Genomic DNA, 69,980 nt, shown 5'->3' with positions numbered 1-69,980 from the left:
TGCTCTTCCCTAGGTGAGTTACATTGAGATTGAGGGGTCACTCTGGTCTCCCCTGGGTGTTTTACATTGACAAAGGGGGGGCAGTCTTCTCTTCCCTGGGTGAGTTACATTGACAGAGTGGGGTCAGTCTGCTCTTCCCTGTGTGTGTTACATTGACAGAATGGGGTCAGTCTGCTCTTCCCTGGGTGTGTTACATTGACAGAGTGGGGTCAGTCTGCTCTTCCCAGGGTGTGTTACATTGACAGACTGTGGGTCCGTCTGCACTTCTCTGTGTGTGTTACATTGACAGAGTGGGGTCAGTCTAATCTTCCCTGCGTGTGTTACATTGACAGAGTGGGGTCAGTCTGCTCTTCCCTGGGTTTGTTTTCCTGACAGAGTGGGGTCAGTCTGCTCTTCCCTGGTTGTGTTACATTGACAGAGAGAACTCAGTCTGCTCTTCCCTGGGTGTGTTGCAATGGCAGAGTGTGGTCAGTCTGCTCTTCCCTTTGTATGTTATATTGACACAGTGGGGTCAGTCTCCTCTTCCCTGGGTGCGTGACATTGACAGAGTGCGGTCAGTCTTCTCTTCCCTGGGTGCGTGACATTGACAGAGTGGGGTCAATCTGCTCTTCCCTGGGTGGGTAACATTGACAGAGTGGGGCCAGTCTGCTCTTTTATGGGTGGGTTACATTGACAGAGTTGGGTAAGTCTGCTATTCCCTGGGTGTGTTACATTGACAGAGTGGGGTCAATCTGCTCTTCCCTGGGTGGGTTACATTGACAGAGTGGGGTCAGTCTGCTCTTCCCTGGGTGTGAAACGTTGACAGAAAGGGGTCAGTCTGCTCTTCCCTGGGTGTCTTACATTGACAGAGTGAGGTCTGTCTGCTCTTCCCAGGGCGTGTCACATTGACAGAGTGGGGTCAATCTGCTCTTCCCTGGGTGGGTAACATTGACAGAGTGTGGTCAGTCTGCTCTTCCCAGGGCGTGTCACATTGACAGAGTGGGGCCAGTCTGCTCTTTTATGGGTGGGTTACATTGACAGAGTTGGGTAAGTCTGCTATTCCCTGGGTGTGTTACATTGACAGAGTGGGGTCAGTCTGCTCTTCCCTGGGTGTGTTAAATTGACTGAGTGGGGTCAGTCTGTTCTTCTCTGGGTGTATTACATTGACAGAGTGGGGTCAGTCTGTTCTTCCCTGGGTGTGTTACATTGATTGAGTGGGTTCAGTCTGCTCTTCCCTGGGTGTGTTACATTGACAGAGTGGGGTCAGTCTGTTCTCCCAGGGTTTGTTACATTGCAAGAGTGGGGGTCAGTCTGCTCTTCCCAGGGTGTGTTACATTGACAGAGTGAGGTCAGTCTGCTCTTCCCTGGGTGAGTTACATTGACAGGGTTGGTTCAGTCTGCTCTCCCCTGGGTGTGATACATTGACAGAGTGGGGTCAGACTGCTATTCCCTGAGTATGTTACATTGACAGAGTGGGGTGTGTCTGCTCTTCCCAGGGTGTGTTACATTGACATGGTGGGGTCAGTCTGCTCTTCCCTGGGTGTGTTACATTGACAGGGTGGGTTCAGTCTGCTCTTCCCTGGGCGTGTTACATTGACAGAGTGGGGTCAGTCTGCTCTTCCCTGGGTGTGTTACATTGACAGGGTGGGGTCAGTCTGCTCTTCCCTGGGTGTGTTACATTGACAGAGTGGGGTTAGTCTGCACTTAACCGAGTGTGTTACTTTGACAGAGTGGGGACAGTCTGCTGTTCCCTGGGTGAGTTACATTGACAGAGTGAGGTCAGTCTGCTCTTCCCTGGGTGTGTTACTTTGACAGAGTGGGGACAGTCTGCTCTTCCCTGATTGTGTTACTATGACAGAGTGGGGTCAGTCTGCTCTTCCCTAGGTGAGTTACATTGAGATAGAGGGGTCAGTCTGGTCTCCCCTGGGTGTGTTACATTGACAAAGGGGGGGCAATGTTCTCTTCCCTGGGTGGGTTACATTGACAGAGTGGGGTCAGTCTGCTCTTCACTGTGTGTGTTACATTGACAGAATGGGGTCAGTCTGCTCTTCCCTGGGTGGGTTACATTGACAGAGAGAGGTCAGTCTGCTCTTCCCTGGGTGTGTAACAATGATAGAGTGGGGTCAGTCTGCTCTTCCCTGGGTGTGTTGCATTGACAGAGTGGGGTCAGTCTGCTCTTCCCAGAATATGTTATATTGACAGAGTTGGGTCAGTCTGATCTTCCCTGGGTGTGTAACGTTGACAGAAAGGGGTCAGTCTGCTCTTCCCTGGGTGTTTTACATTGACAGAGTGGGGTGAGTCTGCTCTTCCCTGTGTGTGTTACATTGACAGAGTGGGGTCAGTCTACTCTTCTCTGTGTGTCTTACATTGACAGAGTGGGGTCAGTCTGCTCTTCCCTGGGTGTGTTACATTGACAGAGTGGGGTCAGTCTGCTCTTCCCTGGGTGTGTTATCCTGACAGAGTGGGGTCAGTCTGCTCTTCCCTGGGTGCGATACATTGACAGAACAGGGTCCGTCTGCCTTTCCCTGGGTTTGTTACATTGACAGAATGGGGTCAGTCTGTTCTTCCCTGGGTGTGTTACATTGACAGAGTGAGGTCAGTCTGCTCTTCCCAGGGCGTGTCACATTGACAGAGTGGGGTCAATCTGCTCTTCCCTGGGTGGGTAACATTGACAGAGTGTGGTCAGTCTGCTCTTCCCAGGGCGTGTCACATTGACAGAGTGGGGCCAGTCTGCTCTTTTATGGGTGGGTTACATTGACAGAGTTGGGTAAGTCTGCTATTCCCTGGGTGTGTTACATTGACAGAGTGGGGTCAGTCTGCTCTTCCCTGGGGGGGTTACGTTGACAGAGTGGAGTCAGTCTGTTCTTCCCTGGGTGTGTTACATTGACAGAGTGGGGTCAGTCTGCTCTTCCCTGGGTGTGTTACATTGACTGAGTGGGGTCAGTCTGTTCTTCCCTGGGTGTATTACATTGACAGAGTGGGGTCAGTCTGTTCTTCCCTGCGTGTGTTACATTGACTGAGTGGGGTCAGTCTGTTCTTCCCTGGGTGTATTACATTGACAGAGTGGGGTCAGTCTGCTCTTCCCTGGGTGTGTTACATTGACAGAGTGGGGTCAGTCTGTTCTCCCAGGGTTTGTTACATTGCAAGAGTGGGGTCAGTCTGCTTTTCCATTGCTGTGTTACAATGACAGAGTGGGGTCAGTGTGCTCTTCCCTGGGTGAGTTACATTGACAGGGTTGGTTCAGTCTGCTCTCCCCTGGGTGTGATGCATTGACAGAGTGGGGTCAGACTGCTCTTCCCTGAGTATGTTACATTGACAGAGTGGGGTGTGTCTGCTCTTCCCAGGGTGTGTTACATTGACAGGGTGGGGTCAGTCTGCTCTTCCCTGGGTGTGTTACATTGACAGAGTGGGGTCAGTCTGCTCTTCCCTGGGTGTGTTACATTGACAGGGTGGGGTCAGTCTGCTCTTCCCTGGGTGTGTTACATTGACAGAGTGGTGTCAGTCTGCACTTCCTCGAGTGTGTTACTTTGACAGAGTGGGGACAGTCTGCTGTTCCCTGGGTGTGTTACATTGACAGAGTGAGGTCAGTCTGCTCTTCCCTGAGTGTGTTACTTTGACAGAGTGGGGACAGTCTGCTCTTCCCTGAGTGTGTTACTTTGACAGAGTGGGGTCAGTCTGTTCTTCCCTAGGTGAGTTACATTGAGATAGAGGGGTCAGTCTGGTCTCCCCTGGGTGTGTTACATTGACAAAGGGGGGGCAATCTTCTACTCCCCGGGTGAGTTACATTGACAGAGTGGGGTCAGTCTGCTGTTCCCTGTGTGTGTTACATTGACAGAATGGGGTCAGTCTGCTCTTCCCTGGGTGTGTTACATTGACAGAGTGGGGTCAGTCTGCTCTTCCCTGGGTGTGTAACGTTGACAGAAAGGGGTCAGTCTGCTCTTCCCTCGGTGTTTTACATTGACAAGAGTGGGGTGAGTCTGCTCTTCCCTGGGTGTGTTACATTGACAGAGTGGGGTCAGTCTACTCTTCCCTGTGTGTCTTACATTGACAGAGACGGGTCAGTCTGCTCTTCCCTGGGTGTGTTACATTGACAGAGTGGGGTCAGTCTGCTCTTCCCTGGGTGTGTTATCCTGACAGAGTGGGGTCAGTCTGCTCTTCCCTGGGTGCGTTACATTGACAGAACAGGGTCCGTCTGCCTTTCCCTGGGTGTGTTACATTGACAGAGTGGGGTTAGTCTACTCTTCCCTGGGTGTGTTACATTGACAGAGTGAGGTCAGTCTGCTCTTCCCTGGGTGTGTTACAATGACAGAGTGGGGTCAGTCTGCTCTTCCCTGGGTGTGTTACATTGACAGAGTGAGGTCAGTCTGCTCTTCCCTGGGTGTGTTACAATGACAGAGTGGGGTCAGTCTGCTCTTCCCTGAGTATGTTACTTTGACAGAGTGGGGACAGTCTGCTCTTCCCTGAGTGTGTTACTTTGACAGAGTGGGGTCAGTCTGCTCTTCCCTGAGTGTGTTACTTTGACAGAGTGGGGTCAGTCTGCTCTTCCCTGGGTTTGTTATACTGACAGAGTGGGGTCAGTATGCTCTTCCCTGGGTGTGTTACATTGACAGAACAGGGTCCGTCTGCCTTTCCCTGAGTGTGTTACATTGACAGAGTGGGGTTAGTCTGCTCTTCCCTGGGTGTGTTACATTGGCAGAGTGAGGTCAGTCTGCTCTTCCCTGGGTGTGTTACATTGACAGAGTTGGGTCAGTCTGATGTTCCCTGGGTGTATAACGTTGAGAGACAGGGGTCAGTCTGCTCTTCCCTGGTTGTGTTACATTGACAGAGAGAACTCAGTCTGCTCTTCCCTGGGTGTGTTGCAATGGCAGAGTGTGGTCAGTCTGCTCTTCCCTGTGTATGTTATATTGACACTGTGGGGTCAGTCTGCTCTTCCCTTGGTGCGTGACATTGACAGAGTGCGATCAGTCTGCTCTTCCCTGGGTGCGTGACATTGACAGAGTGGGGTCAATCTGCTCTTCCCTGGGTGTGTTACATTGACAGAGTGGGGTCAGTCTGCTCTTCCCTGGGTGTGTTACATTGACAGATTGGGTTTAGTCTGCTCTTCCCTGGGTATGTTACATTGACCTAGCCAGTTCAATCTTCTGTTCCCTGGGTGTGTTACATTGACAGAGGGGGCTCAGTCTGCTCTCCCTGGGTGTGTTACATTGACAGAGTGAGGTCAGTCTGCTCTTCCCTGGGTGTGTTACAATGACAGAGTTGGGTAAGTCTGCTCTTCCCAGAATGTGTTACATTGACAGAGTTGGGTCAGTCTGATCTTCCCTGGGTGTGAAACGTTGACAGAAAGGGGTCAGTCTGCTCTTCCCTGGGTGTTTTACATTGACAGAGTGGGGTCAGTCTGCTCTTCCCTGGGTGTGTTACATTGACAGAGTGGGGTCAGTCTGCTCTTCCCTGGGTGTGTTACATTGACAGAGTGAGGTCAGTCTGCTCTTCCCTGGGTGTGTTACATTGACAGAGTGGGGTCAGTCTACTCTTCACTGGGTGTCTTACATTGACAGAGTGGGGTCAGTCTGCTCTTCCCAGGGTGTGTTACACTGACAGAGTGGGGTCAGTCTGCTCTTCCCAGGCTGTGTTACATTGACAGAGTGGGGTCCGTCTGCTCTTCCCTGGGTGTGTTACATTGACAGAGTGGTATCAGTCTAATCTTCCCTGTGTGTGTTACATTGACAGAGTGGGGTCAGTCTGCTCTTCCCAGGGTGTGGTACATTGACAGAGTGGGGTCAGTCTGTTCTTCCCTGGGTGTGTTTCATTGACAGAGTGGGGTCAGACTACCCTTCCCTGGGCGTGTTACATTGACAGAGTGGGGTCAGTCTGCTCGTCCCTGGGTGTGTTACAGTGACAGAGTGGGGTCAGTCTGCTCTTCCCTGGGTGGTTTACATTGACTGAGTGCGGTCAGTCTGCTCTTCCCAGGGTGTGTTACATTGACAGAGTGGGGTCAGTCTGTTCCTCCCTGGGTGTGTTTCATTGACAGAGTGGGGTCAGTCTACCCTTCCCTGGGCGTGTTACATTGACAGAGTGGGGTCAGTCTGCTCTTCCCAGGGTGTGTTACATTGACAGATTGGGTTCAGTCTGCTCTTCCCAGTGTGTGTGACATTGACAGAGTGGGGTCAGTCTGCTCTTCCCTGGGTGTGTTACATTGACAGAGTGCAGTCAGTGTGCTCTTCCCTGGGTGCGTGACATTGACAGAGTGGGGTCAGTCTGCTCTTCCCTGGGTGTGTTACATTGACAGAGTGGGGTCAGTCTGCTCTTCCCAGGGTGCGTGACATTGACAGAGTGGGGTCAGTCTGCTCTTCCCTGGGTGTGTTACATTGACAGATTGGGTTTAGTCTGCTCTTCCCTGGGTATGTTACATTGACCTAGCCAGTTCAATCTTCTGTTCCCTGGGTGTGTTACATTGACAGAGGGGGCTCAGTCTGCTCTTCCCTGGTTGTGTTACATTGACAGAGAGAACTCAGTCTGCTCTTCCCTGGGTGTGTTGCAATGGCAGAGTGTGGTAAGTCTGCTCTTCCCTGTGTATGTTATATTGACACTGTGGGGTCAGTCTGCTCTTCCCTGGGTGCGTGACATTGACAGAGCGGGGTCAGTCTGCTCTTCCCTGGGTGTGTTACATTGACAGAGTGGGGACAGTCTGCTCTTCCCTGGGTGTGTTACATTGACAGAGTGAGGTCAGTCTGCTCTACCCTGGGTGTATTACATTGACAGAGTGGGGTCAGACTACTCTTCCCTGGGTGTGTTACATTGACAGAGTGGGGTCAGTCTGCTCTTCCCTGGGTGTGTTACATTGTCAGAGTGGGGTCAGTCTGCTCTTCCCTGGGTGTGATATACGGACAGAGTGGGGTCAGTCTGCTCTTCCCTGGGTCTGTGATATTGACAGAGTGGTGTCAGTCTGCATTTTCCCTGGGTGCGTTACATTGACAGAGTGGTGTCAGTCTGCTCTTCCCTGGGTGTGTTACATTGACAGAACAGGGTCCGTCTGCCTTTCCATGGGTGTGTTACATTGACAGAGTGGGGTCAGTCTGCTCTTCCCTGGGTGTGTTACATTGACAGAGTGAGGTCAGTCTGCTCTTCCCTGGGTGTGTTACATTGACAGAGTTGGGTCAGTCTGATGTTCCCTGGGTGTATAACGTTGAGAGACAGGGGTCAGTCTGCTCTTCCCTGGTTGTGTTACATTGACAGAGAGAACTCAGTCTGCTCTTCCCTGGGTGTGTTGCAATGGCAGAGTGTGGTCAGTCTGCTCTTCCCTGTGTATGTTATATTGACACTGTGGGGTCAGTCTGCTCTTCCCTTGGTGCGTGACATTGACAGAGTGCGATCAGTCTGCTCTTCCCTGGGTGCGTGACATTGACAGAGTGGGGTCAATCTGCTCTTCCCTGGGTGTGTTACATTGACAGAGTGGGGTCAGTCTGCTCTTCCCTGGGTGTGTTACATTGACAGATTGGGTTTAGTCTGCTCTTCCCTGGGTATGTTACATTGACCTAGCCAGTTCAATCTTCTGTTCCCTGGGTGTGTTACATTGACAGAGGGGGCTCAGTCTGCTCTTCCCTGGGTGTGTTACATTGACAGAGTGAGGTCAGTCTGCTCTTCCCTGGGTGTGTTACAATGACAGAGTTGGGTCAGTCTGCTCTTCCCAGGGTGTGTTACATTGACAGAGTTTGGTCAGTCTGATCTTCCCTGGGTTTATAACGTTGAGACAAAGGGGTCAGTCTGCTCTTCCCTGGTTGTGTTACATTGCCAGAGTGGTTTCAGTCTGCTCTTCCCTGGGTGTGTTACAATGACAGAGAGGGGTCAGTCTGCTCTTCCCTCGGTGGGTTACATTGAAAGTGTGGGGTCAGTCTGCTCTACACTGGGTGTGTTACATTAACACAGTGGGGTCAATCTGCTCTTCCCTGGGTGTGTTACATTGACAGTGCGCGGTCAGTCTGCTCTTCCCTGGGTGCGTGACATTGACAGAGTGGGGTCAGTCTGCTCTTACCTGGGTGTGTTACATTGACAGAGTGGGGTCAGTCTGCTCTTCCCTGGGTGTGTTACATTGACAGAGAGGGGTCAGTCTGCTCTTCCCTGGGTGTGTTTCAATGACAGAGTTGGGTCAGTCTGCTCTTCCCAGAATGTGTTACATTGACAGAGTTGGGTCAGTCTGATCTTCCCTTGGTGTGAAACGTTGACAGAAAGGGGTCAGTCTGCTCTTCCCTGGATGTTTTACATTGACAGAGTGGGGTCAGTCTGCTCTTCCCTGGGTGTGTTACATTGACAGAGTGGGGTCAGTCTGCTCTTCCCTGGGTTTGTTACATTGACAGAGTGGGGTCAGTCTGCTCTTCCCTGGGTGTGTTATAGTGACAGGGTGAGGTCAGTCTGCTCTTCCCAGGGTGTGTTACATTGACAGAGTGGGGTCAGTCTTCTCTTCCCAGGGTGTGTTACATTGACAGAGTGGGGTCAGTCTGCTCTTCCCTGGGTGTGTTACATTGACAGAGTGCGGTCAGTGTGCTCTTCCCTGGGTGCGTGACATTGACAGAGTGGGGTCAGTCTGCTCTTCCCTGGGTGTGTAACATTGACAGAGTGGGGTCAGTCTGCTCTTCCCTGGGTGCGTGACATTGACAGAGTGGGGTAAGTCTGCTCTTCCCTCGGTGTTTTACATTGACAGAGTGGGGTCAGTCTGTTCTTCCCTTGGTGTGTTACATTGACAGAGTGGGGACAGTCTGCTCTTCACTGGGTGTGTTACATTGATAGAGTGAGGTCAGTCTGCTCTACCCTGGGTGTATTACATTGACAGATTGGGGTCAGTCTACTCTTCCCTGGGTGTCTTACATTGACAGAGTGGGGTCAGTCTGCTCTTCCCTGGGTGTGTTACATTGACAGAGTGGGGTCAGTCTGCTCTTTCCTGGGTGTGTTACATTGACAGAGTGGGGTCAGTCTGCTCTTTTATAGGTGGGTTACATTGACACAGTGGGGTCAGTCTGTTTTTCAATGGGTGTGTTACATTGACAGATTGGGGTCAGTCTGCTCTTTCCTGGGTGTGTTACATTGACAGAGTGGGGTCAGTCTGCTCTTTTATGGGTTGGTTGCATTGACAGAGTGGGGTCAGTCTGCTCTTGCCTGGGTGTGTTACATTGACAGAGTGGGGTCTGTCTGCTCTTCCCTGGGAGGGTTACATTGACAGAGTGGGGTCAGTCTTCTCTTCCCTGGGTGTGTTACATTGACTGATTGGGGTAAGTCTGCTCTTCCCCAAGTGTGTTACATTGACACAGTGGTGTCAGTCTGCTCTTCCCTTGGTGTGTTACAATGACAGAGTGGGGTCAGTGCGCACTTCCCTGGGTGTGTTACATTGACAGAGTGGGGGTCAGTCTGCTCTTCCCAGGGTGTGTTGCATTGTCAGAGTGTGGTCAGTCTGCTCTTCCCAGGGCGTGTCACATTGACAGAGTGGGGTCAGTCTGCTCTTTTATGGGTGGGTTACATTGACTGAGTGGGGTCAGTCTGCTCTTCCCTGGGTGTTTTACATTGACAGAGTGGGGTCAGTCTGTTCTTCCCTGGGTGTGTTACATTGACAGAGTGGGTTCAGTCTGCTCTTCCCTGGGTGTGTTACATTGACAGCGTTGGGACAGTCTTATCTCCCAGGGTTTGTTACATTGACAGAGAGGGGTCAGTCTGCTCTTCCCTTGCTGTTTTACAATGACAGAGTGGGGTCAGTGTACACTTCCCTGTGTGTGTTACATTGACAGAGTGGGGGTCAGTCTGCTCTTCCCAGGGTGTGTTACATTGACAGAGTGTGGTCAGTCTGCTCTTCCCAGGGCGTGTCACATTGACAGAGTGGGGTCAGTCTGCTCTTTTATGGGTGGGTTACATTGACAGAATGAATTCAGTCTGCTCTTCCCTGCGGGTGTTGCATTGACAGAGTGGGGTCAGTCTGATCTTCCCTGGTTGTGTTACATTGACAGAGTGAGTTCAGTCTGCTCTTCCCTGGGTGTGTTACATTGACAGAGTGGGGTCAGTCTGCTCTTCCCTGGGTGTGTTACATTGACAGAGTGAGGTCAGTCTGCTCTTCCCTGGGTTTGTTACATTGACAGAGTGGGGTCAGTCTTCTCTTCCCTGGGTGTGTTACATTGACTGATTGGGGTCAGTCTGCTATTCCCTGAGTGTGTTACATTGACAGAGTGGGGTCAGTCTGTTCTTCCTTGGGTGTGTTAAATTGACTGTGTTGGGTCAGTCTGCTCTTCCCTGGGTGTGTTACATTGACAAAGTGGCGTCAGTCTGTTCTTCCATGGGAGTGTTACAGTGACAGGGTGGTGTCAGTCTGCTCTCCCCTGGGTGTGTTCCATTGACAGAGTGGGGTCAGTCTGCTCTTCCCTGGGTGTGTTAAATTGACAGAGTGGGGACAGTCAGTTCTTCCCTTGGTGTGTTACATTGACAGAGTGGTATCTGTCTGCTCTTCCCTGTGTGTGTTACATTGACAGAGTGGGGTCAGTCTGTTCTCCAATTGTGTGTTACATTGACAGAGTGGGGTCAGTCTGCTCTTCCCTGGGTGTGTTAAATTGACAGAGTGGGGACAGTCTGTTCTTCCCTTGGTGTGTTACATTGACAGAGTGGTATCTGTCTGCTCTTCCCTGTGTGTTTTACATTGACAGAGTGGGGTCAGTCTGTTCTCCCATTGTGTGTTACATTGACAGAGTTGGGTCAGTCTGCTCTTCCCTGGGTGTGTTACAATGACAGAGTGTGGTCAATGTGCACTTCACTGGGTGGGTTACATTGACAGAGTGGGGTAAGTCTGCAGTTCACTGTGTGAGTAACCTTGCAGAAGAGGTCATTCTGCTCTTCTCTGGGTGTGTTACATTGACAGAGTGATGTCAGTCTGCTCTTCCCTGGGTTTGTTACATTGACAGAGTTTGGTAAATCTGCTCTTCCCTGGGTGTGTTACATTGACAGAGTTGGGTCAGTGTGCTCTTCCCAGGGCGTGTCACATTGACAGAGTGGGGACATTCTGCTCTTTTTTGGGTGGGTTACATTGACAGAGTGGGGTCAGTCTGCTCTTCCCTGGGTGTGTAGCATTGATTGAGTGGGTTCAGTCTGCTCTTCCCTGGGTGTGTTACATTGACAGAGTGGGGTCAGTCTGTTCTCCCAGGGTTTGTTACATTGACAGAGTGGGGTCAGTCTGCTCTTCCCTTGCTGTGTTACAATGACAGAGTGGGGTCAGTGTGCACTTCCCTGTGTGTGTTACATTGACAGAGTGGGGGTCAGTCTGCTCTTCCCAGGATGTGTTATATTGACAGAGTGAGGTCAGTCTGCTCTTCCCTGGGTGAGTTACATTGACAGGGTTGGTTCAGTCTGCTCTCCCCTGGGTGTGATACATTGACAGAGTGGGGTCAGACTGCTATTCCCTGAGTATGTTACATTGACAGAGTGGGGTGTGTCTGCTCTTCCCAGGGTGTGTTACATTGACAGGGTGGGGTCAGTCTGCTCTTCCCTCGGTGTGTTACATTGACAGGGTGGGGTCAGTCTGCTCTTCCCTGGGTGTGTTACATTGACAGAGTGGGGTCAGTCTGCACTTCCCCGAGTGTGTTACTTTGACAGAGTGGGGACAGTCTACTCTTCCCTGAGTGTGTTACTTTGACAGAGTGGGGACAGTCTGCTCTTCCCTGAGTGTGTTACTTTGACAGAGTGGGGTCAGTCTGCTCTTCCCTAGGTGAGTTACATTGAGATAGAGGGGTCAGTCTGGTCTCCCCTGGGTGTGTTACATTGACAGAGTGAGGTCAGTCTGCTCTTCCCTGGGTGTGTTACAATGATAGAGTGGGGTCAGTCTGCTCTTCCCTGGGTGTGTTGCATTGACAGAGTGGGGTCAGTCTGCTCTTCCCAGAATGTGTTACATTGACAGAGTTGTGTCAGTCTGATCTTCCCTGGGTGTGTAACGTTGACAGAAAGGGGTCAGTCTGCTCTTCCCTGGGTGTTTTACATTGACAGAGTGGGGTGAGTCTGCTCTTCCCTGGGTGTGTTACATTGACAGAGTGGGGTCAGTCTACTCTTCCCTGTGTGTCTTACATTGACAGAGTGAGGTCAGTCTGCTCTTCCCTGGGTGTGTTCCATTGACAGAGTGGGGTCAGTCTGCTCTTCCCTGGGTGTGTTATCCTGACAGAGTGGGGTCAGTCTGCTCTTCCCTGGGTGCGTTACATTGACAGAACAGGGTCCGTCTGCCTTTCCCTGAGTGTTTTACATTGACAGAGTGGGGTTAGTCTGCTCTTCCCTGGGTGTGTTACAATGACAGAGTGGGGTCAGTCTGCTCTTCCCTGAGTGTGTTACTTTGACAGAGTGGGGACAGTCTGCTCTTCCCTGAGTGTGTTACTTTGACAGAGTGGGGTCAGTCTGCTCTTCCCTGGGTGTGTTACATTGACAGAGTGGGGTCAGTCTGCTCTTCCCTGGGTGTGTTACATTGACAGAGTGCGGTCAGTGTGCTCTTCCCTGGGTGCGTGACATTGACAGAGTGGGGTCAGTGTGCTCTTCCCTGGGTGCGTGACATTGACAGAGTGGGGTCAGTCGGCTCTTCACTGGGTGTGTTACATTGACAGAGTGGGGTCAGTCTGCTCTTCCCTGGGTGCGTGACATTGACAGAGTGGGGTAAGTCTACTCTTCCCTCGGTGTTTTACATTGACAGAGTGGGGTCAGTCTGCTCTTCCCTGGGTGTGTTACATTGACAGAGTTGGGTCAGTCTGATGTTCCCTGGGTGTATAACGTTGAGAGACAGGGGTCAGTCTGCTCTTCCCTGGTTGTGTTACATTGACAGAGAGAACTCAGTCTGCTCTTCCCTGGGTGTGTTGCAATGGCAGAGTGTGGTCAGTCTGCTCTTCCCTGTGTATGTTATATTGACACTGTGGGGTCAGTCTGCTCTTCCCTTGGTGCGTGACATTGACAGAGTGCGATCAGTCTGCTCTTCCCTGGGTGCGTGACATTGACAGAGTGGGGTCAATCTGCTCTTCCCTGGGTGTGTTACATTGACAGAGTGGGGTCAGTCTGCTCTTCCCTGGGTGTGTTACATTGACAGATTGGGTTTAGTCTGCTCTTCCCTGGGTATGTTACATTGACCTAGCCAGTTCAATCTTCTGTTCCCTGGGTGTGTTACATTGACAGAGGGGGCTCAGTCTGCTCTTCCCTGGGTGTGTTACATTGACAGAGTGAGGTCAGTCTGCTCTTCCCTGGGTGTGTTACAATGACAGAGTTGGGTCAGTCTGCTCTTCCCAGGGTGTGTTACATTGACAGAGTTTGGTCAGTCTGATCTTCCCTGGGTTTATAACGTTGAGACAAAGGGGTCAGTCTGCTCTTCCCTGGTTGTGTTACATTGCCAGAGTGGTTTCAGTCTGCTCTTCCCTGGGTGTGTTACAATGACAGAGAGGGGTCAGTCTGCTCTTCCCTCGGTGGGTTACATTGAAAGTGTGGGGTCAGTCTGCTCTACACTGGGTGTGTTACATTAACACAGTGGGGTCAATCTGCTCTTCCCTGGGTGTGTTACATTGACAGTGCGCGGTCAGTCTGCTCTTCCCTGGGTGCGTGACATTGACAGAGTGGGGTCAGTCTGCTCTTACCTGGGTGTGTTACATTGACAGAGTGGGGTCAGTCTGCTCTTCCCTGGGTGTGTTACATTGACAGAGAGGGGTCAGTCTGCTCTTCCCTGGGTGTGTTTCAATGACAGAGTTGGGTCAGTCTGCTCTTCCCAGAATGTGTTACATTGACAGAGTTGGGTCAGTCTGATCTTCCCTTGGTGTGAAACGTTGACAGAAAGGGGTCAGTCTGCTCTTCCCTGGATGTTTTACATTGACAGAGTGGGGTCAGTCTGCTCTTCCCTGGGTGTGTTACATTGACAGAGTGGGGTCAGTCTGCTCTTCCCTGGGTTTGTTACATTGACAGAGTGGGGTCAGTCTGCTCTTCCCTGGGTGTGTTATAGTGACAGGGTGAGGTCAGTCTGCTCTTCCCAGGGTGTGTTACATTGACAGAGTGGGGTCAGTCTTCTCTTCCCAGGGTGTGTTACATTGACAGAGTGGGGTCAGTCTGCTCTTCCCTGGGTGTGTTACATTGACAGAGTGCGGTCAGTGTGCTCTTCCCTGGGTGCGTGACATTGACAGAGTGGGGTCAGTCTGCTCTTCCCTGGGTGTGTAACATTGACAGAGTGGGGTCAGTCTGCTCTTCCCTGGGTGCGTGACATTGACAGAGTGGGGTAAGTCTGCTCTTCCCTCGGTGTTTTACATTGACAGAGTGGGGTCAGTCTGTTCTTCCCTTGGTGTGTTACATTGACAGAGTGGGGACAGTCTGCTCTTCACTGGGTGTGTTACATTGATAGAGTGAGGTCAGTCTGCTCTACCCTGGGTGTATTACATTGACAGATTGGGGTCAGTCTACTCTTCCCTGGGTGTCTTACATTGACAGAGTGGGGTCAGTCTGCTCTTCCCTGGGTGTGTTACATTGACAGAGTGGGGTCAGTCTGCTCTTTCCTGGGTGTGTTACATTGACAGAGTGGGGTCAGTCTGCTCTTTTATAGGTGGGTTACATTGACACAGTGGGGTCAGTCTGCTCTTCCCTGGGTGTGTTACATTGACAGAGTGATGTCAGTCTGCTCTTCCCTGGGTTTGTTACATTGACAGAGTGGGGTCAGTCTGCTCTTCCCTGGGTGTGTTACATTGACAGAGTTGGGTCAGTGTGCTCTTCCCAGGGCGTGTCACATTGACAGAGTGGGGACATTCTGCTCTTTTTTGGGTGGGTTACATTGACAGAGTGGGGTCAGTCTGCTCTTCCCTGGGTGTGTAGCATTGATTGAGTGGGTTCAGTCTGCTCTTCCCTGGGTGTGTTACATTGACAGAGTGGGGTCAGTCTGTTCTCCCAGGGTTTGTTACATTGACAGAGTGGGGTCAGTCTGCTCTTCCCTTGCTGTGTTACAATGACAGAGTGGGGTCAGTGTGCACTTCCCTGTGTGTGTTACATTGACAGAGTGGGGGTCAGTCTGCTCTTCCCAGGATGTGTTATATTGACAGAGTGAGGTCAGTCTGCTCTTCCCTGGGTGAGTTACATTGACAGGGTTGGTTCAGTCTGCTCTCCCCTGGGTGTGATACATTGACAGAGTGGGGTCAGACTGCTATTCCCTGAGTATGTTACATTGACAGAGTGGGGTGTGTCTGCTCTTCCCAGGGTGTGTTACATTGACAGGGTGGGGTCAGTCTGCTCTTCCCTCGGTGTGTTACATTGACAGGGTGGGGTCAGTCTGCTCTTCCCTGGGTGTGTTACATTGACAGAGTGGGGTCAGTCTGCACTTCCCCGAGTGTGTTACTTTGACAGAGTGGGGACAGTCTACTCTTCCCTGAGTGTGTTACTTTGACAGAGTGGGGACAGTCTGCTCTTCCCTGAGTGTGTTACTTTGACAGAGTGGGGTCAGTCTGCTCTTCCCTAGGTGAGTTACATTGAGATAGAGGGGTCAGTCTGGTCTCCCCTGGGTGTGTTACATTGACAGAGTGAGGTCAGTCTGCTCTTCCCTGGGTGTGTTACAATGATAGAGTGGGGTCAGTCTGCTCTTCCCTGGGTGTGTTGCATTGACAGAGTGGGGTCAGTCTGCTCTTCCCAGAATGTGTTACATTGACAGAGTTGTGTCAGTCTGATCTTCCCTGGGTGTGTAACGTTGACAGAAAGGGGTCAGTCTGCTCTTCCCTGGGTGTTTTACATTGACAGAGTGGGGTGAGTCTGCTCTTCCCTGGGTGTGTTACATTGACAGAGTGGGGTCAGTCTACTCTTCCCTGTGTGTCTTACATTGACAGAGTGAGGTCAGTCTGCTCTTCCCTGGGTGTGTTCCATTGACAGAGTGGGGTCAGTCTGCTCTTCCCTGGGTGTGTTATCCTGACAGAGTGGGGTCAGTCTGCTCTTCCCTGGGTGCGTTACATTGACAGAACAGGGTCCGTCTGCCTTTCCCTGAGTGTTTTACATTGACAGAGTGGGGTTAGTCTGCTCTTCCCTGGGTGTGTTACAATGACAGAGTGGGGTCAGTCTGCTCTTCCCTGAGTGTGTTACTTTGACAGAGTGGGGACAGTCTGCTCTTCCCTGAGTGTGTTACTTTGACAGAGTGGGGTCAGTCTGCTCTTCCCTGGGTGTGTTACATTGACAGAGTGGGGTCAGTCTGCTCTTCCCTGGGTGTGTTACATTGACAGAGTGCGGTCAGTGTGCTCTTCCCTGGGTGCGTGACATTGACAGAGTGGGGTCAGTGTGCTCTTCCCTGGGTGCGTGACATTGACAGAGTGGGGTCAGTCGGCTCTTCACTGGGTGTGTTACATTGACAGAGTGGGGTCAGTCTGCTCTTCCCTGGGTGCGTGACATTGACAGAGTGGGGTAAGTCTACTCTTCCCTCGGTGTTTTACATTGACAGAGTGGGGTCAGTCTGCTCTTCCCTGGGTGTGTTACATTGACAGAGTTGGGTCAGTCTGATGTTCCCTGGGTGTATAACGTTGAGAGACAGGGGTCAGTCTGCTCTTCCCTGGTTGTGTTACATTGACAGAGAGAACTCAGTCTGCTCTTCCCTGGGTGTGTTGCAATGGCAGAGTGTGGTCAGTCTGCTCTTCCCTGTGTATGTTATATTGACACTGTGGGGTCAGTCTGCTCTTCCCTTGGTGCGTGACATTGACAGAGTGCGATCAGTCTGCTCTTCCCTGGGTGCGTGACATTGACAGAGTGGGGTCAATCTGCTCTTCCCTGGGTGTGTTACATTGACAGAGTGGGGTCAGTCTGCTCTTCCCTGGGTGTGTTACATTGACAGATTGGGTTTAGTCTGCTCTTCCCTGGGTATGTTACATTGACCTAGCCAGTTCAATCTTCTGTTCCCTGGGTGTGTTACATTGACAGAGGGGGCTCAGTCTGCTCTTCCCTGGGTGTGTTACATTGACAGAGTGAGGTCAGTCTGCTCTTCCCTGGGTGTGTTACAATGACAGAGTTGGGTCAGTCTGCTCTTCCCAGGGTGTGTTACATTGACAGAGTTTGGTCAGTCTGATCTTCCCTGGGTTTATAACGTTGAGACAAAGGGGTCAGTCTGCTCTTCCCTGGTTGTGTTACATTGCCAGAGTGGTTTCAGTCTGCTCTTCCCTGGGTGTGTTACAATGACAGAGAGGGGTCAGTCTGCTCTTCCCTCGGTGGGTTACATTGAAAGTGTGGGGTCAGTCTGCTCTACACTGGGTGTGTTACATTAACACAGTGGGGTCAATCTGCTCTTCCCTGGGTGTGTTACATTGACAGTGCGCGGTCAGTCTGCTCTTCCCTGGGTGCGTGACATTGACAGAGTGGGGTCAGTCTGCTCTTCCCTGGGTGTGTAGCATTGATTGAGTGGGTTCAGTCTGCTCTTCCCTGGGTGTGTTACATTGACAGAGTGGGGTCAGTCTGTTCTCCCAGGGTTTGTTACATTGACAGAGTGGGGTCAGTCTGCTCTTCCCTTGCTGTGTTACAATGACAGAGTGGGGTCAGTGTGCACTTCCCTGTGTGTGTTACATTGACAGAGTGGGGGTCAGTCTGCTCTTCCCAGGATGTGTTATATTGACAGAGTGAGGTCAGTCTGCTCTTCCCTGGGTGAGTTACATTGACAGGGTTGGTTCAGTCTGCTCTCCCCTGGGTGTGATACATTGACAGAGTGGGGTCAGACTGCTATTCCCTGAGTATGTTACATTGACAGAGTGGGGTGTGTCTGCTCTTCCCAGGGTGTGTTACATTGACAGGGTGGGGTCAGTCTGCTCTTCCCTCGGTGTGTTACATTGACAGGGTGGGGTCAGTCTGCTCTTCCCTGGGTGTGTTACATTGACAGAGTGGGGTCAGTCTGCTCTTCCCTGGGTGTGTTACATTGACAGAGTGGGGACAGTCTGCTCTTCCCTGAGTGTGTTACTTTGACAGAGTGGGGTCAGTCTGCTCTTCCCTAGGTGAGTTACATTGAGATAGAGGGGTCAGTCTGGTCTCCCCTGGGTGTGTTACATTGACAGAGTGAGGTCAGTCTGCTCTTCCCTGGGTGTGTTACAATGATAGAGTGGGGTCAGTCTGCTCTTCCCTGGGTGTGTTGCATTGACAGAGTGGGGTCAGTCTGCTCTTCCCAGAATGTGTTACATTGACAGAGTTGTGTCAGTCTGATCTTCCCTGGGTGTGTAACGTTGACAGAAAGGGGTCAGTCTGCTCTTCCCTGGGTGTTTTACATTGACAGAGTGGGGTGAGTCTGCTCTTCCCTGGGTGTGTTACATTGACAGAGTGGGGTCAGTCTACTCTTCCCTGTGTGTCTTACATTGACAGAGTGAGGTCAGTCTGCTCTTCCCTGGGTGTGTTCCATTGACAGAGTGGGGTCAGTCTGCTCTTCCCTGGGTGTGTTATCCTGACAGAGTGGGGTCAGTCTGCTCTTCCCTGGGTGCGTTACATTGACAGAACAGGGTCCGTCTGCCTTTCCCTGAGTGTTTTACATTGACAGAGTGGGGTTAGTCTGCTCTTCCCTGGGTGTGTTACAATGACAGAGTGGGGTCAGTCTGCTCTTCCCTGAGTGTGTTACTTTGACAGAGTGGGGACAGTCTGCTCTTCCCTGAGTGTGTTACTTTGACAGAGTGGGGTCAGTCTGCTCTTCCCTGGGTGTGTTACATTGACAGAGTGGGGTCAGTCTGCTCTTCCCTGGGTGTGTTACATTGACAGAGTGCGGTCAGTGTGCTCTTCCCTGGGTGCGTGACATTGACAGAGTGGGGTCAGTGTGCTCTTCCCTGGGTGCGTGACATTGACAGAGTGGGGTCAGTCGGCTCTTCACTGGGTGTGTTACATTGACAGAGTGGGGTCAGTCTGCTCTTCCCTGGGTGCGTGACATTGACAGAGTGGGGTAAGTCTACTCTTCCCTCGGTGTTTTACATTGACAGAGTGGGGTCAGTCTGCTCTTCCCTGGGTGTGTTACATTGACAGAGTGGGGACAGTCTGCTCTTCCCTGGGTGTGTTACATTGACAGAGTGAGGTCAGTCTGCTCTACCCTGGGTGTATTACATTGACAGATTGGGTTCAGTCTACTCTTCCCTGTCTGTCTTACATTGACAGAGTGGGGTCAGTCTGCTCTTCCCTGGGTGTGTTACATTGACAGAGTGGGTTCAGTCTGCTCTTCCCTGGGTGTGTTACATTGACAGCGTTGGGACAGTCTTATCTCCCAGCGTTTGTTACATTGACAGAGTGGGGTCAGTCTGCTCTTTCCTGGGTGTGTTACATTGACAGAGTGGGGTCAGTCTGCTCTTTTATAGGTGGGTTACATTGACACAGTGGGGTCAGTCTGTTTTTCAATGGGTGTGTTACATTGACAGATTGGGGTCAGTCTGCTCTTTCCTGGGTGTGTTACATTGACAGAGTGGGGTCAGTCTGCTCTTTTATGGGTTGGTTACATTGACAGAGTGGGGTCAGTCTGCTCTTCACTGGGTGTGTTACATTGACAGAGTGGGGTCAGTCTGCTCTTCCCTGGGAGGGTTACATTGACAGAGTGGGGTCAGTCTTCTCTTCCCTGGGTGTGTTACATTGACTGATTGGGGTCAGTCTGCTCTTCCCCAAGTGTGTTACATTGACACAGTGGGGTCAGTCTGCTCTTCCCTTGGTGTGTTACAATGACAGAGTGGGGTCAGTGCGCACTTCCCTGGGTGTGTTACATTGACATAGTGGGTGTCAGTCTGTTCTTCCCTGGGTGTATTACATTGACAGAGTGGGGTCAGTCTGTTCTTCCCTGCGTGTGTTACATTGATTGAGTGGGTTCAGTCTGCTCTTCCCTGGGTGTGTTACATTGACAGAGTGGGGTCAGTCTGTTCTCCCAGGGTTTGTTACATTGCAAGAGTGGGGTCAGTCTGCTTTTCCATTGCTGTGTTACAATGACAGAGTGGGGTCAGTGTGCTCTTCCCTGGGTGAGTTACATTGACAGGGTTGGTTCAGTCTGCTCTCCCCTGGGTGTGATGCATTGACAGAGTGGGGTCAGACTGCTCTTCCCTGAGTATGTTACATTGACAGAGTGGGGTGTGTCTGCTCTTCCCAGGGTGTGTTACATTGACAGGGTGGGGTCAGTCTGCTCTTCCCTGGGTGTGTTACATTGACAGAGTGGGGTCAGTCTGCTCTTCCCTGGGTGTGTTACATTGACAGGGTGGGGTCAGTCTGCTCTTCCCTGGGTGTGTTACATTGACAGAGTGGTGTCAGTCTGCACTTCCTCGAGTGTGTTACTTTGACAGAGTGGGGACAGTCTGCTGTTCCCTGGGTGTGTTACATTGACAGAGTGAGGTCAGTCTGCTCTTCCCTGAGTGTGTTACTTTGACAGAGTGGGGACAGTCTGCTCTTCCCTGAGTGTGTTACTTTGACAGAGTGGGGTCAGTCTGTTCTTCCCTAGGTGAGTTACATTGAGATAGAGGGGTCAGTCTGGTCTCCCCTGGGTGTGTTACATTGACAAAGGGGGGGCAATCTTCTACTCCCCGGGTGAGTTACATTGACAGAGTGGGGTCAGTCTGCTGTTCCCTGTGTGTGTTACATTGACAGAATGGGGTCAGTCTGCTCTTCCCTGGGTGTGTTACATTGACAGAGTGGGGTCAGTCTGCTCTTCCCTGGGTGTGTAACGTTGACAGAAAGGGGTCAGTCTGCTCTTCCCTCGGTGTTTTACATTGACAAGAGTGGGGTGAGTCTGCTCTTCCCTGGGTGTGTTACATTGACAGAGTGGGGTCAGTCTACTCTTCCCTGTGTGTCTTACATTGACAGAGACGGGTCAGTCTGCTCTTCCCTGGGTGTGTTACATTGACAGAGTGGGGTCAGTCTGCTCTTCCCTGGGTGTGTTATCCTGACAGAGTGGGGTCAGTCTGCTCTTCCCTGGGTGCGTTACATTGACAGAACAGGGTCCGTCTGCCTTTCCCTGGGTGTGTTACATTGACAGAGTGGGGTTAGTCTACTCTTCCCTGGGTGTGTTACATTGACAGAGTGAGGTCAGTCTGCTCTTCCCTGGGTGTGTTACAATGACAGAGTGGGGTCAGTCTGCTCTTCCCTGGGTGTGTTACATTGACAGAGTGAGGTCAGTCTGCTCTTCCCTGGGTGTGTTACAATGACAGAGTGGGGTCAGTCTGCTCTTCCCTGAGTATGTTACTTTGACAGAGTGGGGACAGTCTGCTCTTCCCTGAGTGTGTTACTTTGACAGAGTGGGGTCAGTCTGCTCTTCCCTGAGTGTGTTACTTTGACAGAGTGGGGTCAGTCTGCTCTTCCCTGGGTTTGTTATACTGACAGAGTGGGGTCAGTATGCTCTTCCCTGGGTGTGTTACATTGACAGAACAGGGTCCGTCTGCCTTTCCCTGAGTGTGTTACATTGACAGAGTGGGGTTAGTCTGCTCTTCCCTGGGTGTGTTACATTGGCAGAGTGAGGTCAGTCTGCTCTTCCCTGGGTGTGTTACATTGACAGAGTTGGGTCAGTCTGATGTTCCCTGGGTGTATAACGTTGAGAGACAGGGGTCAGTCTGCTCTTCCCTGGTTGTGTTACATTGACAGAGAGAACTCAGTCTGCTCTTCCCTGGGTGTGTTGCAATGGCAGAGTGTGGTCAGTCTGCTCTTCCCTGTGTATGTTATATTGACACTGTGGGGTCAGTCTGCTCTTCCCTTGGTGCGTGACATTGACAGAGTGCGATCAGTCTGCTCTTCCCTGGGTGCGTGACATTGACAGAGTGGGGTCAATCTGCTCTTCCCTGGGTGTGTTACATTGACAGAGTGGGGTCAGTCTGCTCTTCCCTGGGTGTGTTACATTGACAGATTGGGTTTAGTCTGCTCTTCCCTGGGTATGTTACATTGACCTAGCCAGTTCAATCTTCTGTTCCCTGGGTGTGTTACATTGACAGAGGGGGCTCAGTCTGCTCTCCCTGGGTGTGTTACATTGACAGAGTGAGGTCAGTCTGCTCTTCCCTGGGTGTGTTACAATGACAGAGTTGGGTAAGTCTGCTCTTCCCAGAATGTGTTACATTGACAGAGTTGGGTCAGTCTGATCTTCCCTGGGTGTGAAACGTTGACAGAAAGGGGTCAGTCTGCTCTTCCCTGGGTGTTTTACATTGACAGAGTGGGGTCAGTCTGCTCTTCCCTGGGTGTGTTACATTGACAGAGTGGGGTCAGTCTGCTCTTCCCTGGGTGTGTTACATTGACAGAGTGAGGTCAGTCTGCTCTTCCCTGGGTGTGTTACATTGACAGAGTGGGGTCAGTCTACTCTTCACTGGGTGTCTTACAGTGACAGAGTGGGGTCAGTCTGCTCTTCCCAGGGTGTGTTACACTGACAGAGTGGGGTCAGTCTGCTCTTCCCAGGCTGTGTTACATTGACAGAGTGGGGTCCGTCTGCTCTTCCCTGGGTGTGTTACATTGACAGAGTGGTATCAGTCTAATCTTCCCTGTGTGTGTTACATTGACAGAGTGGGGTCAGTCTGCTCTTCCCAGGGTGTGGTACATTGACAGAGTGGGGTCAGTCTGTTCTTCCCTGGGTGTGTTTCATTGACAGAGTGGGGTCAGACTACCCTTCCCTGGGCGTGTTACATTGACAGAGTGGGGTCAGTCTGCTCGTCCCTGGGTGTGTTACAGTGACAGAGTGGGGTCAGTCTGCTCTTCCCTGGGTGGTTTACATTGACTGAGTGCGGTCAGTCTGCTCTTCCCAGGGTGTGTTACATTGACAGAGTGGGGTCAGTCTGTTCCTCCCTGGGTGTGTTTCATTGACAGAGTGGGGTCAGTCTACCCTTCCCTGGGCGTGTTACATTGACAGAGTGGGGTCAGTCTGCTCTTCCCAGGGTGTGTTACATTGACAGATTGGGTTCAGTCTGCTCTTCCCAGTGTGTGTGACATTGACAGAGTGGGGTCAGTCTGCTCTTCCCTGGGTGTGTTACATTGACAGAGTGCAGTCAGTGTGCTCTTCCCTGGGTGCGTGACATTGACAGAGTGGGGTCAGTCTGCTCTTCCCTGGGTGTGTTACATTGACAGAGTGGGGTCAGTCTGCTCTTCCCAGGGTGCGTGACATTGACAGAGTGGGGTCAGTCTGCTCTTCCCTGGGTGTGTTACATTGACAGATTGGGTTTAGTCTGCTCTTCCCTGGGTATGTTACATTGACCTAGCCAGTTCAATCTTCTGTTCCCTGGGTGTGTTACATTGACAGAGGGGGCTCAGTCTGCTCTTCCCTGGTTGTGTTACATTGACAGAGAGAACTCAGTCTGCTCTTCCCTGGGTGTGTTGCAATGGCAGAGTGTGGTAAGTCTGCTCTTCCCTGTGTATGTTATATTGACACTGTGGGGTCAGTCTGCTCTTCCCTGGGTGCGTGACATTGACAGAGCGGGGTCAGTCTGCTCTTCCCTGGGTGTGTTACATTGACAGAGTGGGGACAGTCTGCTCTTCCCTGGGTGTGTTACATTGACAGAGTGAGGTCAGTCTGCTCTACCCTGGGTGTATTACATTGACAGAGTGGGGTCAGACTACTCTTCCCTGGGTGTGTTACATTGACAGAGTGGGGTCAGTCTGCTCTTCCCTGGGTGTGTTACATTGTCAGAGTGGGGTCAGTCTGCTCTTCCCTGGGTGTGATATACGGACAGAGTGGGGTCAGTCTGCTCTTCCCTGGGTCTGTGATATTGACAGAGTGGTGTCAGTCTGCATTTTCCCTGGGTGCGTTACATTGACAGAGTGGTGTCAGTCTGCTCTTCCCTGGGTGTGTTACATTGACAGAACAGGGTCCGTCTGCCTTTCCATGGGTGTGTTACATTGACAGAGTGGGGTCAGTCTGCTCTTCCCTGGGTGTGTTACATTGACAGAGTGAGGTCAGTCTGCTCTTCCCTGGGTGTGTTACATTGACAGAGTTGGGTCAGTCTGATGTTCCCTGGGTGTATAACGTTGAGAGACAGGGGTCAGTCTGCTCTTCCCTGGTTGTGTTACATTGACAGAGAGAACTCAGTCTGCTCTTCCCTGGGTGTGTTGCAATGGCAGAGTGTGGTCAGTCTGCTCTTCCCTGTGTATGTTATATTGACACTGTGGGGTCAGTCTGCTCTTCCCTTGGTGCGTGACATTGACAGAGTGCGATCAGTCTGCTCTTCCCTGGGTGCGTGACATTGACAGAGTGGGGTCAATCTGCTCTTCCCTGGGTGTGTTACATTGACAGAGTGGGGTCAGTCTGCTCTTCCCTGGGTGTGTTACATTGACAGATTGGGTTTAGTCTGCTCTTCCCTGGGTATGTTACATTGACCTAGCCAGTTCAATCTTCTGTTCCCTGGGTGTGTTACATTGACAGAGGGGGCTCAGTCTGCTCTTCCCTGGGTGTGTTACATTGACAGAGTGAGGTCAGTCTGCTCTTCCCTGGGTGTGTTACAATGACAGAGTTGGGTCAGTCTGCTCTTCCCAGGGTGTGTTACATTGACAGAGTTTGGTCAGTCTGATCTTCCCTGGGTTTATAACGTTGAGACAAAGGGGTCAGTCTGCTCTTCCCTGGTTGTGTTACATTGCCAGAGTGGTTTCAGTCTGCTCTTCCCTGGGTGTGTTACAATGACAGAGAGGGGTCAGTCTGCTCTTCCCTCGGTGGGTTACATTGAAAGTGTGGGGTCAGTCTGCTCTACACTGGGTGTGTTACATTAACACAGTGGGGTCAATCTGCTCTTCCCTGGGTGTGTTACATTGACAGTGCGCGGTCAGTCTGCTCTTCCCTGGGTGCGTGACATTGACAGAGTGGGGTCAGTCTGCTCTTACCTGGGTGTGTTACATTGACAGAGTGGGGTCAGTCTGCTCTTCCCTGGGTGTGTTACATTGACAGAGAGGGGTCAGTCTGCTCTTCCCTGGGTGTGTTTCAATGACAGAGTTGGGTCAGTCTGCTCTTCCCAGAATGTGTTACATTGACAGAGTTGGGTCAGTCTGATCTTCCCTTGGTGTGAAACGTTGACAGAAAGGGGTCAGTCTGCTCTTCCCTGGATGTTTTACATTGACAGAGTGGGGTCAGTCTGCTCTTCCCTGGGTGTGTTACATTGACAGAGTGGGGTCAGTCTGCTCTTCCCTGGGTTTGTTACATTGACAGAGTGGGGTCAGTCTGCTCTTCCCTGGGTGTGTTATAGTGACAGGGTGAGGTCAGTCTGCTCTTCCCAGGGTGTGTTACATTGACAGAGTGGGGTCAGTCTGCTCTTTTATGGGTGGGTTACATTGACAGAGTTGGGTAAGTCTGCTATTCCCTGGGTGTGTTACATTGACAGAGTGGGGTCAGTCTGCTCTTCCCTGGGGGGGTTACGTTGACAGAGTGGAGTCAGTCTGTTCTTCCCTGGGTGTGTTACATTGACAGAGTGGGGTCAGTCTGCTCTTCCCTGGGTGTGTTACATTGACTGAGTGGGGTCAGTCTGTTCTTCCCTGGGTGTATTACATTGACAGAGTGGGGTCAGTCTGTTCTTCCCTGCGTGTGTTACATTGACTGAGTGGGGTCAGTCTGTTCTTCCCTGGGTGTATTACATTGACAGAGTGGGGTCAGTCTGCTCTTCCCTGGGTGTGTTACATTGACAGAGTGGGGTCAGTCTGTTCTCCCAGGGTTTGTTACATTGCAAGAGTGGGGTCAGTCTGCTTTTCCATTGCTGTGTTACAATGACAGAGTGGGGTCAGTGTGCTCTTCCCTGGGTGAGTTACATTGACAGGGTTGGTTCAGTCTGCTCTCCCCTGGGTGTGATGCATTGACAGAGTGGGGTCAGACTGCTCTTCCCTGAGTATGTTACATTGACAGAGTGGGGTGTGTCTGCTCTTCCCAGGGTGTGTTACATTGACAGGGTGGGGTCAGTCTGCTCTTCCCTGGGTGTGTTACATTGACAGAGTGGGGTCAGTCTGCTCTTCCCTGGGTGTGTTACATTGACAGGGTGGGGTCAGTCTGCTCTTCCCTGGGTGTGTTACATTGACAGAGTGGTGTCAGTCTGCACTTCCTCGAGTGTGTTACTTTGACAGAGTGGGGACAGTCTGCTGTTCCCTGGGTGTGTTACATTGACAGAGTGAGGTCAGTCTGCTCTTCCCTGAGTGTGTTACTTTGACAGAGTGGGGACAGTCTGCTCTTCCCTGAGTGTGTTACTTTGACAGAGTGGGGTCAGTCTGTTCTTCCCTAGGTGAGTTACATTGAGATAGAGGGGTCAGTCTGGTCTCCCCTGGGTGTGTTACATTGACAAAGGGGGGGCAATCTTCTACTCCCCGGGTGAGTTACATTGACAGAGTGGGGTCAGTCTGCTGTTCCCTGTGTGTGTTACATTGACAGAATGGGGTCAGTCTGCTCTTCCCTGGGTGTGTTACATTGACAGAGTGGGGTCAGTCTGCTCTTCCCTGGGTGTGTAACGTTGACAGAAAGGGGTCAGTCTGCTCTTCCCTCGGTGTTTTACATTGACAAGAGTGGGGTGAGTCTGCTCTTCCCTGGGTGTGTTACATTGACAGAGTGGGGTCAGTCTACTCTTCCCTGTGTGTCTTACATTGACAGAGACGGGTCAGTCTGCTCTTCCCTGGGTGTGTTACATTGACAGAGTGGGGTCAGTCTGCTCTTCCCTGGGTGTGTTATCCTGACAGAGTGGGGTCAGTCTGCTCTTCCCTGGGTGCGTTACATTGACAGAACAGGGTCCGTCTGCCTTTCCCTGGGTGTGTTACATTGACAGAGTGGGGTTAGTCTACTCTTCCCTGGGTGTGTTACATTGACAGAGTGAGGTCAGTCTGCTCTTCCCTGGGTGTGTTACAATGACAGAGTGGGGTCAGTCTGCTCTTCCCTGGGTGTGTTACATTGACAGAGTGAGGTCAGTCTGCTCTTCCCTGGGTGTGTTACAATGACAGAGTGGGGTCAGTCTGCTCTTCCCTGAGTATGTTACTTTGACAGAGTGGGGACAGTCTGCTCTTCCCTGAGTGTGTTACTTTGACAGAGTGGGGTCAGTCTGCTCTTCCCTGAGTGTGTTACTTTGACAGAGTGGGGTCAGTCTGCTCTTCCCTGGGTTTGTTATACTGACAGAGTGGGGTCAGTATGCTCTTCCCTGGGTGTGTTACATTGACAGAACAGGGTCCGTCTGCCTTTCCCTGAGTGTGTTACATTGACAGAGTGGGGTTAGTCTGCTCTTCCCTGGGTGTGTTACATTGGCAGAGTGAGGTCAGTCTGCTCTTCCCTGGGTGTGTTACATTGACAGAGTTGGGTCAGTCTGATGTTCCCTGGGTGTATAACGTTGAGAGACAGGGGTCAGTCTGCTCTTCCCTGGTTGTGTTACATTGACAGAGAGAACTCAGTCTGCTCTTCCCTGGGTGTGTTGCAATGGCAGAGTGTGGTCAGTCTGCTCTTCCCTGTGTATGTTATATTGACACTGTGGGGTCAGTCTGCTCTTCCCTTGGTGCGTGACATTGACAGAGTGCGATCAGTCTGCTCTTCCCTGGGTGCGTGACATTGACAGATTGGGTTTAGTCTGCTCTTCCCTGGGTATGTTACATTGACCTAGCCAGTTCAATCTTCTGTTCCCTGGGTGTGTTACATTGACAGAGGGGGCTCAGTCTGCTCTCCCTGGGTGTGTTACATTGACAGAGTGAGGTCAGTCTGCTCTTCCCTGGGTGTGTTACAATGACAGAGTTGGGTAAGTCTGCTCTTCCCAGAATGTGTTACATTGACAGAGTTGGGTCAGTCTGATCTTCCCTGGGTGTGAAACGTTGACAGAAAGGGGTCAGTCTGCTCTTCCCTGGGTGTTTTACATTGACAGAGTGGGGTCAGTCTGCTCTTCCCTGGGTGTGTTACATTGACAGAGTGGGGTCAGTCTGCTCTTCCCTGGGTGTGTTACATTGACAGAGTGAGGTCAGTCTGCTCTTCCCTGGGTGTGTTACATTGACAGAGTGGGGTCAGTCTACTCTTCACTGGGTGTCTTACATTGACAGAGTGGGGTCAGTCTGCTCTTCCCAGGGTGTGTTACACTGACAGAGTGGGGTCAGTCTGCTCTTCCCAGGCTGTGTTACATTGACAGAGTGGGGTCCGTCTGCTCTTCCCTGGGTGTGTTACATTGACAGAGTGGTATCAGTCTAATCTTCCCTGTGTGTGTTACATTGACAGAGTGGGGTCAGTCTGCTCTTCCCAGGGTGTGGTACATTGACAGAGTGGGGTCAGTCTGTTCTTCCCTGGGTGTGTTTCATTGACAGAGTGGGGTCAGACTACCCTTCCCTGGGCGTGTTACATTGACAGAGTGGGGTCAGTCTGCTCGTCCCTGGGTGTGTTACAGTGACAGAGTGGGGTCAGTCTGCTCTTCCCTGGGTGGTTTACATTGACTGAGTGCGGTCAGTCTGCTCTTCCCAGGGTGTGTTACATTGACAGAGTGGGGTCAGTCTGTTCCTCCCTGGGTGTGTTTCATTGACAGAGTGGGGTCAGTCTACCCTTCCCTGGGCGTGTTACATTGACAGAGTGGGGTCAGTCTGCTCTTCCCAGGGTGTGTTACATTGACAGATTGGGTTCAGTCTGCTCTTCCCAGTGTGTGTGACATTGACAGAGTGGGGTCAGTCTGCTCTTCCCTGGGTGTGTTACATTGACAGAGTGCAGTCAGTGTGCTCTTCCCTGGGTGCGTGACATTGACAGAGTGGGGTCAGTCTGCTCTTCCCTGGGTGTGTTACATTGACAGAGTGGGGTCAGTCTGCTCTTCCCAGGGTGCGTGACATTGACAGAGTGGGGTCAGTCTGCTCTTCCCTGGGTGTGTTACATTGACAGATTGGGTTTAGTCTGCTCTTCCCTGGGTATGTTACATTGACCTAGCCAGTTCAATCTTCTGTTCCCTGGGTGTGTTACATTGACAGAGGGGGCTCAGTCTGCTCTTCCCTGGTTGTGTTACATTGACAGAGAGAACTCAGTCTGCTCTTCCCTGGGTGTGTTGCAATGGCAGAGTGTGGTAAGTCTGCTCTTCCCTGTGTATGTTATATTGACACTGTGGGGTCAGTCTGCTCTTCCCTGGGTGCGTGACATTGACAGAGCGGGGTCAGTCTGCTCTTCCCTGGGTGTGTTACATTGACAGAGTGGGGACAGTCTGCTCTTCCCTGGGTGTGTTACATTGACAGAGTGAGGTCAGTCTGCTCTACCCTGGGTGTATTACATTGACAGAGTGGGGTCAGACTACTCTTCCCTGGGTGTGTTACATTGACAGAGTGGGGTCAGTCTGCTCTTCCCTGGGTGTGTTACATTGTCAGAGTGGGGTCAGTCTGCTCTTCCCTGGGTGTGATATACGGACAGAGTGGGGTCAGTCTGCTCTTCCCTGGGTCTGTGATATTGACAGAGTGGTGTCAGTCTGCATTTTCCCTGGGTGCGTTACATTGACAGAGTGGTGTCAGTCTGCTCTTCCCTGGGTGTGTTACATTGACAGAACAGGGTCCGTCTGCCTTTCCATGGGTGTGTTACATTGACAGAGTGGGGTCAGTCTGCTCTTCCCTGGGTGTGTTACATTGACAGAGTGAGGTCAGTCTGCTCTTCCCTGGGTGTGTTACATTGACAGAGTTGGGTCAGTCTGATGTTCCCTGGGTGTATAACGTTGAGAGACAGGGGTCAGTCTGCTCTTCCCTGGTTGTGTTACATTGACAGAGAGAACTCAGTCTGCTCTTCCCTGGGTGTGTTGCAATGGCAGAGTGTGGTCAGTCTGCTCTTCCCTGTGTATGTTATATTGACACTGTGGGGTCAGTCTGCTCTTCCCTTGGTGCGTGACATTGACAGAGTGCGATCAGTCTGCTCTTCCCTGGGTGCGTGACATTGACAGAGTGGGGTCAATCTGCTCTTCCCTGGGTGTGTTACATTGACAGAGTGGGGTCAGTCTGCTCTTCCCTGGGTGTGTTACATTGACAGATTGGGTTTAGTCTGCTCTTCCCTGGGTATGTTACATTGACCTAGCCAGTTCAATCTTCTGTTCCCTGGGTGTGTTACATTGACAGAGGGGGCTCAGTCTGCTCTTCCCTGGGTGTGTTACATTGACAGAGTGAGGTCAGTCTGCTCTTCCCTGGGTGTGTTACAATGACAGAGTTGGGTCAGTCTGCTCTTCCCAGGGTGTGTTACATTGACAGAGTTTGGTCAGTCTGATCTTCCCTGGGTTTATAACGTTGAGACAAAGGGGTCAGTCTGCTCTTCCCTGGTTGTGTTACATTGCCAGAGTGGTTTCAGTCTGCTCTTCCCTGGGTGTGTTACAATGACAGAGAGGGGTCAGTCTGCTCTTCCCTCGGTGGGTTACATTGAAAGTGTGGGGTCAGTCTGCTCTACACTGGGTGTGTTACATTAACACAGTGGGGTCAATCTGCTCTTCCCTGGGTGTGTTACATTGACAGTGCGCGGTCAGTCTGCTCTTCCCTGGGTGCGTGACATTGACAGAGTGGGGTCAGTCTGCTCTTACCTGGGTGTGTTACATTGACAGAGTGGGGTCAGTCTGCTCTTCCCTGGGTGTGTTACATTGACAGAGAGGGGTCAGTCTGCTCTTCCCTGGGTGTGTTTCAATGACAGAGTTGGGTCAGTCTGCTCTTCCCAGAATGTGTTACATTGACAGAGTTGGGTCAGTCTGATCTTCCCTTGGTGTGAAACGTTGACAGAAAGGGGTCAGTCTGCTCTTCCCTGGATGTTTTACATTGACAGAGTGGGGTCAGTCTGCTCTTCCCTGGGTGTGTTACATTGACAGAGTGGGGTCAGTCTGCTCTTCCCTGGGTTTGTTACATTGACAGAGTGGGGTCAGTCTGCTCTTCCCTGGGTGTGTTATAGTGACAGGGTGAGGTCAGTCTGCTCTTCCCAGGGTGTGTTACATTGACAGAGTGGGGTCAGTCTTCTCTTCCCAGGGTGTGTTACATTGACAGAGTGGGGTCAGTCTGCTCTTCCCTGGGTGTGTTACATTGACAGAGTGCGGTCAGTGTGCTCTTCCCTGGGTGCGTGACATTGACAGAGTGGGGTCAGTCTGCTCTTCCCTGGGTGTGTAACATTGACAGAGTGGGGTCAGTCTGCTCTTCCCTGGGTGCGTGACATTGACAGAGTGGGGTAAGTCTGCTCTTCCCTCGGTGTTTTACATTGACAGAGTGGGGTCAGTCTGTTCTTCCCTTGGTGTGTTACATTGACAGAGTGGGGACAGTCTGCTCTTCACTGGGTGTGTTACATTGATAGAGTGAGGTCAGTCTGCTCTACCCTGGGTGTATTACATTGACAGATTGGGGTCAGTCTACTCTTCCCTGGGTGTCTTACATTGACAGAGTGGGGTCAGTCTGCTCTTCCCTGGGTGTGTTACATTGACAGAGTGGGGTCAGTCTGCTCTTTCCTGGGTGTGTTACATTGACAGAGTGGGGTCAGTCTGCTCTTTTATAGGTGGGTTACATTGACACAGTGGGGTCAGTCTGTTTTTCAATGGGTGTGTTACATTGACAGATTGGGGTCAGTCTGCTCTTTCCTGGGTGTGTTACATTGACAGAGTGGGGTCAGTCTGCTCTTTTATGGGTTGGTTGCATTGACAGAGTGGGGTCAGTCTGCTCTTGCCTGGGTGTGTTACATTGACAGAGTGGGGTCTGTCTGCTCTTCCCTGGGAGGGTTACATTGACAGAGTGGGGTCAGTCTTCTCTTCCCTGGGTGTGTTACATTGACTGATTGGGGTAAGTCTGCTCTTCCCCAAGTGTGTTACATTGACACAGTGGTGTCAGTCTGCTCTTCCCTTGGTGTGTTACAATGACAGAGTGGGGTCAGTGCGCACTTCCCTGGGTGTGTTACATTGACAGAGTGGGGGTCAGTCTGCTCTTCCCAGGGTGTGTTGCATTGTCAGAGTGTGGTCAGTCTGCTCTTCCCAGGGCGTGTCACATTGACAGAGTGGGGTCAGTCTGCTCTTTTATGGGTGGGTTACATTGACTGAGTGGGGTCAGTCTGCTCTTCCCTGGGTGTTTTACATTGACAGAGTGGGGTCAGTCTGTTCTTCCCTGGGTGTGTTACATTGACAGAGTGGGTTCAGTCTGCTCTTCCCTGGGTGTGTTACATTGACAGCGTTGGGACAGTCTTATCTCCCAGGGTTTGTTACATTGACAGAGAGGGGTCAGTCTGCTCTTCCCTTGCTGTTTTACAATGACAGAGTGGGGTCAGTGTACACTTCCCTGTGTGTGTTACATTGACAGAGTGGGGGTCAGTCTGCTCTTCCCAGGGTGTGTTACATTGACAGAGTGTGGTCAGTCTGCTCTTCCCAGGGCGTGTCACATTGACAGAGTGGGGTCAGTCTGCTCTTTTATGGGTGGGTTACATTGACAGAATGAATTCAGTCTGCTCTTCCCTGCGGGTGTTGCATTGACAGAGTGGGGTCAGTCTGATCTTCCCTGGTTGTGTTACATTGACAGAGTGAGTTCAGTCTGCTCTTCCCTGGGTGTGTTACATTGACAGAGTGGGGTCAGTCTGCTCTTCCCTGGGTGTGTTACATTGACAGAGTGAGGTCAGTCTGCTCTTCCCTGGGTTTGTTACATTGACAGAGTGGGGTCAGTCTTCTCTTCCCTGGGTGTGTTACATTGACTGATTGGGGTCAGTCTGCTATTCCCTGAGTGTGTTACATTGACAGAGTGGGGTCAGTCTGTTCTTCCTTGGGTGTGTTAAATTGACTGTGTTGGGTCAGTCTGCTCTTCCCTGGGTGTGTTACATTGACAAAGTGGCGTCAGTCTGTTCTTCCATGGGAGTGTTACAGTGACAGGGTGGTGTCAGTCTGCTCTCCCCTGGGTGTGTTCCATTGACAGAGTGGGGTCAGTCTGCTCTTCCCTGGGTGTGTTAAATTGACAGAGTGGGGACAGTCAGTTCTTCCCTTGGTGTGTTACATTGACAGAGTGGTATCTGTCTGCTCTTCCCTGTGTGTGTTACATTGACAGAGTGGGGTCAGTCTGTTCTCCAATTGTGTGTTACATTGACAGAGTGGGGTCAGTCTGCTCTTCCCTGGGTGTGTTAAATTGACAGAGTGGGGACAGTCTGTTCTTCCCTTGGTGTGTTACATTGACAGAGTGGTATCTGTCTGCTCTTCCCTGTGTGTTTTACATTGACAGAGTGGGGTCAGTCTGTTCTCCCATTGTGTGTTACATTGACAGAGTTGGGTCAGTCTGCTCTTCCCTGGGTGTGTTACAATGACAGAGTGTGGTCAATGTGCACTTCACTGGGTGGGTTACATTGACAGAGTGGGGTAAGTCTGCAGTTCACTGTGTGAGTAACCTTGCAGAAGAGGTCATTCTGCTCTTCTCTGGGTGTGTTACATTGACAGAGTGATGTCAGTCTGCTCTTCCCTGGGTTTGTTACATTGACAGAGTTTGGTAAATCTGCTCTTCCCTGGGTGTGTTACATTGACAGAGTTGGGTCAGTGTGCTCTTCCCAGGGCGTGTCACATTGACAGAGTGGGGACATTCTGCTCTTTTTTGGGTGGGTTACATTGACAGAGTGGGGTCAGTCTGCTCTTCCCTGGGTGTGTAGCATTGATTGAGTGGGTTCAGTCTGCTCTTCCCTGGGTGTGTTACATTGACAGAGTGGGGTCAGTCTGTTCTCCCAGGGTTTGTTACATTGACAGAGTGGGGTCAGTCTGCTCTTCCCTTGCTGTGTTACAATGACAGAGTGGGGTCAGTGTGCACTTCCCTGTGTGTGTTACATTGACAGAGTGGGGGTCAGTCTGCTCTTCCCAGGATGTGTTATATTGACAGAGTGAGGTCAGTCTGCTCTTCCCTGGGTGAGTTACATTGACAGGGTTGGTTCAGTCTGCTCTCCCCTGGGTGTGATACATTGACAGAGTGGGGTCAGACTGCTATTCCCTGAGTATGTTACATTGACAGAGTGGGGTGTGTCTGCTCTTCCCAGGGTGTGTTACATTGACAGGGTGGGGTCAGTCTGCTCTTCCCTCGGTGTGTTACATTGACAGGGTGGGGTCAGTCTGCTCTTCCCTGGGTGTGTTACATTGACAGAGTGGGGTCAGTCTGCACTTCCCCGAGTGTGTTACTTTGACAGAGTGGGGACAGTCTACTCTTCCCTGAGTGTGTTACTTTGACAGAGTGGGGACAGTCTGCTCTTCCCTGAGTGTGTTACTTTGACAGAGTGGGGTCAGTCTGCTCTTCCCTAGGTGAGTTACATTGAGATAGAGGGGTCAGTCTGGTCTCCCCTGGGTGTGTTACATTGACAGAGTGAGGTCAGTCTGCTCTTCCCTGGGTGTGTTACAATGATAGAGTGGGGTCAGTCTGCTCTTCCCTGGGTGTGTTGCATTGACAGAGTGGGGTCAGTCTGCTCTTCCCAGAATGTGTTACATTGACAGAGTTGTGTCAGTCTGATCTTCCCTGGGTGTGTAACGTTGACAGAAAGGGGTCAGTCTGCTCTTCCCTGGGTGTTTTACATTGACAGAGTGGGGTGAGTCTGCTCTTCCCTGGGTGTGTTACATTGACAGAGTGGGGTCAGTCTACTCTTCCCTGTGTGTCTTACATTGACAGAGTGAGGTCAGTCTGCTCTTCCCTGGGTGTGTTCCATTGACAGAGTGGGGTCAGTCTGCTCTTCCCTGGGTGTGTTATCCTGACAGAGTGGGGTCAGTCTGCTCTTCCCTGGGTGCGTTACATTGACAGAACAGGGTCCGTCTGCCTTTCCCTGAGTGTTTTACATTGACAGAGTGGGGTTAGTCTGCTCTTCCCTGGGTGTGTTACAATGACAGAGTGGGGTCAGTCTGCTCTTCCCTGAGTGTGTTACTTTGACAGAGTGGGGACAGTCTGCTCTTCCCTGAGTGTGTTACTTTGACAGAGTGGGGTCAGTCTGCTCTTCCCTGGGTGTGTTACATTGACAGAGTGGGGTCAGTCTGCTCTTCCCTGGGTGTGTTACATTGACAGAGTGCGGTCAGTGTGCTCTTCCCTGGGTGCGTGACATTGACAGAGTGGGGTCAGTGTGCTCTTCCCTGGGTGCGTGACATTGACAGAGTGGGGTCAGTCGGCTCTTCACTGGGTGTGTTACATTGACAGAGTGGGGTCAGTCTGCTCTTCCCTGGGTGCGTGACATTGACAGAGTGGGGTAAGTCTACTCTTCCCTCGGTGTTTTACATTGACAGAGTGGGGTCAGTCTGCTCTTCCCTGGGTGTGTTACATTGACAGAGTGGGGACAGTCTGCTCTTCCCTGGGTGTGTTACATTGACAGAGTGAGGTCAGTCTGCTCTACCCTGGGTGTATTACATTGACAGATTGGGTTCAGTCTACTCTTCCCTGTCTGTCTTACATTGACAGAGTGGGGTCAGTCTGCTCTTCCCTGGGTGTGTTACATTGACAGAGTGGGTTCAGTCTGCTCTTCCCTGGGTGTGTTACATTGACAGCGTTGGGACAGTCTTATCTCCCAGCGTTTGTTACATTGACAGAGTGGGGTCAGTCTGCTCTTTCCTGGGTGTGTTACATTGACAGAGTGGGGTCAGTCTGCTCTTTTATAGGTGGGTTACATTGACACAGTGGGGTCAGTCTGTTTTTCAATGGGTGTGTTACATTGACAGATTGGGGTCAGTCTGCTCTTTCCTGGGTGTGTTACATTGACAGAGTGGGGTCAGTCTGCTCTTTTATGGGTTGGTTACATTGACAGAGTGGGGTCAGTCTGCTCTTCACTGGGTGTGTTACATTGACAGAGTGGGGTCAGTCTGCTCTTCCCTGGGAGGGTTACATTGACAGAGTGGGGTCAGTCTTCTCTTCCCTGGGTGTGTTACATTGACTGATTGGGGTCAGTCTGCTCTTCCCCAAGTGTGTTACATTGACACAGTGGGGTCAGTCTGCTCTTCCCTTGGTGTGTTACAATGACAGAGTGGGGTCAGTGCGCACTTCCCTGGGTGTGTTACATTGACATAGTGGGTGTCAGTCTGCTCTTCCCAGGGTGTGTTGCATTGTCAGAGTGTGGTCAGTCTGCTCTTCCCAGGGCGTGTCACATTGACAGAGTGGGGTCAGTCTGCTCTTTTATGGGTGGGTTACATTGACTGAGTGGGGTCAGTCTGCTCTTCCCTGGGTGTTTTACATTGACAGAGTGGGGTCAGTCTGTTCTTCCCTGGGTGTGTTACATTGACAGAGTGGGTTCAGTCTGCTCTTCCCTGGGTGTGTTACATTGACAGCGTTGGGACAGTCTTATCTCCCAGGGTTTGTTACATTGACAGAGAGGGGTCAGTCTGCTCTTCCCTTGCTGTGTTACAATGACAGAGTGGGGTCAGTGTACACTTCCCTGTGTGTGTTACATTGACAGAGTGGGGGTCAGTCTGCTCTTCCCAGGGTGTGTTACATTGACAGAGTGGGGGTCAGTCTGCTCTTCCCAGGGCGTGTCACATTGACAGAGTGGGGTCAGTCTGCTCTTTTATGGGTGGGTTACATTGACAGAATGAATTCAGTCTGCTCTTCCCTGCGGGTGTTGCATTGACAGAGTGGGGTCAGTCTGATCTTCCCTGGTTGTGTTACATTGACAGAGTGAGTTCAGTCTGCTCTTCCCTGGGTGTGTTACATTGACAGAGTGGGGTCAGTCTGCTCTTCCCTGGGTGTGTTACATTGACAGAGTGAGGTCAGTCTGCTCTTCCCTGGGTTTGTTACATTGACAGAGTGGGGTCAGTCTTCTCTTCCCTGGGTGTGTTACATTGACTGATTGGGGTCAGTCTGCTATTCCCTGAGTGTGTTACATTGACAGAGTGGGGTCAGTCTGTTCTTCCTTGGGTGTGTTAAATTGACTGTGTTGGGTCAGTCTGCTCTTCCCTGGGTGTGTTACATTGACAAAGTGGCGTCAGTCTGTTCTTCCATGGGAGTGTTACAGTGACAGGGTGGTGTCAGTCTGCTCTCCCCTGGGTGTGTTCCATTGACAGAGTGGGGTCAGTCTGCTCTTCCCTGGGTGTGTTAAATTGACAGAGTGGGGACAGTCAGTTCTTCCCTTGGTGTGTTACATTGACAGAGTGGTATCTGTCTGCTCTTCCCTGTGTGTGTTACATTGACAGAGTGGGGTCAGTCTGTTCTCCCATTGTGTGTTACATTGACAGAGTGGGGTCAGTCTGCTCTTCGCTGGGTGTGTTAAATTGACAGAGTGGGGACAGTCTGTTCTTCCCTTGGTGTGTTACATTGACAGAGTGGTATCTGTCTGCTCTTCCCTGTGTGTGTTACATTGACAGAGTGGGGTCAGTCTGTTCTCCCATTGTGTGTTACATTGACCGAGTTGGGTCAGTCTGCTCTTCCCTGGGTGTGTTACAATGACAGAGTGTGGTCAATGTGCACTTCACTGGGTGGGTTACATTGACAGAGTGGGGTAAGTCTGCAGTTCACTGTGTGAGTAACCTTGCAGAAGAGGTCATTCTGCTCTTCTCTGGGTGTGTTACATTGACAGAGTGATGTCAGTCTGCTCTTCCCTGGGTTTGTTACATTGACAGAGTTTGGTAAATCTGCTCTTCCCTGGGTGTGTTACATTGACAGAGTTGGGTCAGTGTGCTCTTCCCAGGGCGTGTCACATTGACAGAGTGGGGACATTCTGCTCTTTTTTGGGTGGGTTACATTGACAGAGTGTGGTCAGTCTGCTCTTCCCTGGGTGTGTAACATTGATTGAGTGGGTTCAGTCTGCTCTTCCCTGGGTGTGTTACATTGACAGAGTGGGGTCAGTCTGTTCTCCCAGGGTTTGTTACATTGACAGAGTGGGGTCAGTCTGCTCTTCCCTTGCTGTGTTACAATGACAGAGTGGGGTCAGTGTGCACTTCCCTGTGTGTGTTACATTGACAGAGTGGGGGTCAGTCTGCTCTTCCCAGGGTGTGTTATATTGACAGAGTGAGGTCAGTCTGCTCTTCCCTGGGTGAGTTACATTGACAGGGTTGGTTCAGTCTGCTCTCCCCTGGGTGTGATACATTGACAGAGTGGGGTCAGACTGCTATTCCCTGAGTATGTTACATTGACAGAGTGGGGTGTGTCTGCTCTTCCCAGGGTGTGTTACATTGACAGGGTGGGGTCAGTCTGCTCTTCCCTGGGTGTGTTACATTGACAGGGTGGGTTCAGTCTGCTCTTCCCTGGGCGTGTTACATTGACAGAGTGGGGTCAGTCTGCTCTTCCCTGGGTGTGTTACATTGACAGGGTGGGGTCAGTCTGCTCTTCCCTGGGTGTGTTACATTGACAGAGTGGGGTCAGTCTGCACTTCCCCGAGTGTGTTACTTTGACAGAGTGGGGACAGTCTACTCTTCCCTGAGTGTGTTACTTTGACAGAGTGGGGACAGTCTGCTCTTCCCTGAGTGTGTTACTTTGACAGAGTGGGGTCAGTCTGCTCTTCCCTTGGTGAGTTACATTGAGATAGAGGGGTCAGTCTGGTCTCCCCTGGGTGTGTTACATTGACAGAGTGCGGTCAGTGTGCTCTTCCCTGGGTGCGTGACATTGACAGAGTGGGGTCAGTGTGCTCTTCCCTGGGTGCGTGACATTGACAGAGTGGGGTCAGTCTGCTCTTCACTGGGTGTGTTACATTGACAGAGTGGGGTCAGTCTGCTCTTCCCTGGGTGCGTGACATTGACAGAGTGGGGTAAGTCTGCTCTTCCCTCGGTGTTTTACATTGACAGAGTGGGGTCAGTCTGCTCTTCCCTGGGTGTGTTACATTGACAGAGTGGGGACAGTCTGCTCTTCCCTGGGTGTGTTACATTGACAGAGTGAGGTCAGTCTGCTCTACCCTGGGTGTATTACATTGACAGATTGGGTTCAGTCTACTCTTCCCTGTCTGTCTTACATTGACAGAGTGGGGTCAGTCTGCTCTTCCCTGGGTGTGTTACATTGACAGAGTGGGGTCAGTCTGCTCTTCCCTGGGTGTGATACACTGACAGAGTGGGGTCAGTCTGCTCTTCCCTGGGTGTGTTACATTGACACAGTGGGGTCAGTCTGTTTTTCCCTGGGTGTGTTACATTGACAGATTGGGGTCAGTCTGCTCTTTCCTGGCTGTGTTACATTGACAGAGTGGGGTCAGTCTGCTCTTTTATGGGTGGGTTACATTGACAGAGTGTGGTCAGTCTGCTCTTCCCTGGGTGTGTTACATTGACAGAGTGGGGTCAGTCTGCTCTTCCCTGGGAGGGTTACATTGACAGAGTGGGGTCAGTCTTCTCTTTCCTGGGTGTGTTACATTGACTGATTGGGGTCAGTCTGCTCTTCCCCAAGTGTGTTGCATTGACACAGTGGGGTTAATCTGCTCTTCCCTTGGTGTGTTACAATGACAGAGTGGGGTCAGTGCGCACTTCCCTGGGTGTGTTACATTGACAGAGTGGGGGTCAGTCTGCTCTTCCCAGGGTGTGTTGCATTGACAGAGTGTGGTCAGTCTGCTCTTCCCAGGGCGTGTCACATTGACAGAGTGGGGTCAGTCTGCTCTTTTATGGGTGGGTTACATTGACTGAGTGGGGTCAGTCTGCTCTTCCCTGGTTGTTTTACATTGACAGAGTGGGGTCAGTCTTTTCTTCGCTGGGGGTGTTACATTGACTGAGTGGGTTCAGTCTGCTCTTCCCTGGGTGTGTTACATTGACAGCGTGGGGACAGTCTTATCTCCCAGGGTTTGTTACATTGACAAAGTGGGGTCAGTCTGTTCTTCCCTGGGAGTGTTACAGTGACAGGGTGGTGTCAGTCTGCTCTCCCCTGGTTGTGTTCCATTGACAGAGTGGGGTCAGTCTGCTCTTCCCTGGGTGTGTTACATTGACATAGTGGGGTCAGTCTGCTCTTCCCTGGGTGTGTTACATTGACAGAGTGGTATCTGTCTGCTCTTCCCTGTGTGTGTTACAATGACAGAGTGGGGTCAATGTGCACTTCACTGGGTGGGTTACATTGACAGAGTGGGGTAAGTCTGCAGTTCACTGTGTGAGTAACTTTGCAGAAGAGGTCATTCTGCTCTTCTCTGGGTGTGTTACATTGACAGAGTGGGGACAGTCTGCTCTTCCCTGGGTTTGTTACATTGACAGAGTTTGGTCAGTCTGCTCTTCCCTGGGTGTGTTACATTGACAGAGTTGGGTCAGTGTGCTCTTCCCAGGGCGTGTCACATTGACAGAGTGGGGACAGTCTGCTCTTTTATGGGTGGGTTACATTGACAGAGTGGGGTCAGTCTGTTCTTCCCTGGGTGTGTTACATTGACAGAGTGGGGTCAGTCTGTTCTCCCAGTGTTTGTTACATTGCAAGAATGGGGTCAGTCTGCTCTTCCCTTGCTGTGTTACAATGACAGAGTGGGGTCAGTGTGCACGTCCCTGTGTGTGTTACATTGACAGAGTGGGGGTCAGTCTGCTCTTCCCAGGGTGTGTTACATTGACAGAGTGAGGTCAGTCTGCTCTTCCCTGGGTGAATTACATTGACAGGGTTGGTTCAGTCTGCTCTCCCCTGGGTGTGATACATTGACAGAGTGGGGTCAGACTGCTATTCCCTGAGTATGTTACATTGACAGAGTGGGGTGTGTCTGCTCTCCCAGGGTGTGTTACATTGACAGATTGAGGTCAGTCTGCTCTTCCCTGGGTTTGTTACATTGACAGAGTTTGGTCAGTCTGCTCTTTCCTGGGTGTGTTACATTGACAGAGTTGGGTCAGTGTGCTCTTCCCAGGGCGTGTCACATTGACAGAGTGGGGACAGTCTGATCTTCCCTGGGTGTGAAACGTTGACAGAAAGGGGTCAGTCTGCTCTTCCCTGGGTGTGTTACATTGACAGATTGGGGTCAGTCTGCTCTTCCCTGGGTGTGTTACATTGACAGAGTGGGGTCAGTCTGCTCTTCCCTGGGTTTGTTACATTGACAGAGTGGGGTCAGTCTGCTCTTCCCTGGGTGTGTTACAGTGACAGAGTTGGGTCAGTCTGCTCTTCCCAGGGTGTGTTACATTGACAGAGTGGGGTCAGTCTGCTCTTCCCAGGGTGTGTTACATTGACAGAGTGGGGTCAGTCTGCTCTTCCCTGGGTGTGTTACATTGACAGAGTGCGGTCAGTGTGCTCTTCCCTGGGTGCGTGACATTGACAGAGTGGGGTCAGTCTGCTCTTCGCTGGGTGTGTTACATTGACAGAGTGGGGTCAGTCTGCTCTTCCCTGGGTGTGTTACATTGACATAGTGGGGACAGTCTGCTATTCCCTGGGTGTGTTACATTGACAGAGTGAGGTCAGTCTGCTCTACCCTGGGTGTATTACATTGACAGATTGGGGTCAGTCTACTCTTCCCTGGGTGTCTTACATTGACAGAGTGGGGTTAGTCTGCTCTTCCCTGGGTGTGTTACATTGACAGAGTGGGGTCAGTCTGCTCTTCCCTGGGTGTGATATACTGACAGAGTGGGGTCAGTCTGCTCTTCCCTGGGTGTGTTACATTGACACAGTGGGGTCAGTCTGTTTTTCCCTGGGTGGGTTACATTGACAGATTGGGGTCAGTCTACTCTTTCCTGGCTGTGTTACATTGACAGAGTTGGGTCAGTCTGCTCTTTTATGGGTGGGTTACATTGACAGAGTGTGGTCAGTCTGCTCTTCCCTGGGAGGGTTACATTGACAGAGTGGGGTCAGTCTTCTCTTCCCTGGGTGTGTTACATTGACTGATTGGGGTCAGTCTGCTCTTCCCCAAGTGTGTTACATTGACACAGTGGGGTCAGTCTGCTCTTCCCTTGGTGTGTTAAAATGACAGAGTGGGGTCAGTGCGCACTTCCCTGGGTGTGTTACATTAAAAGAGTGGGGGTCAGTCTGCTCTTCCCAGGGTGTGTTGCATTGACAGAGAGTGGTCAGTCTGCTCTTCCCAGGGCGTGTCACATTGACAGAGTGGGGTCAGTCTGCTCTTTTATGGGTGGGTTACATTGACTGAGTGGGGTCAGTCTGCTCTTCCCTGGGTGTTTTACATTGACAGAGTGGGGTCAGTCTGTTCTTCCCTGGGGGTGTTACATTGACTGAGTGGGTTCAGTCTGCTCTTCCCTGGGTGTGGTACATTGACAGCGTGGGGACAGTCTTATCTCCCAGGGTTTGTTACATTGACAGAGTGGGGTCAGTCTGCTCTTCCCTTGCTGTGTTACAATGACAGAATGGGGTCAGTGTACACTTCCCTGTGTGTGTTACATTGACAGAGTGGGGGTCAGTCTGCTCTTCCCAGGGTGTGTTACATTGACAGAGTGTGGTCAGTCTGCTCTTCCCAGGGCGAGTCACATTGACAGAGTGGGGTCAGTCTGCTCTTTTATGGGTGGGTTACCTTGACAGAATTAATTCAGTCTGCTCTTCCCTGCGGGTGTTGCATTGACAGAGTGGGGTCAGTCTGATCTTCCCTGGTTGTGTTACATTGACAGAGTGAGTTCAGTCTGCTCTTCCCTGGGTGTGTTACATTGACAGAGTGGGGTCAGTCTGCTCTTCCCTGGGTGTGTTACATTGACAGAGTGGTATCTGTCTGCTCTTCCCTGTGTGTGTTACAATGACAGAGTGGGGTCAATGTGCACTTCACTGGGTGGGTTACATTGACAGAGTGGGGTAAGTCTGCAGTTCACTGTGTGAGTAACTTTGCAGAAGAGGTCATTCTGCTCTTCTCTGGGTGTGTTACATTGACAGAGTGAGGTCAGTCTGCTCTTCCCTGGGTTTGTTACATTGACAGAGGTTGGTCAGTCTGCTCTTCCCTGGGTGTGTTACATTGACAGAGTTGGGTCAGTGTGATCTTCCCAGGGCGTGTCACATTGACAGAGTGGGGACAGTCTGCTCTTTTATGGGTGGGTTACAGTGACAGAGTGGGGTCAGTCTGTTCTTCCCTGGGTGTGTTACATTGACAGAGTGGGGTCAGTCTGTTCTCCCAGAGTTTGTTACATTGCAAGAATGGGGTCAGTCTGCTCTTCCCTTGCTGTGTTACAATGACAGAGTGGGGTCAGTGTGCACTTCCCTGTGTGTGTTACATTGACAGAGTGGGGGTCAGTCTGCTCTTCCCAGGGTGTGTTACATTGACAGAGTGAGGTCAGTCTGCTCTTCCCTGGGTGAGTTACATTGACAGGGTTGGTTCAGTCTGCTCTCCCCTGGGTGTGATACATTGACAGAGTGGGGTCAGACTGCTATTCCCTGAGTATGTTACATTGACAGAGTGGGGGTCAGTCTGCTCTTCCCAGGGTGTGTTACATTGACAGAGTTGGGTCAGTGTGCTCTTCCCAGGGCGTGTCACATTGACAGAGTGGGGACAGTCTGATCTTCCCTGGGTGTGAAACGTTGACAGAAAGGGGTCAGTCTGCTCTTCCCTGGGTGTGTTACATTGACAGAGTGGGGTCAGTCTGCTCTTCCCTGGGTGTGTTACATTGACAGAGTGGGGTCAGTCTGCTCTTCCCTGGGTTTGTTACATTGACAGAGTGGGGTCAGTCTGCTCTTCCCTGGGTGTGTTACAGTGACAGAGTGGGGTCAGTCTGCTCTTCCCAGGGTGTGTTACATTGACAGAGTGGGGTCAGTCTGCTCTTCCCAGGGTGTGTTACATTGACAGAGTGGGGTCAGTCTGCTCTTCCCTGGGTGTGTTACATTGACAGAGTGCGGTCAGTGTGCTCTTCCCTGGGTGCGTGACATTGACAGAGTGGGGTCAGTCTGCTCTTCGCTGGGTGTGTTACATTGACAGAGTGGGGTCAGTCTGTTCTTCCCTGGGTGTGTTACATTGACTGAGTGGGGACAGTCTGCTCTTCCCTGGGTGTGTTACATTGACAGAGTGAGGTCAGTCTGCTCTACCCTGGGTGTATTACATTGACAGATTGGGGTCAGTCTACTCTTCCCTGGGTGTCTTACATTGACAGAGTGGGGTCAGTCTGCTCTTCCCTGGGTGTGTTACATTGACAGAGTGGGGTCAGTCTGCTCTTCCCTGGGTGTGATATACTGACAGAGTGGCGTCAGTCTGCTCTTCCCTGGGTGTGTTACATTGACACAATGGGGTCAGTCTGTTTTTCCCTGGGTGTGTTACATTGACAGATTGGGGTCAGTCTGCTCTTTCCTGGCTGTGTTACATTGACAGAGTTGGGTCAGTCTGCTCTTTTATGGGTGGGTTACATTGACAGAGTGTGGTCAGTCTGCTCTTCCCTGGGAGGGTTACATTGACAGAGTGGGGTCAGTCTTCTCTTCCCTGGGTGTGTTACATTGACTGATTGGGGTCAGTCTGCTCTTCCCCAAGTGTGTTACATTGACACAGTGGGGTCAGTCTGCTCTTCCCTTGGTGTGTTACAATGACAGAGTGGGGTCAGTGCGCACTTCCCTGGGTGTGTTACATTAAAAGAGTGGGGGTCAGTCTGCTCTTCCCAGGGTGTGTTGCATTGGCAGAGTGTGGTCAGTCTGCTCTTCCCAGGGCATGTCACATTGACAGAGTGGGGTCAGTCTGCTCTTTTATGGGTGGGTTACATTGACTGAGTGGGGTCAGTCTGCTCTTCCCTGGGTGTTTTACATTGACAGAGTGGGGTCAGTCTGTTCTTCCCTGGGGGTGTTACATTGACTGAGTGGGTTCAGTCTGCTCTTCCCTGGGTGTGTTACATTGACAGCGTGGGGACAGTCTTATCTCCCAGGATTTGTTACATTGACAGAGTGGGGTCAGTCTGCTCTTCCCTTGCTCTGTTACAATGACAGAATGGGGTCAGTGTACACTTCCCTGTGTGTGTTACATTGACAGAGTGTGGTCAGTCTGCTCTTCCCAGGGCGGGTCACATTGACAGAGTGGGGTCAGTCTGCTCTTTTATGGGTGGGTTACATTGACAGAATTAATTCAGTCTGCTCTTCCCTGCGGGTGTTGCATTGACAGAGTGGGGTCAGTCTGATCTTCCCTGGTTGTGTTACATTGACAGAGTGAGTTCAGTCTGCTCTTCCCTGGGTGTGTTACATTGACAGAGTGGGGTCAGTCTGCTCTTCCCTGGGTGTGTTACATTGACAGAGTGGTATCTGTCTGCTCTTCCCTGTGTGTGTTACAATGACAGAGTGGGGTCAATGTGCACTTCACTGGGTGGGTTACATTGACAGAGTGGGGTAAGTCTGCAGTTCACTGTGTGAGTAACTTTGCAGAAGAGGTCATTCTGCTCTTCTCTGGGTGTGTTACATTGACAGAGTGAGGTCAGTCTGCTCTTCCCTGGGTTTGTTACATTGACAGAGTTTGGTCAGTCTGCTCTTCCCTAGGTGTGTTACATTGACAGAGTTGGGTCAGTGTGCTCTTCCCAGGGCGTGTCACATTGACAGAGTGGGGACAGTCTGCTCTTTTATGGGTGGGTTACATTGACAGAGTGGGGTCAGTCTGTTCTTCCCTGGGTGTGTTACATTGACACAGTGGGGTCAGTCTGCTCTTCCCTGGGTGTGATATACTGACAGAGTGGGGTCAGTCTGCTCTTCCCTGGGTGTGTTACATTGACACAGTGGGGTCAGTCTGCTCTTCCCTTGGTGTGTTACAATGACAGAGTGGGGTCAGTGCGCACTTCCCTGGGTGTGTTACATTAAAAGAGTGGGGGTCAGTCTGCTCTTCCCAGGGCGAGTCACATTGACAGAGTGGGGTCAGTCTGCTCTTTTATGGGTGGGTTACATTGACAGAATTAATTCAGTCTGCTCTTCCCTGCGGGTGTTGCATTGACAGAGTGGGGTCAGTCTGATCTTCCCTGGTTGTGTTACATTGACAGAGTGAGTTCAGTCTGCTCTTCCCTGGGTGTGTTACATTGACAGAGTGGGGTCAGTCTGCTCTTCCCTGGGTGTGTTACATTGACAGAGTGGTATCTGTCTGCTCTTCCCTGTGTGTGTTACAATGACAGAGTGGGGTCAATGTGCACTTCACTGGGTGGGTTACATTGACAGAGTGGGGTAAGTCTGCAGTTCACTGTGTGAGTAACTTTGCAGAAGAGGTCATTCTGCTCTTCTCTGGGTGTGTTACATTGACAGAGTGAGGTCAGTCTGCTCTTCCCTGGGTTTGTTACATTGACAGAGTTTGGTCAGTCTGCTCTTCCCTGGGTGTGTTACATTGACAGAGTTGGGTCAGTGTGCTCTTCCCAGGGCGTGTCACGCTGACAGAGTGGGGACAGTCTGCTCTTTTATGGGTGGGTAACATTGACAGAGTGGGGTCAGTCTGTTCTTCCCTGGGTGTGTTACATTGACAGAGTGGGGTCAGTCTGTTCTCCCAGGGTTTGTTACATTGCAAGAATGGGGTCAGTCTGCTCTTCCCTTGCTGTGTTACAATGACAGAGTGGGGTCAGTGTGCACTTCCCTGTGTGTGTTACATTGACAGAGTGGGGGTCAGTCTGCTCTTCCCAGGGTGTGTTACATTGACAGAGTGAGGTCAGTCTGCTCTTCCCTGGGTGAGTTACATTGACAGGGTTGGTTCAGTCTGCTCTCCCCTGGGTGTGATACATTGACAGAGTGGGGTCAGACTGCTATTCCCTGAGTATGTTACATTGACAGAGTGGGGTGTGTCTGCTCTTCCCAGGGTGTGTTACATTGACAGAATGAGGTCAGTCTGCTCTTCCCTGCGTTTGTTACATTGACAGAGTTTGGTCAGTCTGCTCTTCCCTGGGTGTGTTACATTGACAGAGTTGGGTCAGTGTGCTCTTCCCAGGGCGTGTCACATTGACAGAGTGGGGACAGTCTGCTCTTTTATGGGTGGGTTACATTGACAGAGTGGGGTCAGTCTGATCTTCCCTGGTTGTGTTACATTGACAGAGTGAGTTCAGTCTGCTCTTCCCGGGGTGTGTTACATTGACAGAGTGGGGTCAGTCTGCTCTTCCCTGGGTGTGTTATACTGACAGGGTGGGGTCAGTATGCTCTTCCCTGGGTGTGTTACATTGACAGAACAGGGTCCGTCTGCCTTTCCCTGGGTGTGTTACATTGACAGAGTGGGGTTAGTCTGCTCTTCCCTGGGTGTGTTACATTGACAGAGTGAGGTCAGTCTGATCTTCCCTGGGTGTGTTACAATGACAGAGTGGGGTCAGTCTGCTCTTCCGTGGGTGTGTTACATTGACAGAGTGGGGTCAGTCTGCTCTTCCCAGGGTGTGTTACATTGACAGAGTTGGGTCAGTCTGATGTTCCCTGGGTGTATAACGTTGAGAGACAGGGGTCAGTCTGCTCTTCCCTGGTTGTGTTACATTGACAGAGAGAACTCAGTCTGCTCTTCCCTGGGTGTGTTGCAATGGCAGAGTGTGGTCAGTCTGCTCTTCCCTGTGTATGTTATATTGACACAGTGGGGTCAGTCTGCTCTTCCCTGGGTGCGTGACATTGACAGAATGCGGTCAGTCTGCTCTTCCCTGGGTGCGTGACATTGACAGAGTGGGGTCAATCTGCTCTTCCCTGGGTGTGTTACAATGACAGAGTGGGGTCAGTCTGCTCTTCCGTGGGTGTGTTACATTGACAGAGTGGGGTCAGTCTGCTCTTCCATGGGTGTGTTACATTGACAGAGTGGGGTCAGTCTGCTCTTCCCTGGGTGTGTTACATTGACAGATTGGGTTTAGTCTGCTCTTCCCTGGGTATGTTACATTGACCTAGCCAGGTCAATCTTCTGTTCCCTGGGTGTGTTACATTGACAGAGGGGGCTCAGTCTGCTCTTCCCTGGGTGTGTTACATTGAGAGAGTGATGTCAGTCTGCTCTTCCCTGGGTGCGTTACAATGACAGAGAGGGGTCAGTCTACTCTTCCCTGGGTGTGTTTCAATGACAGAGTTGGTTCAGTCTGCTCTTCCCAGAATGTGTTACATTGACAGAGTTGGGTCAGTCTGATCTCCCTGGGTGTGAAACGTTGACAGAAAGGGGTCAGTCTGCTCTTCCCTGGGTGTTTTACATTGACAGAGTGGGGTCAGTCTGCTCTTCCCTGGGTGTGTTACATTGACAGAGTGGGGTCAGTCTGCTCTTCCCTGGGTTTGTTACATTGACAGAGTGGGGTCAGTCTGCTCTTCCCTGGGTGTGTTACAGTGACAGAGTGGGGTCAGTCTGCTCTTCCCAGGGTGTGTTACATTGACAGAGTGGGGTCAGTCTGCTCTTCCCAGGGTGTGTTACATTGACAGAGTGGGGTCAGTCTGCTCTTCCCTGGGTGTGTTACATTGACAGAGTGCGGTCAGTGTGCTCTTCCCTGGGTGCGTACATTGACAGAGTGGGGTCAGTCTGCTCTTCGCTGGGTGTGTTACATTGACAGAGTGGGGTCAGTCTGCTCTTCCCTGGGTGTGTTACATTGACAGAGTGGGGACAGTCTGCTCTTCCCTGGGTGTGTTACATTGACAGAGTGAGGTCAGTCTGCTCTACCCTGGGTGTATTACATTGACAGATTGGGGTCAGTCTACTCTTCCCTGGGTGTCTTACATTGACAGAGTGGGGTCAGTCTGCTCTTCCCTGGGTGTGTTACATTGACAGAGTGGGGTCAGTCTGCTCTTCCCAGGGCGTGTCACATTGACAGAGTGGGGTCAGTCTGCTCTTTTATGGGTGGGTTACATTGACTGAGTGGGGTCAGTCTGCTCTTCCCTGGGTGTTTTACATTGACAGAGTGGGGTCAGTCTGTTCTTCCCTGGGGGTGTTACATTGACTGAGTGGGTTTAGTCTGCTCTTCCCTGGGTGTGTTACATTGACAGCGTGGGGACAGTCTTATCTCCCAGGGTTTGTCACATTGACAGAGTGGGGTCAGTCTGCTCTTTTATGGGTGGGTTACATTGACTGAGTGGGGTCAGTCTGCTCTTCCCTGGGTGTTTTACATTGACAGAGTGGGTTCAGTCTGTTCTTCCCTGGGTGTTTTACATTGACAGAGTGGGGTCAGTCTGTTCTTCACTTGCTGTGTTACAATGACAGAATGGGGTCAGTGTACACTTCCCTGTGTGTGTTACATTGACAGAGTGGGGGTCAGTCTGCTCTTCCCAGGGTGTGTTACATTGACAGAGTGTGGTCAGTCTGCTCTTCCCTGCGTTTGTTACATTGACAGAGTTTGGTCAGTCTGCTCTTCCCTGGGTGTGTTACATTGACAGAGTGGGGTGTGTCTGCTCTTCCCAGGGTGTGTTACATTGACAGAATGAGGTCAGTCTGCTCTTCCCTGCGTTTGTTACATTGACAGAGTTTGGTCAGTCTGCTCTTCCCTGGGTGTGTTACATTGACAGAGTTTGGTCAGTCTGCTCTTCCCTGGGTGTGTTACATTGACAGAGTGGGGTGTGTCTGCTCTTCCCAGGGTGTGTTACAATGACAGAATGGGGTCAGTGTACACTTCCCTGTGTGTGTTACATTGACAGAGTGGGGGTCAGTCTGCTCTTCCCAGGGTGTGTTACATTGACAGAGTTTGGTCAGTCTGCTCTTCCCTGGGTGTGTTACATTGACAGAGTGGTATCTGTCTGCTCTTCCCTGTGTGTGTTACAATGACAGAGTGGGGTCAATGTGCACTTCACTGGGTGGGTTACATTGACAGAGTGGGGTAAGTCTGCAGTTCACTGTGTGAGTAACTTTGCAGAAGAGGTCATTCTGCTCTTCTCTGGGTGTGTTACATTGACAGAGTGAGGTCAGTCTGCTCTTCCCTGGGTTTGTTACATTGACAGAGTTTGGTCAGCCTGCTCTTCCCTGGGTGTGTTACATTGACAGAGTTGGGTCAGTGTGCTCTTCCCAGGGCGTGTCACACTGACAGAGTGGGGACAGTCTGCTCTTTTATGGGTGAGTAACATTGACAGAGTGGGGTCAGTCTGTTCTTCCCTGGGTGTGTTACATTGACAGAGTGGGGTCAGTCTGTTCTCCCAGGGTTTGTTACATTGCAAGAATGGGGTCAGTCTGCTCTTCCCTTGCTGTGTTACAATGACAGAGTGGGGTCAGTGTGCACTTCCCTGTGTGTGTTACATTGACAGAGTGGGGGTCAGTCTGCTCTTCCCAGGGTGTGTTACATTGACAGAGTGAGGTCAGTCTGCTCTTCCCTGGGTGAGTTACATTGACAGGGTTGGTTCAGTCTGCTCTCCCCTGGGTGTGATACATTGACAGAGTGGGGTCAGACTGCTATTCCCTGAGTATGTTACATTGACAGAGTGGGGTGTGTCTGCTCTTCCCAGGGTGTGTTACATTGACAGAATGAGGTCAGTCTGCTCTTCCCTGCGTTTGTTACATTGACAGAGTTTGGTCAGTCTGCTCTTCCCTGGGTGTGTTACATTGACAGAGTTGGGTCAGTGTGCTCTTCCCAGGGCGTGTCACATTGACAGAGTGGGGACAGTCTGCTCTTTTATGGGTGGGTTACATTGACAGAGTGGGGTCAGTCTGATCTTCCCTGGTTGTGTTACATTGACAGAGTGAGTTCACTCTGCTCTTCCCGGGGTGTGTTACATTGACAGAGTGGGGTCAGTCTGCTCTTCCCTGGGTGTGTTATACTGACAGGGTGGGGTCAGTATGCTCTTCCCTGGGTGTGTTACATTGACAGAACAGGGTCCGTCTGCCTTTCCCTGGGTGTGTTACATTGACAGAGTGGGGTTAGTCTGCTCTTCCCTGGGTGTGTTACATTGACAGAGTGAGGTCAGTCTGATCTTCCCTGGGTGTGTTACAATGACAGAGTGGGGTCAGTCTGCTCTTCCGTGGGTGTGTTACATTGACAGAGTGGGGTCAGTCTGCTCTTCCCAGGGTGTGTTATATTGACAGAGTTGGGTCAGTCTGATGTTCCCTGGGTGTATAACGTTGAGAGACAGGGGTCAGTCTGCTCTTCCCTGGTTGTGTTACATTGACAGAGAGAACTCAGTCTGCTCTTCCCTGGGTGTGTTGCAATGGCAGAGTGTGGTCAGTCTGCTCTTCCCTGTGTATGTTATATTGACACAGTGGGGTCAGTCTGCTCTTCCCTGGGTGCGTGACATTGACAGAATGCGGTCAGTCTGCTCTTCCCTGGGTGCGTGACATTGACAGAGTGGGGTCAATCTGCTCTTCCCTGGGTGTGTTACAATGACAGAGTGGGGTCAGTCTGCTCTTCCGTGGGTGTGTTACATTGACAGAGTGGGGTCAGTCTGCTCTTCCATGGGTGTGTTACATTGACAGAGTGGGGTCAGTCTGCTCTTCCCTGGGTGTGTTACATTGACAGATTGGGTTTAGTCTGCTCTTCCCTGGGTATGTTACATTCACCTAGCCAGGTCAATCTTCTGTTCCCTGGGTGTGTTACATTGACAGAGGGGGCTCAGTCTGCTCTTCCCTGGGTGTGTTACATTGAGAGAGTGATGTCAGTCTGCTCTTCCCTGGGTGCGTTACAATGACAGAGAGGGGTCAGTCTACTCTTCCCTGGGTGTGTTTCAATGACAGAGTTGGTTCAGTCTGCTCTTCCCAGAATGTGTTACATTGACAGAGTTGGGTCAGTCTGATCTTCCCTGGGTGTGAAACGTTGACAGAAAGGGGTCAGTCTGCTCTTCCCTGGGTGTTTTACATTGACAGAGTGGGGTCAGTCTGCTCTTCCCTGGGTGTGTTACATTGACAGAGTGGGGTCAGTCTGCTCTTCCCTGGGTTTGTTACATTGACAGAGTGGGGCCAGTCTGCTCTTCCCTGGGTGTGTTACAGTGACAGAGTGGGGTCAGTCTGCTCTTCCCAGGGTGTGTTACATTGACAGAGTGGGGTCAGTCTGCTCTTCCCAGGGTGTGTTACATTGACAGAGTGGGGTCAGTCTGCTCTTCCCTGGGTGTGTTACATTGACAGAGTGCGGTCAGTGTGCTCTTCCCTGGGTGCGTACATTGACAGAGTGGGGTCAGTCTGCTCTTCGCTGGGTGTGTTACATTGACAGAGTGGGGTCAGTCTGCTCTTCCCTGGGTGTGTTACATTGACAGAGTGGGGACAGTCTGCTCTTCCCTGGGTGTGTTACATTGACAGAGTGAGGTCAGTCTGCTCTACCCTGGGTGTATTACATTGACAGATTGGGGTCAGTCTACTCTTCCCTGGGTGTCTTACATTGACAGAGTGGGGTCAGTCTGCTCTTCCCTGGGTGTGTTACATTGACAGAGTGGGGTCAGTCTGCTCTTCCCAGGGCGTGTCACATTGACAGAGTGGTGTCAGTCTGCTCTTTTATGGGTGGGTTACATTGACTGAGTGGGGTCAGTCTGCTCTTCCCTGGGTGTTTTACATTGACAGAGTGGGGTCAGTCTGTTCTTCCCTGGGGGTGTTACATTGACTGAGTGGGTTTAGTCTGCTCTTCCCTGGGTGTGTTACATTGACAGCGTGGGGACAGTCTTATCTCCCAGGGTTTGTCACATTGACAGAGTGGGGTCAGTCTGCTCTTTTATGGGTGGGTTACATTGACTGAGTGGGGTCAGTCTGCTCTTCCCTGGGTGTTTTACATTGACAGAGTGGGGTCAGTCTGTTCTTCCCTGGGTGTTTTACATTGACAGAGTGGGGTCAGTCTGTTCTTCACTTGCTGTGTTACAATGACAGAATGGGGTCAGTGTACACTTCCCTGTGTGTGTTATATTGACAGAGTGGGGGTCAGTCTGCTCTTCCCAGGGTGTGTTACATTGACAGAGTGTGGTCAGTCTGCTCTTCCCAGGGCGAGTCACATTGACAGAGTGGGGTCAGTCTGCTCTTTTATGGGTGGGTTACATTGACAGAATTAATTCAGTCTGCTCTTCCCTGCGGGTGTTGCATTGACAGAGTGGGGTCAGTCTGATCTTCCCTGGTTGTGTTACATTGACAGAGTGAGTTCAGTCTGCTCTTCCCTGGGTGTGTTACATTGACAGAGTGGGGTCAGTCTGCTCTTCCCTGGGTGTGTTACATTGACAGAGTGAGGTCAGTCTGCTCTTCCCTGGGTTTGTTACATTGACAGAGTGGGCTCAGTCTGCTATTCCCTGAGTGTGTTACATTGTCAGAGTGGGGTCAGTCTGTTCTTCCTTGGGTGTGTTAAATTGACTGTGTTGGGTCAGTCTGCTCTTCCGTGGGTGTGTTACATTGACAGAGTGGCGTCAGTCTGTTCTTCCCTGGGAGTGTTACAGTGACAGGGTGGTGTCAGTCTGCTCTCCCCTGGGTGTGTTCCATTGACAGAGTGGGGTCAGTCTGCTCTTCCCTGGGTGTGTTACATTGACAGAGTGGTATCTGTCTGCTCTTCCCTGTGTGTGTTACAATGACAGAGTGGGGTCAATGTGCACTTCACTGGGTGGGTTACATTGACAGAGTGGCGTCAATCTGCAGTTCACTGTGTGAGTAACTTTGCAGAAGAGGTCATTCTGCTCTTCTCTGGGTGTGTTACATTGACAGAGTGAGGTCAGTCTGCTCTTCCCTGGGTTTGTTACATTGACAGAGTTTGGTCAGTCTGCTCTTCCCTGGGTGTGTTACATTGACAGAGTTGGGTCAGTGTGCTCTTTCCAGGGCGTGTCACATTGTCAGAGTGGGGACAGTCTGCTCTTTTATGGGTGGGTTACATTGACAGAGTGGGGTCAGTCTGTTCTTCCCTGGGTGTGTTACATTGACAGAGTGGGGTCAGTCTGTTCTCCCAGGGTTTGTTACATTGCAAGAATGGGGTCAGTCTGCTCTTCCCTTGCTGTGTTACAATGACAGAGTGGGGTCAGTGTGCACCTCCCTGTGTGTGTTACATTGACAGAGTGGGGGTCAGTCTGCTCTTCCCAGGGTGTGTTACATTGACAGAGTGAGGTCAGTCTGCTCTTCCCTGGGTGAGTTACATTGACAGGGTTGGTTCAGTCTGCTCTCCCCTGGGTGTGATACATTGACAGAGTGGGGTCAGACTGCTATTCCCTGAGATTGTTACATTGACAGAGTGGGGTGTGTCTGCTCTTCCCAGGGTGTGTTACATTGACAGAGTGAGGTCAGTCTGCTCTTCCCTAGGTTTGTTACATTGACAGAGTTTGGTCAGTCTGCTCTTCCCTGGGTGTGTTACAGTGACAGAGTGGGGTCAGTGTGCTCTTCCCAGGGCGTGTCACATTGACAGAGTGGGGAGAGTCTGCTCTTTTATGGGTGGGTTACATTGACAGAGTGGGGTCAGTCTGCTCTTCCCTGGGTGTGTTACATTGACAGAGTGGGGTCAGTCTGATCTTCCCTGGTTGTGTTACATTGACAGAGTGAGTTCAGTCTGTTCTTCCCTGGGTGTGTTACATTGACAGAGTGGTTTCAGTCTGCTTTTCCCTGGGAGGGTTACATTGACAGAGTGGGGTCAGTCTTCTCTTCCCTGGGTGTGTAACATTGACAGATTGGGGTCAGTCTGCTCTTCCCCAAGTTTGTTACATTGACACAGTGGGGTCATTCTGTTCTTCCCTGGGTGTGTTACATTGACAGAGTGGGGTCAGTCTGCTCTTCCCTGGCTATGTTACATTGACAGAGTGGGGTCAGTCTGCTCTTCCCTGGGTGTGTTACATTGACAGAGTGGGGTCAGTCTGCTCTTCCCTGGGTGTGTTACATTGACAGAGTGGGGACAATCTGCTCTTCCCTGGGTGGGTAACATTGACAGAGTGGGGTCAGTCTGCTCTTCCCTGGGTGTGTTTCATTGACAGAGTGGAGTCAGTCTGCCCTTACCTAGGTGTTTTCCATTGACAGAGTGGGGTCAGTCTTCTCTTCCCTGGGTGTGTTACATTGACAGATTGGGGTCAGTCTGCTCTTCCCCAAGTTTGTTACATTGACACAGTGGGGTCAGTCTGTTCTTCCCTGGGTGTGTTACATTGACAGAGTAGGGTCAGTCTGCTCTTCCCTGGCTGTGTTACATTGACAGAGTGGGGTCAGTCTGCTCTTCCCTGGGTGTGTTACATTGACAGATTGGGGTCAGTCCGCTCTTCCCCAAGTTTGTTACATTGACACAGTGGGATAAGTCTGCTATTCCCTGGGTGTGTTACATTGACAGAGTGGGGTCAGTCTGCTCTTCCCTTTGGGGGGGTTACATTGACAGAGTGGAGTCAGTCTGTTCTTCCCTGGGTGTGTTGCATTGACAGAGTGGGGTCAGTCTGCTCTTCCCTGGGTGTGTTACATTGACTGAGTGGGGTCAGTCTGTTCTTCCCTAGGTGTATTACATTGACAGAGTGGGGTCAGTCTGTTCTTCCCTGGGTGTGTTACATTGACAGAGTGGGTTCAGTCTGCTCTTCCCTGGGTGTGTTACATTGACAGAGTGGGGTTAGTCTGTTCTCCCAGAGTGTGTTACATTGACAGAGTGGGGTCAGTCTGCTCTTCCCTGGGTGTATTACATTGACAGAGTGGGGTCAGTCTGTTCTTCCCTGGGTGTGTTACATTAATTGTGTGGGTTCAGTCTGCTCTTCCCTGGGTGTGTTACATTGACAGAGTGGGGTCAGTCTGTTCTCCCAGGGTTTGTTACATTGCAAGAGTGGGGTCAGTGTGCACTTCCCTGTGTGTGTTACATTGACAGAGTGGGGGTCAGTCTGCTCTTCCCAGTGTGTGTTACATTGACAGAGTGAGGTCAGTCTGCTCTTCCCTGGGTGAGTTACATTGACAGGGTTGGTTCAGTCTGCTCTCCCCTGGGTGTGATACATTGACAGAGTGGGGTCAGACTGCTATTCCCTGAGAATGTTACATTGACAGAGGGGGGTGTGTCTGCTCTTCCCAGGGTGTGTTACATTGACAGAGTGAGGTCAGTCTGCTCTTCCCTGGGTTTGTTACATTGACAGAGTTTGGTCAGTCTGCTCTTCCCTGGGTGTGTTACATTGACAGAGTTGGGTCAGTGTGCTCTTCCCAGGGCGTGTCACATTGACAGAGTGGGGACAGTCTGCTCTTTTATGGGTGGGTTACATTGACTAAATGGGGTCAGTCTGCTCTCCCCTGGGTGTGATACATTGACAGAGTGGGGTCAGACTGCTATTCCCTGAGATTGTTACATTGACAGAGTGGGGTGTGTCTGCTCTTCCCAGGGTGTGTTACATTGACAGAGTGAGGTCAGTCTGCTCTTCCCTAGGTTTGTTACATTGACAGAGTTTGGTCAGTCTGCTCTTCCCTGGGTGTGTTACAGTGACAGAGTGGGGTCAGTGTGCTCTTCCCAGGGCGTGTCACATTGACAGAGTGGGGAGAGTCTGCTCTTTTATGGGTGGGTTACATTGACAGAGTGGGGTCAGTCTGCTCTTCCCTGGGTGTGTTACATTGACAGAGTGGGGTCAGTCTGATCTTCCCTGGTTGTGTTACATTGACAGAGTGAGTTCAGTCTGTTCTTCCCTGGGTGTGTTACATTGACAGAGTGGTTTCAGTCTGCTTTTCCCTGGGAGGGTTACATTGACAGAGTGGGGTCAGTCTTCTCTTCCCTGGGTGTGTAACATTGACAGATTGGGGTCAGTCTGCTCTTCCCCAAGTTTGTTACATTGACACAGTGGGGTCATTCTGTTCTTCCCTGGGTGTGTTACATTGACAGAGTGGGGTCAGTCTGCTCTTCCCTGGCTATGTTACATTGACAGAGTGGGGTCAGTCTGCTCTTCCCTGGGTGTGTTACATTGACAGAGTGGGGTCAGTCTGCTCTTCCCTGGGTGTGTTACATTGACAGAGTGGGGACAATCTGCTCTTCCCTGGGTGGGTAACATTGACAGAGTGGGGTCAGTCTGCTCTTCCCTGGGTGTGTTTCATTGACAGAGTGGAGTCAGTCTGCCCTTCCCTAGGTGTTTTCCATTGACAGAGTGGGGTCAGTCTTCTCTTCCCTGGGTGTGTTACATTGACAGATTGGGGTCAGTCTGCTCTTCCCCAAGTTTGTTACATTGACACAGTGGGGTCAGTCTGTTCTTCCCTGGGTGTGTTACATTGACAGAGTAGGGTCAGTCTGCTCTTCCCTGGCTGTGTTACATTGACAGAGTGGGGTCAGTCTGCTCTTCCCTGGGTGTGTTACATTGACAGATTGGGGTCAGTCCGCTCTTCCCCAAGTTTGTTACATTGACACAGTGGGATAAGTCTGCTATTCCCTGGGTGTGTTACATTGACAGAGTGGGGTCAGTCTGCTCTTCCCTTTGGGGGGGTTACATTGACAGAGTGGAGTCAGTCTGTTCTTCCCTGGGTGTGTTGCATTGACAGAGTGGGGTCAGTCTGCTCTTCCCTGGGTGTGTTACATTGACTGAGTGGGGTCAGTCTGTTCTTCCCTAGGTGTATTACATTGACAGAGTGGGGTCAGTCTGTTCTTCCCTGGGTGTGTTACATTGACAGAGTGGGTTCAGTCTGCTCTTCCCTGGGTGTGTTACATTGACAGAGTGGGGTTAGTCTGTTCTCCCAGAGTGTGTTACATTGACAGAGTGGGGTCAGTCTGCTCTTCCCTGGGTGTATTACATTGACAGAGTGGGGTCAGTCTGTTCTTCCCTGGGTGTGTTACATTAATTGTGTGGGTTCAGTCTGCTCTTCCCTGGGTGTGTTACATTGACAGAGTGGGGTCAGTCTGTTCTCCCAGGGTTTGTTACATTGCAAGAGTGGGGTCAGTGTGCACTTCCCTGTGTGTGTTACATTGACAGAGTGGGGGTCAGTCTGCTCTTCCCAGTGTGTGTTACATTGACAGAGTGAGGTCAGTCTGCTCTTCCCTGGGTGAGTTACATTGACAGGGTTGGTTCAGTCTGCTCTCCCCTGGGTGTGATACATTGACAGAGTGGGGTCAGACTGCTATTCCCTGAGAATGTTACATTGACAGAGGGGGGTGTGTCTGCTCTTCCCAGGGTGTGTTACATTGACAGAGTGAGGTCAGTCTGCTCTTCCCTGGGTTTGTTACATTGACAGAGTTTGGTCAGTCTGCTCTTCCCTGGGTGTGTTACATTGACAGAGTTGGGTCAGTGTGCTCTTCCCAGGGCGTGTCACATTGACAGAGTGGGGACAGTCTGCTCTTTTATGGGTGGGTTACATTGACTGAATGGGGTCAGTCTGCTCTCCCCTGGGTGTGATACATTGACAGAGTGGGGTCAGACTGCTATTCCCTGAGATTGTTACATTGACAGAGTGGGGTGTGTCTGCTCTTCCCAGGGTGTGTTACATTGACAGAGTGAGGTCAGTCTGCTCTTCCCTAGGTTTGTTACATTGACAGAGTTTGGTCAGTCTGCTCTTCCCTGGGTGTGTTACAGTGACAGAGTGGGGTCAGTGTGCTCTTCCCAGGGCGTGTCACATTGACAGAGTGGGGAGAGTCTGCTCTTTTATGGGTGGGTTACATTGACAGAGTGGGGTCAGTCTGCTCTTCCCTGGGTGTGTTACATTGACAGAGTGGGGTCAGTCTGATCTTCCCTGGTTGTGTTACATTGACAGAGTGAGTTCAGTCTGTTCTTCCCTGGGTGTGTTACATTGACAGAGTGGTTTCAGTCTGCTTTTCCCTGGGAGGGTTACATTGACAGAGTGGGGTCAGTCTTCTCTTCCCTGGGTGTGTAACATTGACAGATTGGGGTCAGTCTGCTCTTCCCCAAGTTTGTTACATTGACACAGTGGGGTCATTCTGTTCTTCCCTGGGTGTGTTACATTGACAGAGTGGGGTCAGTCTGCTCTTCCCTGGCTATGTTACATTGACAGAGTGGGGTCAGTCTGCTCTTCCCTGGGTGTGTTACATTGACAGAGTGGGGTCAGTCTGCTCTTCCCTGGGTGTGTTACATTGACAGAGTGGGGACAATCTGCTCTTCCCTGGGTGGGTAACATTGACAGAGTGGGGTCAGTCTGCTCTTCCCTGGGTGTGTTTCATTGACAGAGTGGAGTCAGTCTGCCCTTCCCTAGGTGTTTTCCATTGACAGAGTGGGGTCAGTCTTCTCTTCCCTGGGTGTGTTACATTGACAGATTGGGGTCAGTCTGCTCTTCCCCAAGTTTGTTACATTGACACAGTGGGGTCAGTCTGTTCTTCCCTGGGTGTGTTACATTGACAGAGTAGGGTCAGTCTGCTCTTCCCTGGCTGTGTTACATTGACAGAGTGGGGTCAGTCTGCTCTTCCCTGGGTGTGTTACATTGACAGATTGGGGTCAGTCCGCTCTTCCCCAAGTTTGTTACATTGACACAGTGGGATAAGTCTGCTATTCCCTGGGTGTGTTACATTGACAGAGTGGGGTCAGTCTGCTCTTCCCTTGGGGGGGTTACATTGACAGAGTGGAGTCAGTCTGTTCTTCCCTGGGTGTGTTGCATTGACAGAGTGGGGTCAGTCTGCTCTTCCCTGGGTGTGTTACATTGACTGAGTGGGGTCAGTCTGTTCTTCCCTAGGTGTATTACATTGACAGAGTGGGGTCAGTCTGTTCTTCCCTGGGTGTGTTACATTGACAGAGTGGGTTCAGTCTGCTCTTCCCTGGGTGTGTTACATTGACAGAGTGGGGTTAGTCTGTTCTCCCAGAGTGTGTTACATTGACAGAGTGGGGTCAGTCTGCTCTTCCCTGGGTGTATTACATTGACAGAGTGGGGTCAGTCTGTTCTTCCCTGGGTGTGTTACATTAATTGTGTGGGTTCAGTCTGCTCTTCCCTGGGTGTGTTACATTGACAGAGTGGGGTCAGTCTGTTCTCCCAGGGTTTGTTACATTGCAAGAGTGGGGTCAGTGTGCACTTCCCTGTGTGTGTTACATTGACAGAGTGGGGGTCAGTCTGCTCTTCCCAGTGTGTGTTACATTGACAGAGTGAGGTCAGTCTGCTCTTCCCTGGGTGAGTTACATTGACAGGGTTGGTTCAGTCTGCTCTCCCCTGGGTGTGATACATTGACAGAGTGGGGTCAGACTGCTATTCCCTGAGAATGTTACATTGACAGAGGGGGGTGTGTCTGTTCTTCCCAGGGTGTGTTACATTGACAGAGTGAGGTCAGTCTGCTCTTCCCTGGGTTTGTTACATTGACAGAGTTTGGTCAGTCTGCTCTTCCCTGGGTGTGTTACATTGACAGAGTTGGGTCAGTGTGCTCTTCCCAGGGCGTGTCACATTGACAGAGTGGGGACAGTCTGCTCTTTTATGGGTGGGTTACATTGACAGAATGGGGTCAGTCTGCTCTTCCCTGGGTGTGTTACATTGACAGAGTGGGGTCAGTCTGATCTTCCCTGGTTGTGTTACATTGACAGAGTGAGTTCAGTCTGCTCTTCCCTGGGTGTGTTACATTGACAGAGTGAGTTCAGTCTCTTCTTCCCTGGGTGTGTTACATTGACAGAGTGGGGTCAGTCTGCTTTTCCCTGGGAGGGTTACATTGACAGAGTGAGGTCAGTCTGATCTTCCCTGGTTGTGTTACATTGACAGAGTGAGTTCAGTCTGTTCTTCCCTGCGTGTGTTACATTGACAGAGTGGGGTCAGTCTGCTTTTCCCTGGGAGGGTTACATTGACAGAGTGGGGTCAGTCTTCTCTTCCCTGGGTGTGTAACATTGACAGATTGGGGTCAGTCTGCTCTTCCCCAAGTTTGTTACATTGACACAGTGGGGTCAGTCTGTTCTTCCCTGGGTGTGTTACATTGACAGAGTGGGGTCAGTCTGCTCTTCCCTGGCTATGTTACATTGACAGAGTGGGGTCAGTCTGCTCTTCCCTGGGTGTGTTACATTGACAGAGTGGGGTCAGTCTGCTCTTCCCTGGGTGTGTTACATTGACAGAGTGGGGTCAATCTGCTCTTCCCTGGGTGGGTAACATTGACAGAGTGGGGTCAGTCTGCTCTTCCCTGGGTTTGTTACATTGACAGAGTTTGGTCAGTCTGCTCTTCCCTGGGTGTGTTACATTGACAGAGTTGGGTCAGTGTGCTCTTCCCAGGGCGTGTCACATTGACAGAGTGGGGACAGTCTGCTCTTTTATGGGTGGGTTACATTGACAGAGTGGGGTCAGTCTGCTCTTCCCTGGGTGTGTTACATTGACAGAGTGGGGTCAGTCTGATCTTCCCTGGTTGTGTTACATTGACAGAGTGAGTTCAGTCTGCTCTTCCCTGGGTGTGTTACATTGACAGAGTGGGGTCAGTCTGCTTTTCCCTGGGAGGGTTACATTGACAGAGTGGGGTCAGTCTTCTCTTCCCTGGGTGTGTAACATTGACAGATTGGGGTCAGTCTGCTCTTCCCCAAGTTTGTTACATTGACACAGTGGGGTCAGTCAGTTCTTCCCTGGGTGTGTTACATTGACAGAGTGGGGTCAGTCTTCTCTTCCCTGGGTGTGTAACATTGACAGATTGGGGTCAGTCTGCTCTTCCCCAAGTTTGTTACATTGACACAGTGGGGTCAGTCAGTTCTTCCCTGGGTGTGTTACATTGACAGAGTGGGGTCAGTCTGCTCTTCCCTGGCTATGTTACATTGACAGAGTGGGGTCAGTCTGCTCTTCCCTGAGTGTGTTACATTGACAGAGTGGGGTCAGTCTGCTCTTCCCTGGGTGTGTTACATTGACAGAGTGGGGTCAATCTGCTCTTCCCTGGGTGGGTAACATTGACAGAGTGGGGTCAGTCTGCTCTTCCCTGGGTGTGTTACATTGACAGAGTGGGGTCAGTTTGCTCTTCCCTGGGTGCGTTACATTGACAGAGTGGTGTCAGTCTGCTCTTCCCTGGGTGTGTTACATTGACAGAGTGGGGTCAGTCTGCCCTTCCCAGGGCGTGTCACATTGACAGAGTGGGGTCAATCTGCTCTTCCCTGGGTGTGTTTCATTGACAGAGTGGGGTCAGTTTGCTCTTCCCTGGGTGCGTTACATTGACAGAGTGGTGTCAGTCTGCTCTACCCTGGGTGTGTTGCATTGACAGAATGGTGTCAGTCTGTTCTCCCAGGATTTGTTACATTGACAGAGTGGGGTCAGTCTGTTCTTCCCTGGGTGTGCTACATTGACAGAGTGAGGTCAGTCTGCTCTTCCCAGGGCGTGTCACATTGACAGAGTGGGGTCAATCTGCTCTTCCCTGGGTGGGTAACATTGACAGAGTGTGGTCAGTCTGCTCTTCCCAGGGCATGTCACATTGACAGAGTGGGGCCAGTCTGCTCTTTTATGGGTGGGTTACATTGACAGAGAGGGGTAAATCTGCTATTCCCTGGGTGTGTTACATTGACAGAGTGGGGTCAGTCTGCTCTTCCCTTGGGGGGGTTACATTGACAGAATGGAGTCAGTCTGTTCTTCCCTGGTGTGTTACATTGACAGAGTGGGGTCAGTCTGCTCTTCCCTGGGTGTGTTACATTGACTGAGTGGGGTCAGTCTGTTCTTCCCTGGGTGTATTACATTGACAGAGTGGGGTCAGTCTGTTGTTCCCTGGGTGTGTTACATTGACAGAGTGGGTTCAGTCTGCTCTTCCCTGGAGGGTTACATTGACAGAGTGTGGTCAGTCTTCTCTTCCCTGGCTGCGTTACATTGACAGAGTGGGGACAGTCTGCTCTTTTATGGGTGGGTTACATTGACAGAGTGGGGTCAGTCTGCTCTTCCCTGGGTGTGTTACATTGACAGAGTGGGGTCAGTCTGATCTTCCCTGGTTGTGTTACATTGACAGAGTGAGTTCAGTCTGCTCTTCCCTGGGTGTGTTACATTGACAGAGTGGTATCTGTCTGCTCTTCCCTGGGTGTGTTACATTGACAGAGTGGGGTAAGTCTGCTATTCCCTGGGTGTGTTACATTGACAGAGTGCGGTCAGTCTGCTCTTCCCTGGGTGTGTTACATTTACAGAGTGGTGTCAGTGTGCACATCACTGGGTGTGTTACATTGACAGAGTGGGGTCAGTCTGTTCTCCCATTGTGTGTTACATTGACAGAGTGTGGTCAGTCTGCTCTTCCCAGGGCGTGTCTCATTGACAGAGTGGGGCCAGTCTGCTCTTTTATGGGTGGGTTACATTGACAGAGTGGGGTAAGTCTGCTATTCCCTGGGTGTGTTACATTGACAGAGTGGGGTCAGTCTGCTCTTCCCTGCGGGGGTTACATTGACAGAGTGGAGTCAGTCTGTTCTTCCCTGGGTGTGTTACATTGACAGAGTGGGGTCAGTCTGCTCTTCCCTGGGTGTGTTACATTGACTGAGTGGGAACAGTCTGTTCTTCCCTGGGTGTATTACATTGACAGAGTGGGGTCAGTCTGTTCTTCCTTGGGTGTGTTACATTGACAGAGTGGGTTCAGTCTGCTCTTCCCTGGGTGTGTTACATTGACAGAGTGGGGTCGGTCTGTTCACCCAGGGTTTGTTACATTGACAGAGTGGGGTCAGTCTGCTCTTCCCTTGCTGTGTTACAATGACAGTGTGTGGTCAGTGTGCACTTCCTTGTGTGTGTTACATTGACAGAGTGGGGGTCAGTCTGCTCTTCCCAGGGTGTGTTACATTGACAGAGTGTGGTCAGTCTGCTCTTCCCAGGGCGTGTCACATTGACAGAGTGGGGTCAGTCTGCTCTTTTATGGGTGGGTTACATTGACAGAATGAATTCAGTCTGCTCTTCCCTGCGTGTGTTACATTGACAGAGTGTGGTCAGTCTGATCTTCCCTGGTTGTGTTACATTGACAGAGTGAGTTCAGTCTGCTCTTCCCTGGGAGGGTTACATTGACAGAGTGGGGTCAGTCAGCTCTTCCCTGGGTGTGTTACATTGACAGAGTGAGGTCAGTCTGCTCTTCCCTGGGTTTGTTACATTGACACAGTGGGGTCAGTCTGTTCTTCCCTGGGTGTGTTACATTGACCGATTGGGGTCAGTCTGCTCTTCCCTGAGTGTGTTACATTGACAGAGTGGGGTCATTCTGTTCTTCCTTGGTTGTGTTAAATTGAAAGTGTTGGGTCAGCCTGCTCTTCCCTGGGTGTGTTACATTGACAGAGCGGTGTCAGTTTGCTCTTCCCTGGGTGTGTTACATTGACAGAGTGGGGTCAATCTGCTCTTCCCTGGGTGTGTTTCATTGACAGAGTGGGGTCAGTCTGCTCTTCCCTGGGTGTGTTACATTGACAGAGTGGGGTCAGTCTGCCCTTCCCGAGGTGTGTTCCATTGACAGAGTGGCGTCAGTCTGTTCTCCCAGGGTTTGTTACATTGACAGAGTGGGGTCAGTCTGTTCTTCCCTGGGTGTTTTACATTGACAGAGTGGGATCAGTCTGCTCTTCTCTGTGTGTGTAACATTGACAGAGTGGGGTCAGTCTGCTCTTCCCTGGAGGGTTACATTGACAGAGTGGGGTCAGTCTTCTCTTCCCTGGGTGTGTTACATTGACAGAGTGGGGTCAGTCTGCTCTTCTCTGTGTGTGTAACATTGACAGAGTGGGGTCAGTCTGCTCTTCCCTGGAGGGTTACATTGACAGAGTGTGGTCAGTCTTCTCTTCCCTGGCTGCCTTACATTGACAGAGTGAGTTCAGTCTGCTCTTCCCTGGGTGTGTTACATTGACAGAGTGGTATCTGTCTGCTCTTCCCTGGGTGCGTTACATTTACAGAGTGGTGTCAGTGTGCACATCACTGGGTGTGTTACATTGACAGAGTGGGGTCAGTCTGTTCTCCCATTGTGTGTTACATTGACAGAGTGTGGTCAGTCTGCTCTTCCCAGGGCGTGTCTCATTGACAGAGTGGGGCCAGTCTGCTCTTTTATGGGTGGGTTACATTGACAGAGTGCGGTCAGTCTGCTCTTCCCTGGGTGTGTTACATTTACAGAGTGGTGTCAGTGTGCACATCACTGGGTGGGTTACATTGACAGAGTTGGGTAAGTATGCAGTTCACTGTGTGAGTAATTTTGCAGAAGAGGACATTCTGCTCTTCTCTGGGTGGGTTACATTGAAAGAGTGAGGTCAGTCTGCTCTTCCCTGGGTTTGTTACATTGACAGAGTTTGGTCAGTCTGCTCTTCCCTGGGTGTGTTACATTGACAGAGTGAGGTCAGTCTGCTCTTCCCAGGGCGTGTCACATTGACAGAGTAGGGTCAGTCTGCTCTTTTATGGGTGGGTTACATTGACAGAGTGGGGTCAGTCTGTTCTTCCCTGGGTGTGTTACATTGACAGAGTGTGGTCAGTCTGATCTTCCCTGGTTGTGTTAAATTGACAGAGTGAGTTCAGTCTGCTCTTCCCGGGGTGTGTTACATTGACAGAGTGGGGTCAGTCTGCTCTTCCCTGGGAGGGATACATTGACAGAGTGGGGTCAGTCTTCTCTTCCCTGGGTGTGTTACATTGACAGATTGGGGTCAGTCTGCTCTTCCCCAAGTTTGTTACATTGACACAGTGGGGTCAGTCTGTTCTTCCCTGGGTGTGTTACATTGACAGAGTAGGGTCAGTCTGCTCTTCCCTGGCTGTGTTACAATGACAGAGTGAGTTCAGTCTGCTCTTCCCGGGGTGTGTTACATTGACAGAGTGGGGTCAGTCTGCTCTTCCCTGGGAGGGATACATTGACAGAGTGGGGTCAGTCTGCTCTTCCCTGGGTGTGTTACATTGACAGATTGGGGTCAGTCTGCTCTTCCCCAAGTTTGTTACATTGACACAGTGGGATAAGTCTGCTATTCCCTGGGTGTGTTACATTGACAGAGTGGGGTCAGTCTGCTCTTCCCTTGGGGGGGTTACATTGACAGAGTGGAGTCAGTCTGTTCTTCCCTGGGTGTGTTGCATTGACAGAGTGGGGTCAGTCTGCTCTTCCCTGGGTGTGTTACATTGACTGAGTGGGGTCAGTCTGTTCTTCCCTAGGTGTATTACATTGACAGAGTGGGGTCAGTCTGTTCTTCCCTGGGTGTGTTACATTGACAGAGTGGGTTCAGTCTGCTCTTCCCTGGGTGTGTTACATTGACAGAGTGGGGTCAGTCTGTTCTCCCAGAGTGTGTTACATTGACAGAGTGGGGTCAGTCTGCTCTACCCTGGGTGTATTACATTGACAGAGTGGGGTCAGTCTGTTCTTCCCTGGGTGTGTTACATTAATTGTGTGGGTTCAGTCTGCTCTTCCCTGGGTGTGTCACTTTGACAGAGTGGGGTCAGTCTGTTCTCCCAGGGTTTGTTACATTGCAAGAGTGGGGTCAGTGTGCACTTCCCTGTGTGTGTTACATTGACAGAGTGGGGATCAGTCTGCTCTTCCCAGTGTGTGTTACATTGACAGAGTGAGGTCAGTCTGCTCTTCCCTGGGTGAGTTACATTGACAGGGTTGGTTCAGTCTGCTCTCCCCTGGGTGTGATACATTGACAGAGTGGGGTCAGACTGCTATTCCCTGAGTATGTTACATTGACAGAGGGGGGTGTGTCTGCTCTTCCCAGGGTGTGTTACATTGACAGAGTGAGGTCAGTCTGCTCTTCCCTGGGTTTGTTACATTGACAGAGTTTGGTCAGTCTGCTCTTCCCTGGGTGTGTTACATTGACAGAGTTGGGTCAGTGTTCTCTTCCCAGGGCGTGTCACTTTGACAGAGTGGGGACAGTCTGCTCTTTTATGGGTGGGTTACATTGACAGAATGGGGTCAGTCTGCTCTTACCTGGGTGTGTTACATTGACAGAGTGGGGTCAGTCTGATCTTCCCTGGTTGTGTTACATTGACAGAGTGAGTTCAGTCTGCTCTTCCCTGGGTGTGTTACATTGACAGAGTGGGGTCAGTCTGCTCTTCCCTGGCTATGTTACATTGACAGAGTGGGGTCAGTCTTCTCCTCCCTGGGTGTGTAACATTGACAGATTGGGGTCAGTCTGCTCTTCCCCAAGTTTGTTACATTGACACAGTGGGGTCAGTCAGTTCTTCCCTGGGTGTGTTACATTGACAGAGTGGGGTCAGTCTGCTCTTCCCTGGCTATGTTACATTGACAGAGTGAGTTCAGTCTCTTCTTCCCTGGGTGTGTTACATTGACAGAGTGGGGTCAGTCTGCTTTTCCCTGGGAGGGTTACATTGACAGAGTGAGGTCAGTCTGATCTTCCCTGGTTGTGTTACATTGACAGAGTGAGTTCAGTCTGTTCTTCCCTGCGTGTGTTACATTGACAGAGTGGGGTCAGTCTGCTTTTCCCTGGGAGGGTTACATTGACAGAGTGGGGTCAGTCTTCTCTTCCCTGGGTGTGTAACATTGACAGATTGGGGTCAGTCTGCTCTTCCCCAAGTTTGTTACATTGACACAGTGGGGTCAGTCTGTTCTTCCCTGGGTGTGTTACATTGACAGAGTGGGGTCAGTCTGCTCTTCCCTGGCTATGTTACATTGACAGAGTGGGGTCAGTCTGCTCTTCCCTGGGTGTGTTACATTGACAGAGTGGGGTCAGTCTGCTCTTCCCTGGGTGTGTTACATTGACAGAGTGGGGTCAATCTGCTCTTCCATGGGTGGGTAACATTGACAGAGTGGGGTCAGTCTGCTCTTCCCTGGGTTTGTTACATTGACAGAGTTTGGTCAGTCTGCTCTTCCCTGGGTGTGTTACATTGACAGAGTTGGGTCAGTGTGCTCTTCCCAGGGCGTGTCACATTGACAGAGTGGGGACAGTCTGCTCTTTTATGGGTGGGTTACATTGACAGAGTGGGGTCAGTCTGCTCTTCCCTGGGTGTGTTACATTGACAGAGTGGGGTCAGTCTGATCTTCCCTGGTTGTGTTACATTGACAGAGTGAGTTCAGTCTGCTCTTCCCTGGGTGTGTTACATTGACAGATTGGGGTCAGTCTGCTCTTCCCCAAGTTTATTACATTGACACAGTGGGGTCAGTCAGTTCTTCCCTGGGTGTGTTACATTGACAGAGTGGGGTCAGTCTGCTTTTCACTGGGAGGGTTACATTGACAGAGTGGGGTCAGTCTTCTCTTCCCTGGGTGTGTAACATTGACAGATTGGGGTCAGTCTGCTCTTCCCCAAGTTTGTTACATTGACACAGTGGGGTCAGTCAGTTCTTCCCTGGGAGTGTTACATTGACAGATTGGGGTCAGTCTGCTCTTCCCCAAGTTTGTTACATTGACACAGTGGGGTCAGTCAGTTCTTCCCTGGGTGTGTTACATTGACAGAGTGGGGTCAGTCTGCTCTTCCCTGGCTATGTTACATTGACAGAGTGGGGTCAGTCTGCTCTTCCCTGAGTGTGTTACATTGACAGAGTGGGGTCAGTCTGCTCTTCCCTGGGTGTGTTACATTGACAGAGTGGGGTCAATCTGCTCTTCCCTGGGTGGGTAACATTGACAGAGTGGGGTCAGTCTGCTCTTCCCTGGGTGTGTTTCATTGACAGAGTGGGGTCAGTTTGCTCTTCCCTGGGTGCGTTACATTGACAGAGTGGTGTCAGTCTGCTCTTCCCTGGGTGTGTTACATTGACAGAGTGGGGTCAGTCTGCCCTTCCCAGGGCGTGTCACATTGACAGAGTGGGGTCAATCTGCTCTTCCCTGGGTGTGTTTCATTGACAGATTGGGGTCAGTTTGCTCTTCCCTGGGTGCGTTACATTGACAGAGTGGTGTCAGTCTGCTCTTCCCTGGGTGTGTTCCATTGACAGAATGGCGTCAGTCTGTTCTCCCAGGGTTTGTTACATTGACAGAGTGGGGTCAGTCTGTTCTTCCCTGGGTGTGCTACATTGACAGAGTGAGGTCAGTCTGCTCTTCCCAGGGCGTGTCACATTGACAGAGTGGGGTCAATCTGCTCTTCCCTGGGTGGGTAACATTGACAGAGTGTGGTCAGTCTGCTCTTCCCAGGGCATGTCACATTGACAGAGTGGGGCCAGTCTGCTCTTTTATGGGTGGGTTACATTGACAGAGAGGGGTAAATCTGCTATTCCCTGGGTGTGTTACATTGACAGAGTGGGGTCAGTCTGCTCTTCCCTTGGGGGGGTTACATTGACAGAGTGGAGTCAGTCTGTTCTTCCCTGGTGTGTTACATTGACAGAGTGGGGTCAGTCTGCTCTTCCCTGGGTGTGTTACATTGACTGAGTGGGGTCAGTCTGTTCTTCCCTGGGTGTATTACATTGACAGAGTGGGGTCAGTCTGTTCTTCCCTGGGTGTGTTACATTGACAGAGTGGGTTCAGTCTGCTCTTCCCTGGGTGTGTTACATTGACAGAGTGGAGTCAGTCTGTTCCCCAGAGTGTGTTACGTTGACAGAGTGGGGTCAGTCTGATCTTCCCTGGTTGTGTTACATTGACAGAGTGGGGTCAGTCTGACCTTCCCTGGTTGTGTTACATTGACAGAGTGGGGTCAGTCTGATCTTCCCTGGTGGTGTTACATTGACAGAGTGAGTTCAGTCTGCTCTTCCCTGGGTGTGTTACATTGACAGAGTGTGGTCAGTCTGCTCTTCCCTGGGAGCGTTACATTTACAGAGTGGGGTCTGTCTTCTCTTCCCTGGGTGTGTTACATTGACAGATTGGGGTCAGTCTGATCTTCCCCAAGTTAGTTACATTGACACAGTGGGGTCAGTCTGTTCTTCCCTGGGTGTGTTACATTGACAGAGTGGGGTCAGTCTGCTCTTCCCTGGCTATGTTACATTGACAGAGTGGCGTCAGTCTGCTCTTCCCTGGATGTGTTACATTGACAGAGTGGGGTCAGTCTGCTCTTCCCTGGGTGTGTTACATTGACAGAATGGGGTCAATCTGCTCTTCCCTGGGTGGGTAACATTGACAGAGTGGGGTCAGTCTGCTCTTCCCTGGGTTTGTTTCTTTGACAGAGTGGGGTCAGTTTGCTCTCCCCTGTGTGTGTTACATTGACAGAGTGGTGTCAGTCTGCTCTTCCCTGGGTGTGTTACATTGACCGAGTGGGGTCAGTCTGCCCTTCCCTCGGTGTGTTCCCTTGACAGAGTGGGGTCAGTCTGTTGTCCCAGGGTTTGTTACATTGACAGAATGGGGTCAGTCTGTTCTTCCCTGGGTGTGTTACATTGACAGAGTGAGGTCAGTCTGCTCATCCCAGGGCGTGTCACATTGACAGAGTGGGGTCAATCTGCTCTTCCCTGGGTGGGTAACATTGACAGAGTGTGGTCAGTCTGCTCTTCCCAGGGCGTGTCTCATTGACAGAGTGGGGCCAGTCTGCTCTTTTATGGGTGGGTTACATTGACAGAGTGGGGTAAGTCTGCTATTCCCTGGGTGTGTTACATTGACAGAGTGGGTTCAATCTGCTCTTCCCTGCGGGGGTTACATTGACAGAGTGGAGTCAGTCTGTTCTTCCCTGGGTGTGTTACATTGACAGAGTGGGGTCAGTCTGCTCTTCCCTGGGTGTGTTACATTGACTGAGTGGGGACAGTCTGTTCTTCCCTGGGTGTATTACATTGACAGAGTGGGGTCAGTCTGTTCTTCCTTGGGTGTGTTACATTGACAGAGTGGGTTCAGTCTGCTCTTCCCTGGGTGTGTTACATTGACAGAGTGGGGTCGGTCTGTTCTCCCAGGGTTTGTTACATTGACAGAGTGGGGTCAGTCTGCTCTTCCCTTGCTGTGTTACAATGACAGTGTGGGGTCAGTGTGCACTTCCTTTGTGTGTGTTACATTGACAGAGTGGGGGTCAGTCTGCTCTTCCCAGGGTGTGTTACATTGACAGAGTGTGGTCAGTCTGCTCT

This window comes from Chiloscyllium punctatum, chromosome 41 (assembly GCF_047496795.1).
Source record: "Chiloscyllium punctatum isolate Juve2018m chromosome 41, sChiPun1.3, whole genome shotgun sequence".
Taxonomy (NCBI): domain Eukaryota; kingdom Metazoa; phylum Chordata; class Chondrichthyes; order Orectolobiformes; family Hemiscylliidae; genus Chiloscyllium; species Chiloscyllium punctatum.
Note: the sequence above shows the minus strand (reverse complement) of the source record.